Consider the following 60948-nt stretch of genomic DNA (forward strand, 5'->3'; position numbering starts at 1 on the left):
GGTGCCACTGTATCTGTATATCCAAACAGGCATCAAGAAGAAGAAGAAGAAGAAGAAGAAGAAGAAGAAGAAGAAGAAGAAGAGGAGTTTGGATTTGATATCCCGCTTTATCACTACCCTAAGGAGTCTCAAAGCGGCTAACATTCTCCTTTCCCTTCCTCCCTCACAACAAACACTCTGTGAAGTGAGTGAGGCTGAGAGATTTCAGAGAAGTGTGACTGGCCCAAGGTCACCCAGCAGCTGCATGTGGAGGAGCGGAGACGCGAACCCGGTTCACCAGATTACGAGTCCACCGCTCTTAACCACTATACCACACTGGCTCTCTAAATGACAGTGATTATTACAAGCCATGCCCTCATATGCAGAAGGGACAATGAGATATGAATTCATCTTGACTCTGCTACAAAGGCATGAACATGCATGGGAAAATGCTCACCGAGACAGATGTTCCATTGCACTTTCAAGACACAACAGAAAACAGAAAAGCAACTATTAGAGAATACAATGAGCCGTCTGTCTGGAAGCACCTTTACCCATTGGATAGACATTCAGATTCCTAACCCCAAAGCAATAGGCTTATTGTGGCGAGACGGACTGTTTCCAACATTCAAAACTGTGCCATTTTATTGCTGGAAAAATGTTGCTTCCCCCTAGCACCTAGGGACACTATCCGATAGGTTGGCACTTTCAGAACCACATGTAATGGCTTTTATACTAGTTGAAGCTTGTTTACAAAGCTATTGTACTACCAGCCTTACTATATGCTTGTGAAAAATGGACCACTTATAAATGCCATCTCCAGCTCCTTGAAAGATTCCATCAATGGTGTCTGTGAAAAATTTTACACATCACTTGGGAAGAAAGGCAAACTATTATCAGTGTACTGGAAGAAGCAAAGATCACCAGTGTTGAAGCAATGATTCTTCAACATCAACTTTGTTGGACGGTCATGTTGTGCGGATGCCTGATGATTGTCTTCCAAAGCAACTACTCTATTCCGAACTTAAAAATTGAAAGCGTAATGCTGGTGGTCAACAAAAGAGTTTTAAGACTGTCTCAAGGCAAATCTTAAAAAATGTAGTATACACACTGACAACTGGGAAACACTGGACTGCGAGAGCTCCGGTTGGAGAACAGCCTTTACCAAAGGTGACATGGGCTTTGAAGACACTCGAACTCAGAACGCAAGGGAGAAACGTGCTAAGAGGAAGGCACGCTTGGCAAATCCACACCATGATCAACTCCCACCCGGAAACCAATGTCCCCACTGTGGAAGGACGTGTGGATCCAGAATTGGCCTCCACAGTCACTTACAGACTTATTGTTAAAAAAGTGTTTATGGAAGACAATCTTACTCGGCTATGAGTGATCGCCAAAGAAGAAGTGTGACCATTTTGGCATATGCAACATGGTTGTGAGAGTATTAGCCTGCAGGACACTGACTGCAGGGTGAAAATGAGCTTAGAATCTGCTGGTTTGGCTCTCTGGGGCACAGTTCCACCCTGCAGAAATCAAGATTTAACAGCCCACCTTTCAACCAATGCATGGTGGGTTGAATCCTGCTCTGCAATCATCCGCACTTCATCCCTGTGGGGCAACTTTGACAGGCAATTGGGAACCGCTCACCTGTCAGTCACCAGGTGTTATTATGTGACATCAGATGATTGACAAGTGGGTGATCCCGTGCCCCTGTTGGCCCACAGGGATACGGGGAAATAAATATCTGCTGCCCAGGCAACAAAAAAAAGCCAGTTTTGGATTGTCAGGTGGCTACGGAATATCTGCTAGTCCAAAACATGCCAAGGGAAAATAAGATTGATCAAAGGTCTGTGTTTATCTGCATGCTGATTTGGGCATTTAGGAAACGCTGCAGATCTATATTCTGTTTCATTTTCCGTAACCACTGGGGCTTTAAGGAACGGATTTGTCACAAAACCACAATAATAACGAAACTCTTGAAGCATGGGTAAGAATGATAGAAGAGAATGTCCACTGCTGTCTGCTGCTTCAGGAAGCATTGTGCATGGCCGTACACTTGTCACAGAGATAATGGGGCTGTGAGTATAGATCTGAATTTATATCCCTCTGTCGTTTACTCGTATTGCATTTGATATTAACAGCTGACATGACCTCTAGACTCAGAGAGGGCTCTGGCGTGATTCAGCATGATGTCAGCGCAGGTTTAGGGCAGCGGTGCCTCCCTTAATGCTTCTAGACTACGACTTCCATCATGCCTGATCAATGCCCATGCTGGCTGGGGCTGATGGGAACTGGAGTCCAAAACAGCTGAAAGACATCAGATTGGGGAAGACTGGTTTAGAACGAAGCTGAAGTGGAGAACTTTGTCAAACATGCAGGATGCTTTTGTTTGAGAATGTTAGCAGCCACTCTTGGGTGTTAGTGTTCCCACACTAGCACTTGTTTTTCTTAACCGGGTTGTTCTTAATAACTGTTATGCTAGGAGTGGGGAACCTCTGGCTTGGGGGGGGGGGCAAATATGGTCCTCTCTATCTGACCCTTGGAACACTGCCTAGGCCACACCACTCTCACTAGCCCATCTTTGCACCCTGAGTGTTTTTGCCTTGCTGGAATGAATCCTTGGCCTCTGGTCAATGCCTCTTGCTTGTCTGGATGAATGGAGAAACTAGGCTACTGTTGTTGTTGTTGCTGCTGCTGCTGCTGTTTAGTTGTTTAGTCGTGTCCAACTCTTCATGACCCCATGGACCAGAGCACGCCAGGCACTCCTGTCTTCCACTGCCTCCCGCAGTTTGGTTAAACTCATGCTGGTAGCTTCAAGAACACTGTCCAACCATCTCATCCTCTGTCATCCCCTTCTCCTTGTGCCCTCCATCTTTCCCAACATCAGGGTCTTTTCCAGGGAGTCTTTTCTTCTCATGAGGTGGCCAAAGTATTGGAGCCTCAGCTTCAGGATCTATCCTTCCAGTGAGCACTCAGGGCCGATTTCCTTCAGAATCGATAGGTTTGATCTTCTTGCAGTCCATGAAATTTGCATGCATCGCTCTGCCTGCTTCTGCCTCCGATCCTGCCCTCCACCAGCATGTGGTCCTTGGAGGGTTGATCAGAGAAGGATGTGGCCCTTTGGTTACTGTACTTTGTGCATTGCTGGAAACAGCCTTGAAATCACATTGATGTGTTGCAAAGGCAGCCTATAAGTTGGAGAAAGAAATGATATGGGGACTCTGCAACTACAAAGGAAGTGTAAGCGTCCTAGACTATGCCCCACCCCCAAACTCTCTGCATGAGCAGAATTGGTCCTGAATCTCTTTAAGCGCTCCTTTAGGTCCAGTATGATAAAATAAGCATCCAGTTCAAATAGATTAAGAGAAAACAAAATTCTGGAAACACTGACAGTAAAGACATACAACTAAAGTTAAATGACCTATACAGTGGTACCTCAGGTTACAGACTCTTCAGGTTACAGACTCCGCTAACCCAGAAATAGTACCTCGTGTTAAGAACTTTGCTTCAGGATGAGAACAGAAATTGTGCGGCGGCAGCGGGAGGCCCCGTTAGCTAAAGTGGTACCTCAGGTTAAGAACAGTTTCAGGTTAAGAACGGACCTCCAGAATGAATTAAGTTCTTAACCCGAGGTACCACTGTACTGGATTTTCAAAAAGCCTTTAAGTGAGCTTTTTGATGTGAATAACTTTCCACTATTGCATCGTTTGTGTAGAATGTTATTGCCTGCATTTCCACCCATCAAGATCTACCTGTCATCTGAAAAACGTCTGTATTTTTTTCTCAGCCCAGCCAAAACAATCCACTGTGTTTGTCACATGAGACATGGGCTACAACTAACTTCAGAACTCTAATAGGGCAAAAACCTCTTCTAAAGCATAATGCGACAAGTGATAATAGGAGGCCGGTCTTCTGGTTCCCAGATCAAAATCAAGGAGTCCCCTTTTTGGTTGTACGGTCAGTACTGTTCAACAGAGTGATTCTGAAAGTTCACAAAGTCCACGATACATCAAAGCAAATGAAATTTGCCAGATGAAGGTGCAGTCCTTTCAAAGGGGACTCTGCAATGGGAAAGTTCTGGATCCTAACCCTTAAACAAGTGGAATTCCATTAGCAAACCTGACTGCATTTCCTGGGGTCTAAAAAAGGATTATGGGCAATCCTCTTACCACGTATTTGGTTCGTGCTGTGTTTAGCACACAAGAAATCAGTTCTTTCAGTTCTTCACCTTGTTAATTTGGAGACCTTGTTGAAGATTATTTAATACGCATTGGCCATCTCCTAACATTCTGTAACTAAAATGATCGCTGGTGTGGACCAGATAACCATTTACTAAATTATTTATATTTATAACCCAACGTTTCTCCCCAAGGAACCCAGGGCAGCCAACAGCATGTGATAAAACATTAAAAAAAAAACAATTATAGTACAGAAACAGACTGGGAAACATCTCGGCTTAAAACGTTTCCTGAAAGAGGAAGGTTTTCAGCAGGTGCCAATGAGACTACAGAGATGGTGCCTGCCTAATATTGAAAGGGAAGGTGTTCCAAAATGTAGGTGTCACAACATCAGAAAGGCCTGTTTCCTACATTGTCCAGAATGCACTTCCTGATAAGATGGCATTTACAGAGGCCCTCACTGCAGAGTGATCAACTGGGTATAGAAGGAGTGTGACAATCTTTCAGGTATCCTGGTTCCAAAACCAGCGCCTTAAACTTAACCCAGTAGCTAACAGGCAGCCAGTGCAATTCTTTCAACAGCAGGGCAGCGTGTTGACAATCTATAATCCGACATCCCATAATACTACCTCCGTAGTCTGTGCAATTAATTATGCATAGGGGAAACAGTCAGATCTGAAAAACAAAACACCAAACTGGGAGACATCTTTGCTTCCAAACATGCATTCACTGTGCTGCTGGTGCTGTTCATGCAAGCTTCTATATAACATCGTTGGCATCAAAAGGTCCACCCCCACATCCAGATTTATTAATTTTTTGCAGAAAATCAAATGCTAAAATTGGAATCAACCCACATTGGGTCCAATGCATCTTCAAATAAGGCAGGTGGATCCTGACACCATGGAAGAAACTTGCCCCGATTTAGTCTGGGCTCAGCGCACTATGGGAACCAAGAGGTAGCCTTGATTCCCTTCTTTGGGAGCGGGGCAGGGAAGTGTGATCCTATTGTTCTTGCTTCAACTCGCAGCAGTTTTCAAGGCTGTTGTCCATGGTATCATCTGCGAACTGTCTTCGTGGGCTGGGAGTTGGTGGCACTATTTTACAGTGGTACCTCTCCTACTGAAGGGGTTGGGTTCAGAGAATGACTTTAAGGGATTATGTACCCATCCCTTGGTAGTTGTGTTGTTCGGTGCCCCTTAAGGAAGGTTTATACGAAGGTGCTAGGAGCCCTTATTAGAAGATTTAGGGTACGGTGTCATTATGGGTGGTATTTTACTATTTTTGACTCAGAGTAGACCCATTGCAATTACTGAACATGGCAAAGTTGGTTTATAAATATTCTTATAAATGCATAAAATCCCAGCACAATGAAAAGACCCCTTTACAAAGGTGATCTGATCTAAATCGCGTCTCCAGTTTTCCGATTCATATTTACTAACCAAGCCTGAATACTAATTGGCTACTATAACAATTTATATTGTTTGTTTGACATGCTATCTGTCTCTTCAAGTGGACTAAACAAAGCACCGGAATGCTTCAGGTTATTCTGCTGTTCAGCTTATCTGCCTTTTGTATTACAGAATTTATAGTTTTAGAGGATTGTGAAGTTACAGTTGTAAGGACACTAAGCAAGATCGCTTGTTTGAAGGGTCAAGTATCCATACCTTTCCAGAATGGAAGGTTAATAATTACTGGCAGAATAATTTATCTGTGCTACAGAAAAAGCAAGCACCCATTGCACTTAGTTGACAATACAAGTATTAATTCAATATTTGCATGATACATTAATAACCTGGCATACTTTCATACTGTATTGATAATGCTTGACGCCAAGTCAATTTTTTTTACCCCTTACGTGTGTTTGTTTCTGCAGAAAAGCATACTTTTTACTTTGCTTGATAGGTCATGGATTCAGGTGTTTGATATACTGTATATGTAAGAAATTATGGGGTTTTTTTCCTTTTTCTTTGCTAGACCAAAGGGGAAAAAAGTATCAAACATACTGGTGCAATTCAGATTCAGTCCACATCCATAATTTCCCTTTATCTGCCCAACGGCTACTTCCAATAAGGGGCCGTGCATTGATGGTGGTGACAGATGTTGTGAGTTATCGTTCATGTGGGAAATGAAACAATACCATGTTTCCACAAAATCACTATCGACACCAGTGCTACTCAAAGCAGTGGCCCACAGACCAGCGGCTGCCGGTCCCTTGAGACTACACCATAGCCTGGGTTGTGAGTGATGTTCAAATGTGGTCCCTGACACATTGCAGGGAGGGTGGTGGAACTGCTGGTCCCACACATCAGATAGTTTGAGAAGCACTGCTCTACACCTTTAGCCCCTCTTATTTATTTTGCACGTTTACCTGCTATAGATGTTTGCCAAATGTAGCCATGGCATCTAATCAGCGAGATATCTTCACCATGTTTCCACTAAAGCCCAATGGTCTGCCTGGCTGCTCCCATAAAAAAGTAAGAGCATGGCTTTGTAAGTTAACTTCATATTTTGGTCCTTAAGAATAGAGGGCAACTTTAATTGTGGTCCACAGTGTACAGTTACACCCATAATTTGTACTGCATTCACAGCCATGGATTCAGGTTTTATAGGGGAAGCCAGGGGTGAGGGAATTTTTTTTCCAGCCCAGGCCCACAATCCCTTCATGGGAAACCTTTCCAAGCGCTACATATCAGTGGTGGATGTGGCACGATACACATCAGTCTCCATCTTGGCAAGCAAAATAGACTTGTCGCTGTTACATTCTAGGCAGGTGAAATCACTATAGGGCCTAGAGCAAGGTCAGTGAGGGGTGTGGCTTGGGCAGAGTCCCAAGGGCCGGACAGAAAGCTTTGGGGGCCACATTCAGACCTTTAGGCCTGGGGCTCCCCATCCCTGGAATGGACTTTAATAGGTTTTGTAGTACGTTCAGATACCTTAAACAAAGTTTTTTTCAGCCATGGGGCCACTATATAATAATTATTATTATTTATTTCATTTATATATGTACTGTCCCACACCTTTAACAGGCCATAGATAATTTAATAGCCGAAGACCTGGGCAAAGAGGAAAGTTTTTGCCATTTAAAAAAATGTTTTTATTCAGTTTCCAGAGGAATAGCAGTGTCCCATGGCAGCTTAATGACTGACCAATTTATCGTGACAAACTTTTGTGGGCTAGTTCTTTTTACTTGCTTCACATTTCTAAGAATAATGCCTAAAGAGCCGCAGAATTACAAGAATTATAAACATTAGAAAACACACTAGTGTTTCCTTAAAGGCTGCCAGGTTATAATACTCAGATATATCACCCTGGGTCCTGACAGCAATATAATTTGATGTGTCTCGAATAAAGCATGCCAACACCTCTCCTGTCTTACACACAAGGAATCTTGGTATTTAAAAGGCATCTTTCCAAAGCGGTTTTTCCCTGAATGCAGATAACATCAGGTTTAACCTTCGTCCCATAAATATGCCTCAACTCTTGCCCATGCGCCATTAAACTGCGCATTCCTACAAAAAGTCACAACCCCTTCATTCCTACACCCCTGACTTTCCTGGGGTTCCATAAACCCAAACCGAAGAGGTGGATCGCCGATACCGATTTTTCAGCTGCTTTTTACCATCATGTTAGGCTGGGAAACTGTGCACCGAACTGCCTCTAGCTGAAAGGGCAAGGAGAAACAGAAATTTACTCTAGTTCCCTTCCTTGCTGCACAACACCCCTCGATTAGGGGAAGGCACCTGATGGTCTAGAGGCGAGTCACCCACCCAGCCCGTGTCCCTGTATATTAACCCTCTCGGTTCTGCCAAGAGCTGCGTTGCCACCCACTTTACACACACCCCTGTACGCTGGGCGGTCGTGCTTCGTTTCCTACCCCCGTTGCATCAAACTGGCTCCCTCTGTCCCTTCGCATTGCTCAAAAGCACGTGAGCCGCCACATCGCACACGTCCGCTACACACTGCAATTGCAGCAGCAGCAGCAACATACCCCGAACTTCAAATAGCAATGCAAAGAATACATGAGTCTCCTTGGAAAACAGCCGATATCCTAGGAATCTAGCCGATATCCTGGGAATCAGCCGGTGTCAGGAAGGCGCTTCCCCGCTCTGAAGGAAAGCTGATCTGCAGACTAGGGGGCGAATCGCCCCGCAAACTCCCCCCCCCCCCATCAGCGCCGTTTCTGTCGTTTCCAAGTACCAAGGCAAATTAAAAACTCGCTCCAGCATTCTAGTCCTCAGCGATTTGTCCGGGTTTCCTCCCCAGTCCCAAGTTAAAAGTTTGCTTTCCCATCCACGGTGGTCTCCACCCTGCGTTCTTTCTTTGCACCAGTCCCCCTGCCACTTTTATAGCCCCCATTGCCCCATGCATGTTAAGCCATACGGTGCAAGGAGGTCACCGAGCTTGCAAGCGTGCTTAAGGGAGCTGGGCGGGTTGCAGGTTTGCATCAGGCGACTCCTTTTGCGCCCCTGCAGGAGTTGATCCGGCTCGGAAACGCCTTTTGCCTTTTCATTCTTTATTATTATTATTATTATTATCCCGAGGAGGTTGTTTGCACCCCCTCGCAGCCTTGGCTCTTTCAACACAGCCCTGCTGACATCTCTCTCCAAGAAGGCTTATCCAGCTTTTCCCTCTCAGCCCCGGAACTTTCCATATACAGGAGGCGCACATACACACGCATCCCGGCACTCGGGCGCTCAGCAGCGCCAGAACCGGCATCCCTCAAGACTCTGAGCGGCTCCAGCCTCTTCCTATGGACGCGCCCGCCCTTTCCCGCCCATAACCCCAGTTCCCACTGTCTGACTCCTTCGCAGGGGGCGCCTCGCTCCACAGCTCAGACTGTGCATGCCCGAGTGACGCATTGCAGGTACGAAGCCACCAATCAGCGGAGCGCCTCGGTCGTTCTCTCACTCGCACGTTTTGTCTTCCTCCGCGCTACGAAAAAGTCCCTCCTTTCCAAATTTATTTATATCCTTTTTTTAAAAAAACCTACGACTTCTCGTTTATTGTCGATCCTTGTTTGTTTCTCGTCGAGTGGGGACGACGGACAGCATCGTGGCGGTGTGGGGAAGGAAAAGGGATAGACAACCGCAGCGACGGTTGGTAACCGCTGCTTGAGGGCGTGGGGCCGGATCTCGTTTCGCCCCGCGCCGCGGCTTCTCTATGGTGATTTGGAAACGGGGGGGGGAGGGGAAGGGAGATGGGGCGGGTTAGGAGCGCGGAGGGATCCGGGAGAGCGGTGAGTTGGTTTATGAGGCGCTGCCGGCAGGCGCGCTGTGCCCAGTCTGAGGAGAGCTGCCGAACAGTTAAGGTAGCAGGAGCGGAGGAGACGACTGACAGCGCGCCACTCCCGCCTACCGCGCTTAGCGAGGCTGCCTTCGTCTTCAGCGTTAGCTGCTGCCAAGCCCGGGCCAAGCCACCATGGTTAGCAAACGGGCGAGTGGGGAGAGGCGGTTTGCGTTTTAACTCGGATCGGCGGTTGGGCCGCGCGCAATCGGCGCCTTTTTAACCTGAGGCTGTGAAGTGGGGTGGGGGGTGGGGAGAGGACATCCGCCTCTCGGGGGGCTGTGGGGAGGCGCGGGGGGAGGCTTGTGTGTATCTCAACGTTCCTCGGCTGGATTCAAAATTCAAACCACCGGCGACAGTTGTTTTCGGCGCCATGCTGCTTTCCTCTCCCTCGCGTTTTGGACGAGAGAGATAAACGCATATGCACAACCTACATAGTCGGCGGCAGTTTTCTGCCTAGTCGAGGGATTTTTGTTTAGGGGAAGAGCGGCTGAGAAGGCAGGCGCAGGCGGCAGTTGGCTGCAGGGGCGCGCGCGCGCGTTTATGTGGGGCGGGGTGGGTGCAACAGCGTCGTTATAGCAACCGAGATGTCACCGCCGCCCCTTCCTTGGCAGCCCTCGGCTTGGGGGTGGGGAGGCAGCTGCTGGAATCCAGAACCGCGATCGCTGATATCTCTCTCTCTCCCCCACTTCCTAAAAAAAAATTAAGGCTTGAAGGCGTATTTGGGGAGAAATTCGGTGCACGCGGAACGGCGTGTTGTCGGGGAGGGGGCGGCTGCGAGAGGGAGAAGTTGCGGGGTGCTGCTGCTGCTTGATGCATTGCAAGATCGCACCTGGAGGGATGGGGGATGCAGAGGGTATCCAAAACGGCTGCGCCAGGTCGCCGGCTTTGTTCGTCCTCAAGGGTAAGGGGGGAAAGGGAGAGCTGTAAGAGCAGATCGACCTTCGCATGAGAAAATGCAATCTGCAAAAGCCCAGAGGCTTGGAGTTTTGTGATGTTTGTGCAAGGAGCGGGGCGGGGAGGGTAGAATGAGGCAGACGGTGCCTGGGCTCCCCCACCCCTGTGCTGTTAGCTAAAGAATGCGGTCCCGGTAACCCCTGAGATAATATAAACCGTTCGCTGTTCTTGTGTATCCTTTTAAAAAGTAAAGGGTTTTTTTTTCTGTTGATGGCTACTGTAGAGCTGTCACGTTATTAAGTAAAACTTGGCAGGGTTATACCGAGTTGTCATGCACTGGAATAAAGGCACTTATTTGGAAGGAGACGAGGCAATCAATCTGAGGGTCTGCTTGAACTATCCAGCAGCATAATGCAGAGGCTGTTGCTGCAGTTTTCCCTCTAGGCGTAAACCCTTGTGAAGAGAGAGCAGCTTCCTTGTCTAATGGCAACTGTGACTCCCGCTGGGAGCGCAGCAAGGATATGTAAAAGGAAAAAATCTTTCCATGCTAATTTTGCAGTAAGATCTTAAAGTCATTGGAAAGCTGGGCATGATTTGATACTCCTAGTCTTTTGCAAAGCAAGGGTGTGCTGTGTGAAGGAGATGGCTGCAGACCTCTGGCTTGGCAGTCATGGGTTTATTTTCACTTCCTATTCAAGGAATTGCTTAGATGAGCTCAGTTAATACCTTTTCACTCAAGTGAAGTTGAATGATTTGTTTTGACACTAAGGCTGTATGCAGATGGTATTCATCAAGGGAAACTAGCTTTTCAGTGGCCATAAAAGTAGAGGTTCATATACCAAGGGATAATTTTAGATATTCAAAGCTATCAAGATTCCAGTTAGTGCTAATATTCTGGGAAACTCATCTACAAGATGAGCATAATATATGAAAGTTGTTTTCTGTTACCCTGTGAGAGACTTAATATTGACCATCTTCTAAATACTTTTCCATTCCTTAAATATATTGGGTGCTGTGTCTCGCAAACATAGTGACCTACCTGAGAGAAATTGTGCATTGCTTTAGATTTGGAGAGTAGATGTAAACCATTTTGTAAGCGTTCTGCAACATGTTTAATTTGGGTATGTCAGCCTCAGCAGCTGTCTCTTAAGCAGCCAACCCTGGACTATTATGAAGCTGTGCCTGGAATATGAATATACTGAAGGCTGGAAAAATCCAAGATGCCAGATCACAAACACTCCCAAAAAATTAAAATGTTGACACCTAGGAATATAAACTTACCATTGGCCGGCCACTTGAGAACCAGATACTGGCCTAGATGGAACACTGGCCTAATTCCACAGACCCTTTGCATTCTTTAAAGGCTTCTGTTTTGAGGCATTGGAATTTTTTTAGTGCCTACCTATGATACCTTGTTTTCCCAGGTACTGTTTGTTTCTCAAGCAATGTATTGTGAGTAAATGGTCAAACTAGAGTAAAAAATTAATGGAGAAAATGAAACACTTTGAGGATCTTATCCAAAACTCAGGCTTTCTTCCTGGCGTCCTCCTTTTTGGAGCTCCTATTGCATATATCTGTTGATAGCCATGCTGTTAGTATAGGTGTTGGGTTCAAAGCCTCCCAACAATAGAGCCCCTTCTCTATTGACAAATATTTTCTTCCACAGTATTCCAACCTGGAACCCCCTTCACATAAGGATTACTGGTCACTATTTCACTCTCTGTCCTCAATGGAGTTTGCCTTAAAGCATTTCCTCCCCATCTACACAGTAATAGCCCTTGGTTCCTTTTTTCAAAGCTTGTCTGTAGCCTGTTGCTCACGACCTTCTACACTTTAAAAGTCTTTTGTTTTTTTGGGTGAAATTAGGGATGTCATGGAGAGAGATGGGTTTCACCAGGAGAGCTAGAAGCTATCATTATTTATTAAATTTGTATACTGCCCTTCATCAGTAGAACAAAACAATAATCCCTCTCCCACAAACACATTTAAAAGGGTATAGGATGTTAGTCAGTCAAAAGCCTGGTTGAAGAGGAACATTTGCACCAGGTGCCTAAAAGTATATAATGAAAGGCTTCCCTGCAGAGAGAATCCCACATACAGAGTCACTGCAGAAAAGGCCCATTATTGTGTTGCCACCCTCCTAACCTCTCATTGAGGAGGCACAGGAAGAAGGGCCTCAGGATGGTTGCAGGGTCTGTGTAGATTCCATTGCAGCTGAGCCTGCACTGAAGCTCATTAGTATATGTTTCCTTGCAGCATAAGTTAAGATGCTTGTAGATGTGAATGGCAGGTAGTAGCGACACCTCAAAATTCCATTCATGCTATGATGTTTAGGTCAGATTGTTGTTTCTCTTGATAGAGCTACTACAGAATATTATAACTGGTAATTTTTAATGAAAATACATGGTCAGTTCAGTGTATTAGTAGTACTCTTCTGTGGTGATGACCTCTTGGATGTGGGCCCCTCATTAATCCTAGCTTGCATAAAGGGATCCACTTTCATCTTGCATAGGCCTACCTCATATTTGAACTCGCTCACTTTACCTTGGCACGATAGAGGAGTGCTAGTTTACACCAGCACGTCATGATAACTTCCATTAGTTTCTCTGTCGTAATCTGAATTTCTCACACAACTTCCCCATAATACCATGCTTTAGTCTTGGATTACTTCATCTTGTAAGAAATGTTTCCTTTTTCTTTGCCACAAGTATATACCTAGACTCTGATCAGATGTTTGGAAGTATTCTATAAATGCAACACATATGAGCAATGTGTGCAATTGGCATGCACTCTTTCCAGGAATATGAATTGCAAAACTAGAAATTTCACCTCAAAGTCAGTTTATTTATACCGGTTCTTCCTCCCACTCCAGTAATTTAAATCAATCCACCTTGCTTCCTGGAGCAGGTCTAGCTCTGAAACAGGTGAACAGGGCCCTTGATCATATGCAGAATGTACAGCTTGTACCAGTGACTCACTGCAGTCTATTCAACTTACTGAAGCAAATCTTCTTGCCATACAAAGTTGCCATACACTTCAAATGTTGCACAATGCAGCTCTTTGGCAAATAAGGGATATAGTATATGACTGAAATACCTCTCGTCCCCCAAGCCCTGCTCATGTAAGATTGTGGGTAAGGATGAAATACCTGATCCACCTCTCTCCACCCCACCTGACATACATTTATTCAGAAATACACTTGATTCCTGTGAACCAGATGAACACACTCCATTTGTAATCAAGATCCAATAAGTGAGGGTGGGGAAAATAGCCAAAACAGGAGCTTGCCTTTGATTCTGGGCTACTCAGTCTTGCTGTTTTCACTGTCTCAATGAATCAGTTTCCTGAGGGGAAGTGAGCAGCAAGTTCACAAGACTCCTGCTAAAGGTTTTTTTTTAGCCATAGTATTAATGTTAACCAAGAGTGGTGCTTTTTGCAGGCTTCACTTCATGCATAGCTACCCCAGCATCCTCTACTTCCATTCAGTAAGTTTAGATATATGTGTATGGCCATTTAGACAGTATATAAAAATAGATGGTGTTATGCTCAAACTCATAAAGTAGAAGTGAAGGGTGTGAAGCAACCTGAGAAAGCCCTTTCTGTGTATATTTCTTTTGCCTCTTCCACCACACACACTCTTACCTAACTTGAGGCCACAGGGAGAGTTAGGATTTTGGTTTATAAAACTAAAGACTTACTATGTTGAAATACATACTGAGGTGCACCTTAGGTCTGGTATCTTCAAATGGAATGCAGTCCACTACAGGGTTATGAAGTGCAGGCCTGTGTAGCTTGTGATTTGAAAGCCATCTAGAAGAAAGCTTACCAGCAACATACAATGATGCACCAAGGCTTCAAATATATTTGTGCCAGAACAATTAAGTCCCATCCTTCAGTATCTTGTCACCTTTCTCTTTAGTAACTAAGCTGTAGGAAGCTTGAGTATGGGGAAGGCAGTTCATGTCATTCCACTTTGGGTCATATGTATGTACAAGGAACTCCCTATTTGCACGGTGGTTGCGTCCTAGGCATTTGCATGTATCAGCGGAGCACGCATCTCCCCACCCTTTTTCAAGTTGAAAATGACCTATGTGTCCATCAATTAAACATGCACAAAATGGTCACTGCCTGTAATTGGAAATTTATTGTATATCTAGTTGGAGATTGGGGGGCTTGCAACTTAACCTGAAAATAATTGAACCTGGGACTATAAAAGTGAAGATTACTTGAAAATGTGACAGATTTGAACATTAATTTCTGTTGTATCCAGAGAACAGTTCAGGTGGCCTGCTGGTGAAGGAGGTTGCTACTGCTCGGCTTAATATGGTCAGTTAAAATTGGTTGAATGGTTCTGTGGTAGATTGGACTATGGTTCTGTGGCAGACTGGGCTAAAAATTAGTGTTCTGGACCTTTGGGTTTCCAGGTGCTACATTGGGCTACTACCATCATTCCTAATATTGGCTAAACTGACTGGGGATAATGAGGGTTGTAATCCAACACCATTTGGTGACCCGAGATTGAAGGGCACTGTGCTACATGATGCAAACTGAAATGCTTTCATATTATGACTAATCTGATGTAATATAACTTGGCTTCAGGTGGGGGATTTAAAATAAGACAATATAACCAACCTCTCATTTTGGTTCCAATAAAGAGGTTATAGATAGTTTTTTCCAAGGGAGGTGTGGCATTGGTAACCTCTCCTAAATTTTGGGATCCTTTGGAAAATAAGTAATGAAATCATACTTTTGAAAATGTTAGCTTGATTTTATTGATTTCAAGATTCTTACATTTCATTGTATGATACTATTAATAAGTAATATTAATATTACTATTGGGTGAATATGCTACTTAACACTTTATACTTGCATGCAGTTTTCACTAGGCTTTTTTAAAATTGAAGACTGATTTGTACGTATAGGTGTTTTTGTATTGTGGAGAATAGCCATGTCATCTTACATAATATAAATTAATGCTATATTTAAAATCTGAAATACAATTGTAAGATACTGCTGAGTGCAACTTGAGTTTTTTTGGTGTTTATGAAACTTATGAATGCTAAGAGACTTAGTAGAATTTAAAACATTTTTCATATATCTGTTTCTTGGAAGAATTAGTTCACTTTGACAACAACAAACATTTCTCATTTATAGTAACTTTCCATGATGCACATCTAAGATGTGTTTTTTCTATAAAACCATTATTACTCTTAATGTTGAAAATTAAGTTTGCATTGAGGAAAATCTATATTTGCACCTGAAAGAAGCAGGATGTGGTTAAAATGTTTAAAATCCTGCTCGCATTTTGCTGTGGTTTCTGTGAACATATTGGACTTGAACCACATGGGAACTTTTGATGCAACCTGTAACATACAAGTATAGCTCGGTTTATGCTGCAGGAAGCCCCATTGGGATTCTTGACATAACCCAGTAACATTACTTTCCCCCAAGAAGTGTATATTTTAAAGCATGATACCTATTGTGCATTATTCCCCACAATAAGTGTTGCACAACCAGTTTGCTTCCCAGTCCAAAGAACATAAATTCCCATTCAGTTTACATTTGGTCAACAGGATTGCAAGTTAAGGTGAGGCTCTCCCTAGAAATTGGCATATGTGCCCTACTCAAAGTCATGAGCTTGCTCAAGCTGAATATATGGCAGGTTCTTCGTAATATCTGAAAGGATTAATCTATGCCTCAGATGAATATTGTTCCAGAGCTTCAGGGCAATTGAAAACTGCTCTTAGTGCCAGGGAACACATAGTACTGTTGATGTACAGTCTCTATAGTGTTATGACAAGTAATTGGCTAGGCCTCTAGTTCCAGTCATATCAAATGAATCCTTGATGCACAATTTAGTTTAAATAGTTTTCTGGTTAAGTGACATGTCATCACATTTGTGAAATTTACTGGGTACAATATTGGATATCAATCTTTAGTTCTCCATTGTTACAATTCACTTTGATCATGCCCAACACAAAGCCGCTTCAGCACTGTGCTGTCTGTTTGTTTTGCATTATTTAATTTGAGGTAGAATATCGCTTGAGCAAACTGCCATCTGGCTTAGTTTCTCTGCTGCACCCAAGCAGTTGGCTGCTACGTAAGGGCAAGGGATGAGAGCTCAACCTGTCCCAGCTGTCAGCCAGAAAATCATCTGATGCAGATAACTCCCCTTCATAAAATCTGCAGCTGTATGAGAAGGGCATGCAGGACCACCCCCACCCCCATCAGTTTGCAGGGGACCAAGGGCTACTGGGATATTAGACCCATTCTTTATTGAAAGGCAGTGCCCAGATTGAACCCAAGTAGACTTAATGTCCATTCAGAATTTTTTTTTTGATTCTGGCATTCCCAAAATGATTCCTTGCCAAGCTTTATGTGGAAATAGCGGTGTTTTTAGGAACAGGCAAATTTGTAAGTAGGATGTCAATTTTCAAGGTACTAATTTAATTTCCCTTTATCTTTATAGGCTGATCAACTGACAGAAGAGCAGATTGCAGGTGAGATTCTAAATATACACTACTTGTGATCATGGTGATATAAAACTTGCGTAGTTTTCAGTTGATGTGCAACTTTGTAGTTATAAGTAGCTGTGATGCTATAAGTAGTATTGTAGAACTAATAATTAGAAGATAAACATTTCTTGTGTCACACAGCCTTATTTTTATCAGTACCCCTAATTTTATTATATAACTAAGAGCTAACTACACATGACTTCCTGACATTCATAACTCATAGGATAGAACTGTTGCATTGCCTATAATACTTGCTTTTCTTGCTGTAACAAATTGGCATGTGTGCATTTCTGTACTACAAGTAGCGTACACATTTACAAGCTTTCTCTCCTTGTGCAGCAAGTTACACAATCTGGATTCATACTGACTCCTCCCTCCTTTGTTGCTATTAACCAAATAAGATAAAAAATTAAGATGCTAGTATTTTCGGTTTGGGGGATTGATTCTGTGTATGTGATTATTTAGATTTTTGTACCTCAGATCATTAATATTTGTTGAGTGGTAAAACTTTGCTTAATTCAAGCCCAAGTTTAATGATCAATTTCACTTTTAAATTTTTTAAAGATGCTGCCACAACCCAGTAAGTTGAATAATGTAGTTATTCATGTGTATCCAGTGCAGTTAGGTTTAATAGTCTCTTAACATGTATGATGCCAGTTGTTTAATAGTTTGTGACCACACCAAACTGTGGATGTCAGCAAACAGTTGCATGGTAGCATCAAGAGAAATTGCGTGCACGTGTAGAAAAAACACTTCTTTGTAGCTGGTCAAAATAAACATTGATTTTGTACAGTTTCCGTTGAACACAAGCACTTAAATAATATTGGTGTAGCTAACATCTGCTGGTTAGTGAATCAAATCAACTGCTACACCATTTGTAGTCTTCGATTGATAGTGTTGAGTGATGTGGTGATTTCATGTTTATCAAATAGCTTATTTTAAAAGTTCTCAAATCAGGTATAATTTATATTCATTAATACTTTTAAAGCATAGGTAACACTATGCTGGTGGAAGGATATTCCCAAAATTCAGGGCCTCCGTTTATGTGGGACAAGATGGGTAAGCTGCTTTCCATGGTCCAAAGCATGTCAGGTCTCTAGAAAAGTGTTTAATGGCAAATGTTGTGATACTTTGCACTGATAATAGAAGGGGTGAACATTGTATGCTACTATTGTTAAGGTGTGTATGAAAGTAGTGTTATTGTTGTATAGATTCCTGTATACAAAAGGGGAAATTGGGCATTTAAGTTTTGGGAATGAGATGCCCTTTATTTAAAGCTGCCCTCTGAATATTTGAATATTACCAAGTGTATAAAACTCAGTTGTCTACTAACTTTGTTCTAAAGTGATCAACAATAAAAAGTAGCAATAAAAATAAAGCGACAATTTAAAAAAATGTTCTGTGGCTAATGAATATAGAGCAAGTTGCTGATGTAATCTTAAAATCTTAGGAAAACATTTTTCATTTATTGTGATTTTAGTATTTTCCCTAAGTGGTTTTAATACAGTAGGCAGAAAGCTTAATCCAGGGCATGTACTAGGGACTCCATACTTGAAAAGTATTTCCTCATCTTCCCTGAGGAATCTACTAGGCCAGCCACTGGATAGAACTAAAACACTGAGTTAACCTGCCCTTTAAAATTTCTTTGCCATTTCTTTGATTCCTGATGTGTAGAGCATTGATTATAAATGGTGTATAGTGTGATTCTGCAAGATGGGAATAAGGGCTAGTTATGAATAGTAAGTGCCATTGTAATGGGCAAGTTTTTATCCTTCCTTTCCCATCCTTACATTTAAAAAGTATGCTGACAGTTGTAGACACAGCTTGCTGTATTGGGTTGAATGCACAGCACTTATTCATGCGGTTTGCCACCCATTCTGCACATAGAAAATATACATTTTTTTCACATGTTCTAGGCTAAGCCATACTCATATTGCACCTTAAGAAGTGGTAAGTGTTCAGAAGTTAGATAAAGAGCACCATGCAAGTGTTGGTGTATTTTGTCAGAAGTTACACAACTGAACCCTAGTGGAAACCAAATCAAGATGTGTCAGGACACTAAACCGGTAGAACACGTTTTTTCATAAAACATGGGATAAATGTGTCCACTGTCAGCATATTGAGAGAAGGTATACATTATCATAAAGGAAAATAAGATAGAGCCAGTGTGGCATAATGATTAGAGCACTGGGCCAGGACTGGGAGATCAGGTTCGAATCCCCACTCAGCTGTGAAGTTCCCTAGGTGACCTTGGGCCAGTCACCATCTCTTAGCCTAACCTACCTCACAAGGTTGTTGTGAGGATGAAATGGGGAGGAGGTGAACCTTGATCCTTGAAAGATAAAGGTGGTATATAAATGTAGTAAATAAAATAAAGTTTCTTATTAAAGAATAGAATAGTGTGGTATAGGGAAAGTTCTGATGGATTCATATTATATTTCACATTTCTGATATTCAACTTGTGCTTCAGTGAATAACAGTGGTGTTTGTGAACACGCAATTAAAGAGGGGGGCCACTAGGTGGCGCGTTGGAAGATGGCCGACAATAACATCTCTCTGACCCATACGAGGTATTAAGGGGCTGCTATGGGAAGTAGGCAGCCTTCCTAAACCCCCCCCAAGGGCATGGGGGGGCCTGCCCTGCCAGCGGTGTTCAAAGCACCCCCTGATCCGAGAGACGGGGGTGCGGAACACTTGGCAAAAGCCCTCGATGGACTCAGATCTTCCCGACGCCGATTCCAATCAGCGCGTGCTAGTTGCTTCAGTCTGGAACTACAATTCGACTAATTGGCAATGATGGATCAGAAGAAAGACTGGAGCACATATATCAAGTAAGGCTCGAGATAAGGACTGCTGACTAATGCATCTCTGTGACCGGGAGCGACGGATGGATAAGTAAATCTCTTGATGAATTACCACCATGAGAACGAAGGTTGGAACGAAGGGGGGGGTGGAGGAAAAAACCCTCCTAAATTCCTTTACATGATATGACTATAATAACCCTCCACCCCTAGAAAGAAACAAGATCGTTGCGTCGTAAATAACATAAACAGAACTTTAAAACTGTGTGGGGAAAGGATTACAATACGAGAAGATTGAAAGGCGAGAAGGAGGAAAATTCTTATGACGCAGTTAAAAAAACATGGCGTCTCGCAAAGACAGGCTAGCAGGAACAGATGAGGGGGAGGAGATTCAGGAATTTGGAAAAGAAAGAAGGCTGGAATGCAAGTTTGACCTGACAGAGCCCCCGATATCGCTTGATTTATGGCTAGCCTGGGAAAAATAATGGACCGACCGAAGACTAACAGAGGTCGCTCCTGAATAATATGAGTTTGGCAGAGCATACCCACACAGAGACGCTAAATCTTCAATCTGTTTGTGAAAACCATCAGAGATCGCAAAGAAAGGAATAAATGATAACAACAAGAAGAGAAAGAAGGAATTAAAGATCTATCCGAAGTGAACTGGATGGAACTGTTTAATAAAAGCAGCAAATAAGTGACGTCTGGAGTCATCCGGAATTTTGGACTCGTGCTGAACTTGATATATGGGTACCCCCCAAAAATTTTAAAATTTGGCTGTATAATTTGGAATTAATGCGATTTGAACAATGTGATGTGATTGGCCTATCAATAAAAAATTAATTAAAAAAAAAAAAGAACACGCAATTAAAGAGGTGCATAAGTGGCAGAGGGAAAGCAAGTGGAGTATCCTCATCTTTTCACACCTAGGTGCCCAAGGTAGCCAGCAGTAGTAAAATATAAAAATCCATATTAAAAATACAAATAAAAAAACCAGAGTGGTTTACGCATTGGAAAAACAAATATTAGCAGCTCAAAAGCCTGTATAAACAAAAAGGTCTTCATTTATTGACAAGGTCTGTAGGGTTAGGTGGACTACAGTGCGGACTATACAAGTGCCTATGGGTAGAATCCAGAGCCTGGACGCTGCTACCATAAAGGCCCTTTCTCATGTCTGTGCTGAACATGCCTTAATTATTGGCTGGACATAGAGATCCTTAAAGGTGTTAAAACTTGGGCAGTCTCATGTAGAAGGTGGTCCTTCAGATAAACCGGGCCCTAAGAAGTCATACTTTAAGAAATCATAATCAGCAATTTGAATTGTGTCCAGAAGCACATCAACAGCCACTATGCATATAATAAGTTTCTAGCAGCGTAGCTGTGTGGGTCTTGTACAGCAAAAACAACAGTCTTTTGAAGTGCCACGTGAATGTTTTTTTGTTTTGCAAGAACCTTAAACTTAAAAAAAGATTGAGGTTAAAAGTGAATCTTTTGGCTACAGGCTAGGTTTAAACATAGCTTCCAAATTCCAGGAAGTAACAGGAGGCATGCATTAGATTTGCTTTTTACAATACTCTTAGGACAGAGGCTATGGCAGTGCAAACCTATGTTATCCTAGCTATCGACTCTTAATTGGTCACCACTCAGAAGTATGAATTGTATGTGACATATTCCTTCTTTGCTACATTTCTCCAAGTCCTGAACTAAACCAAGGCAGAAACCAGTGAAATATTTTCCTGGATTCTTATGACAACATGGTGTGGGAGGTAGAGGGATTTATATTTTCCTATGGCGGGGGAGGGGAGCTCCCTAATGTAGAAATCCGTAACAGGGATTCAAGTCTAACATTTTGTTTAAATCTTTATCTGTGTGTGTTTACAGGGTTCATGAAATGACATTTATACATGCATCTCCCCAAGTTGTTTAATACAGGGGGGAAATGCTACTTGATTCTGCTGAGTGTGTAAACTGCTCTTAACCTTAACGTATTTGGCTCTTTCCTGGTTAACTGAAAGAAACAAATATCCCTAATGTAAAACTAAAAAGATACGTTAACTACTGAGAGGAGGGTTTTTTTGCCATAAAGCTTTGGATAAACTGTTGAAACAAATAAAACAGTAATGAGTGTAGTAGTCTGAACTAATCTTCCAGTTCAAGCTTGAAACCTGCTTAAATGCTGCCTGAAGGTCATGGAAAAACTGAGAAACATGGAATGAGACTGCAGTATTTGGAGTCTCGCTGTAATTGGAGTCAATTTAAAGCAGGGAAGGGAGGCTTTTGGACCTCCAGATGTTGTTGGACTGCAGTTCCCGCCATCTATGACCATGGAACATGACTGCTAGGGCTGATGTGAGTTGGGAATTCTAGAAACATCTGGAGGGCCACATACTCCTCTTCACTGTTCCTACTTTTAAAAAACGTTCAAACCATTTACTGATCTTACCACACTAATCTGAATGCAGGAAGATTTTTCATTCTTGGTTGCCAGAGCCCACAGTACAGTTTAGCAATGGGGCATCTATCAATGCAAAAAACTTCATTTTCTTAGTCAAATTTCCAAGTTTGATCAGTTAGTTCCATAAATTTCAAACTGTTTAACAGGTGTGCTATGCCATGGTCAAAGCAGTTTGTGATAAACTACTGTCAACACAGAGGTGAGCCACTCCAGGATTTTCCTAGGGGCAGAAGGATAGGAAGGTGTTGCACATGGAAGGAGAGAATTAGTGAAATTCTTCCATCCATAGGAGCATCCACTTCAGAGTTCCATTCCACAACCCTATACAGTCATACCTTGAAAGTCGAACGGAATCTGTTCCGGAAGTCAGTTCGACTTCCAAAATGTTTGGAAACCAAAGCATGGCTGCAGGAAGCTCCTGCAGCCAATCAGAAGCTGTGCCGGACATTTGGCTTTCAAAAACAGGAACACTCACTTTCAGGTTTTGATCATTCAGGAGCCAATTTGTTTGGGAGCCAAGGTGTTTGAGATCCAAGGTACGACTGTATCTCATTCTATATATCCATTTTTCCATATATCTCCCCTTTGGGCAAATTACGTAATACTGATATTCTTTTCCTATCAAAACTTCTGCTCTTATCTCAACAAGATTATCAGCATCTATCCAGCTCTGTGCTTTAACTATCAAAGAGGCTAGTTATCCTGTTTGTCTCTGCAGCTGAGCATCTAACCTTACATGGTCGCCTTCAGTAGGGGATTGAACAGTCTGTGCTCTTAAAATTAAGGGTAGAATAAAGTCTATGAACATGCAGAGATAATGGAGAGGCTTTCAAAAGTATTCTTCAGTTCTGTCAGGAGAAAGGGTGGGGTATAAATAAATTAATAATAAAAAATAAAGTAGCACAAATCCAATGTAATGAAAGACTCAAAAATATATAGACCATTGTTCATTACTAGAGAAGGACATGAATATTAGTAGGGAATGTGAGATACCTGGTAGAAAAGTGATAAGTGGTAAAATAATAGATTCTTCTGGTTCTATGCATGTGTAAAGTAGCTAGCATGCTATATGTAGTGCACTGAAAACCTTCAGCAGGACAAATAGCTTCAATGTGCTTCATAGGTAACCATTCATAAATGAAATAACAGTCAACTTTGGAAGCGCTTTGGCCTGGGAACCTGCGACTAGGGTCATATTATTGTTCCCAAAACTACCTGAGGACAATTATGGAGGAATAAAGGTACTCGGATTGTAAATGTAATGTTGGTTCATTAGAATTCTGAAAAATAAAAGCACTTCTTAAAATGAAGTTGAAGGACAGAATTAGTAAATACATTTTGGAAGCATGAAAGTTTAAAACAGTTATAAAATGGGTTGGATAAAATGCATACTGCAGGATGGAAAGGATATGAATACCAGTGTAGCTGAGTAAATAGTCTCTAAAGAATGTCGTAAAAGGTAAGGATTATACTGATAATAGGAAATAAAGAAAGGAGGTGTGTCTTCGATAAACACAGATGAAAGTTATAGTAATTGAGTAGAGATACTTCAGAGAAACTAATGCATACTTTGCATCCATTTCAGTGAAAAAGACCCTCTTAATAATTTTCTTCAGGGAGGGTATCTCAAGAACTACTGATAAGCATAGGTATGCTCACCAATTCCTTGCCTGGGGAGAAAGTGGAGGCAGTGGGTGGTTTTGGTGGAGCCCATGATGGGATAAGAGCTAGGAGTTCTGGTATCAAAAGTAGTGGAAATGAGGCTATTTGCATTTATTTCCACAAATAAGAATGTCTGCTCCCTGAGCATTGAATGTCTGCCTTGGTTCAAATTGATGTGAAGAGAATTTTCTCATTTGGATGCTGGTGTTTGTAGACTAGTTCACACCCCCCTCCAAGTGGGAAATGGCACTCAGTGGGTAGCTGTAGTTGAATTGGTGGTAACCATTCAGGAAGTATTATGCGATTGTGGACAACTTCCTATGCTGTGACAGTGGAAGAAAGAAAATGGTACTCAGAATTACTAAGAAATGGATTGAAAATAAACAGCTTATCATTATGTTAGTATATGCAACTATGATGCTACCATGTTTGGAATATACTGTAATTGGTCCATGCAAATAAACCACATGGAAAGATACAGAAAGGAACAAATGATGGATAAGGTATTAGAGAACCTTTTCTATGAGGAAATAATGGTTATGGCTTTTCAAGTACAAAAGAATTCAAACAGTTGACTTGACACGCTGTAAACTGGTTGAAAAATTGGCTGATCACTTGTGAAAATCATGGGCCCTTTGGTCTGATCTAGCAGGGCTACTCTACAATTACATTCTTGGCAAGACTTTGCCACTTGTACACAATGCAGGTCAGCTTGAAAAACAACCCTGGTTTCTGCTCAAGGCAGGTTACGTAAGAGAGTGTTGAGAAAATGTTAGATACCTCAGATCTTGCTGAAACCATATTAGTTTGGACCTGGATGTGCTTTAGTTTCTTTGGATTCATTCATTGTGCTTAATGCTTCTCAATTCCTGTGCAGTTTAAAAGAGTTTGTAGAAATATAAAGTTGTACAAGCATATATTTAATTTTAAGCTGTCTAATCTTTATACCCTATAGAATTCAAGGAAGCCTTTTCGCTATTTGATAAGGATGGAGATGGTACTATAACGACAAAAGAACTGGGGACAGTGATGAGGTCACTTGGGCAGAATCCAACAGAAGCAGAGTTACAGGACATGATCAACGAAGTAGATGCTGATGGTAAGCTTGTTCTAAAATAGTTAAGTTGCTCCAACACCAATGGCTTTCATTTAACAACCAAATTATCTTACAGGCAATGGCACAATTGACTTCCCTGAATTTTTGACAATGATGGCAAGAAAAATGAAGGATACAGACAGCGAGGAGGAAATTAGAGAAGCATTCCGTGTATTTGATAAGGTATTCAATTAATACACTTGGGAGAAGGAATATCTGAAACTGCAAATTCAGATAATTTTCATATTCAGCACCAGATTTCTAGTTTCAGCTAAGTTAGCATCCGCTCTCCATTTGGCTGGGTCGTTTAACTCAATCAGTTATACTTAGTGCTGAGAAACAGGTCAGATTCTTAATCTCTGGAAGCCCTGATATTTCATATGAATTGAGATGCAACTTGAGGTGTGCTGGTGAGGCCCTGCTTAAAGTATCATCTTATTTGGTTAACAAATTGGTGTCTACGAAAAGCAGGACTTTGGGGTGGTAGCCTCAGAACTGTGGGGGCTGCTCAAGTGATTTATTTCATAACATTTATATTCTGCTTGATAGTAAAAAAATATATATCAAAGTGTCAGTTCTTTAAAACACTTCTTCATACTCTCCTATAAATTCTTTTAGGAGGTTGGTTCCTGCTGGTTCTGATAAGTCTGCTGTTGATACATTTTATTGCTTAACCCATTTCATGAGCATTTTGAGAATTTGTTACTGTTTAAGATCTTACGTCCAGTTACTTTGTGACATTTCTGAAAAAGATCAAGCCACAGTTGGAATTTGAAACTAAAGCTCTCATATGAGCTCATGAACCTGTCATATATGTTCCCTATGAGAACAGGCCCTTGGCCTGATCTAGTCAGCTATTCTTATGTTCTTAACCCATTAATAAATTGGTGTATGTTCACAGAACAATTTTGAGATATTCCCATTTCCTATTAAGTAGTTCTTGCTGAGGCAGGAAAAGGAAGCCCTCAGATATTGTGACAACTCATAAAGAGTAGGAATTCATTCATATCGCTACTGCCCTGCAAAACCTAGGCTTGGCTATGTTGGGAACTAGTTCATAATAACACTCTTTACTCCAAACAAAATTTAAAAATTCCTTCCAGAAGCGCCTTAGAGACCAACTAAGTTTGTTACTGGTATGAGCTTTCGTGTGCATGCACACTTCTTCAGATACCATTGAGTATCTTCAGATACTCCATTGTGGAAGTCTAGTGATGCAAACCAAGCAACAATCTAGCTAGTCAGCAACTGCATAATATGACTGGTTTCTGAAATTTAAATGATAGGTTTCTTACAAAACAATAAAGGTATAAACAATTCCAGGGAGAATTTACGTATTGGCAACACCATTCATAACTTAAGTGACCTGCATGTTGATTTTATACCCAAGGCAGTCCAAAATACAGATGGTGCTATAAATTTTGTGTAGCTCAAAATTTCTGGCCATGTTGTGCACCTCTAGGCAAGGGTGGGATTTGAAGGGGATAGTGGATTAAAAAATGGAAGTTATGCCTGATCAAGGCAGTTTCTGGCATTTATTTCCTGTTGCATAAGTACTAACTTGCACACACCTGAATATAGCAAAGCTCAACAAACTACTTGTAAATGTTTTACAGGATGGTAATGGTTATATTAGTGCTGCAGAGCTTCGCCATGTGATGACAAATCTTGGAGAGAAATTAACAGATGAAGAAGTTGATGAGATGATTAGAGAAGCAGATATTGATGGTGATGGTCAAGTAAACTATGAAGGTAAAATTGATAACTGATTTTCTCATTGACTAATATAGCTGCCTGAACTTACTGGCCAGAATACAAATAAGGTTTGTTTCCATGCACATGTTGGGATATTCCATACTTGCATTCTTTGTTGCTGCTGCTGCTGCTGCTGCTGCTTCAGCATTTGCAGCAAAGCTAGTATAGTTCAATATGGTCTAACTACCATTCTGCCACAAACTTAAATATGCTTAATTAATAAATAATGAACTTTACATATTTCTGTACAGTAGGAAAGTGGTCTGTTCTCAGTGTAATGCAGACAGTGACTTTTTATCATAGTACATAGCTGTTAGGTTTGTTCAGAAGTGCCATTGTAGTTTAAGTTGATCACTTATGTAAGAATAAACTCACCAAACAGATATTGCCCTGGGCTTAGAACATGCAGTTAGGCTATTTTATTTAAGGCATTTATATGCCACCCTTCAAAGTACTTATTTCAGGGCAGTTTCATTTGCGTTATAAAAGCAAAACAAAATAATTACAATATCATGAACTTCTAATGTTTGAAATACAGCATTCTTCTAATACTTAAAATACTAGCCATTAAAATATCTGTAAGGCTAAGAAAAATGCCTTAACCTAGTCCCTAGAAGATAGACATACTGGGAGCCAGGTGACCTAGGAAACTAATATGGTGTGTCTAATATTTGAAATCTTCATGTAGATCCCTAAATGGATAGCTTTTCAGTTAGGTAGATAAGAAGTTTAAAAGAAGTTTTGAAAGAAAACTGAGTACTGTTTATTGATGCAAGGAGGGGAGCTACTAGTAGTCATAAGCTGTTATTTTAATTGTTGCTTTTAAATGTCTTCCAATGTATTTTGATTATTTTTAACTAGCTAGTTTTTATTAATGTTGGAAGCTGCCTTGAATCCCTGCTTGGGAAAAGGCAGGATATAAATCATTTTTTAAAAATCCTTATTATCATTTAATATATATCTGAAATATATCTGCCTAAGTTGTAGAGAGCTACCATTAAGAGTATTTCTAATAAGTAGAAGCACTTAATGTAGCAAGTTGATTCTTAATACGAACATGTTGCAGAAATACTTGAATAAACATGACTGTCTCTTTTCCTCTACAGAGTTTGTACAAATGATGACAGCAAAGTGAAGACACTGTACAGAATGTGTTAAATTTCTTGTACAAATTGTTTATTTGCCTTTTTCTCTGTTTGTAACTTATCTGTAAAAGGTTTCCCCCTACTGTCAAGAGAATATGCATGTATAGTAACAAACTCATTCCTCCATGTTTTTCCCTTTATCTGTCATCCTGATATTTTGGGGAAATGATCAAAGTAACAAATGTTTGCATGTGGCTTACTCTGGATATTTAAGCCCTTCCACACTTCTAAAACTAGATGATGTGTTGGTCAAATGAGGGAACATCTAGGTTATGCCTGTTTTAAAATTAGTTCTTTTAGGAAACTTAGCATGTTGTTGAAATGTAGTCTTAACTCTGTGTGGACTATGGACAGTCAACAATATGGAACTTAAAAAGTTTGCACTATTGCAAAACGGGTGTATTATCCAGGTACTCGTACACTATTTTTTGTACTGCTGGTCCTGTACCAGAAGACCTTTTATTCTATGGTTACTATGCTTTTAAAACTTTTGTTCAGCCACTTATTTTCAAAAGAATCTGCTTATGGCACAACTTGCCTCAAATCCATTCCAAGTTGTATATTTGTTTTCCAATAAAAAATTACAATTAACCCATATTGTTCCTCTGTCTCTTTAAACATTTTGTATATCTCTTGTCATGTTAATTCTTGATACTTCAATAGGAACTGCAGATACAGACTTAAGAACGTCGGGGAGATGGCCCATTGGAGCTTCTATGTTAGATATTTGTTATCTGTAATGCCTCTATTGACACATGACATCATTGATCTATTCTGTACGGACACACTCAACTGTAAGGGACTGGTTTTGGGGTGTTGCTGGAGCTGGTTCTAAGTTGGGAGCTGTGGCCATAGTGGTGTTTTCAATTATACCCACTACATTAATTTGATGACCTCTGACTGCGTTACTGTAAAAAGCTGAAAAGCATTGTACACAATGTTTGATTGAAGAATGGATTGGAAGCTTCAGCCTAGCAGCTCACCTGCTAAGAGGTTTGGACAGATACTTGCATCATTTCTCAAAGCATAAGCACTGACTGCTGGTCTGTTTTTGGGCTCAATTCAGAGTGCTGGCACAAATGTCTTTGAGTATAACTATATCAGTGAATGTTTCCATTCATATGAGGCCTTCCTCCTCAGCATTTATTATCTTCCAATGAGGTTCTGCTTCAAATTATATCACAGGGACACCAGATTAGCCTTTATCAGAAGCATGGCTTTCTATAGCATCCCCAGTGCTATGAACTACTACTTCTGCAGACAAATAAAAACCTTGTTTCTGACAGCCTTTGGTTCCTGTTTTGCCATGCTTGGTGGTGTCTTATGTATACTATTTATTTTCTGTGTGTTTTTCATTCTTACAGTCCGAACTTGGTAAAGCTACCTTGAAGCTTGAATGCTAAAGTGATCTAAAATATTTTTAGTTCAGTCTTCCTCATTCCACTAGTAAATGGGTACAAGCCCAAAAACAAGGGTTTCCCCCCCATTCCTGGATGGACAGATTGCATGTGTTTCAAAATCAAAAGCTCCCTCCTGATTGAGAGTTTGTACATTGTATCATAATGTCCATAGTGACACTTCATTATAACTGCTAGTGATTGAAAGGAGGTACATAGGAAAGGTCTGGCCCTTGCCTCTGTAGTGACTCATTATGAGTCCTCTCGTTTTGATACAGGTGTGGGATAGCATCTGGGGATGGTCAGTGAGGCAAAGCATGGCCACATCTTTACAAGGCAGTTTTCCATGATGTACAGAAGTTCCACTCACTACCAACCATAACAAAACCTAAAAGTCAAAATGCTTGGTGGCCGTCGCAATACTTTTGGGCAAGCGTCTGAAGACACGGTTTGTTACTCCTTTTGGTTTCCATTAAGCCTTTGACAATGTTCTATGGTGACTGATCAGTGTGGGCCTCAAGTCATATGCGTCATAACTAGGAAAGTTCTCTGGCAGCTGAAATTTGGTGCTTGAGGGAGGGAGATTAAGAGATTTTTTATGTCTTCTCTTGCCCCCTGTAACCTACCATGCAGCAATAGGAATTCTGCATTCTGAAGAGAGACCTCAAGCGCTGCCTCCATGGGAAAGTGGATGTGTGGGATCATCTTTGTATTATAAAAGCCCTTAGATTGGGTAAAAGGATATTGGTCATAGCAACAAACAGGGATTCCCCACCTTAAAATACTGTTAATATTTGCCTTGGTGGGGAAGTATCAATCAGTTCTTATACACTTCAAGGTTATCCAGCCAAATCTAGAATGGCAAATCCTCAGTTTGCATTTGTTGTCAGGTCCCTAGAGTTTCTGTTGGGAGTCTGTAGTTTCTTAGCATTTGTTAGATCTTTTTACAGCATGCAAGCCCAGTTCAGGTGCTTGGCTCCATGTAAAAGAGGTCACACATGATTCCATTACCCCACCGTTGCATGTTGAGAAGACCTGAAGTGAGACTCTTCCCACATGCTGTTGCTTAGTTGGTTTTGTGCCATGATCATCCGGAGTTCCCATTTTAAGTGTGTTCTGCCTATTACACAAAGACATTTCAGATCTTTTCACACAGTTCTGGTAAAACTGATGGGAACTGGGGTAGCAACCTTTCATGTTCTCAGAACGCAGGCAAGGGTCTGTAGGCCTGTAGGATGCAGTAGTCATGGCAACTTCATGTGATTCATCCTGTAACCATGCTGCATGTGCACTGGTCATCTGGTTGTATTTTCATGGGGCATGGCAGCCCTTCAAAGGATGAAATGTACTTGCTTGTGCTTTGAGAGATCATCAGAATAAACCCTTGGAATCCCCTGGAGATGGAAATGCCCTGATTTCCCTGGAAATGCACTTTAATTTTCATACGGTTCATTTATGCTGAAGAGAACAGCTGCATCACAGGGAGATTATTGGCAGGGTGTGTGTGTGTGTGTGTGCGCGCGCGCAAACGACAAAAGCCTTCCAATGTACCAAATTCTAAAGGCAGCACTTAAGCTCATCTGCTTTTTACAAGCATTCCCCAGGAAGGTTTGGGAATGTCCCTTGTCTAACCCTGCTGGTCAGTGTAGAAAACATTTAGCTAGATGGACCAAATGTTCTTACTCAATATAAGGCTACTTCCATGTTGCTTGACTCCCACAAGCAAACAAAAAGAGGCACACACAAAGCAAGAGGAGAACTGATCGCTGTGGCTGGGAAACCAATTTTCAACTATGGTCTGGGATCCAAAGAGCTAATTGAAGCACTCAGAGCAGTTGGTGGATATGAGTGATTAGATTTTAATTCTTATTTTGCATTTTAACAGTAAACTACCATGCCATATTGCAAAAAGCTTTTCAGATTCAGTTTATAAAGCAGTTTGCCATATTCTTTAATGTTCAAGAAACACAAGTCCACTCTCATTAATTTGATTGCCTGGTACTCCACCTTCAAATCTTGACGTTGGTGTATTCACTGGGACACTATCCTTTATTGCCATCATTTTATTCAAAATATAGATAAGCAGCTTCTTTTTTGCTGGAGGAAGATTGGCTTGTATTCATAGAATCAGGAGTTGGAAGGGACCCCAAGAGTCACCTAGTCCAACCCTCTGCAATGCAGAAATTAATTCAGGTTACTTTTACTCAGATTAGGCCTGTTGAAATTAATTTAGGTCTGCTGATTTCAATGGGTCTACTCAGTAAACAATTGAAAATGACAATAGTTTTTTTTATAGGAGTTGGCACTGGATTTTGAAATGGCTCTTTTAAATGTCTTGTTTGCACACATCACTTTTGTCCAGCCACTGTCGCTTTTAGTCAAACAATGCAAAAACCTGCACAGCCTGTTCACCAGAAGGTTAAAATCAGGATAAACGCTGGGATCACAAGGGACTTCAAAATTGGATTGCTGTAATGCACTCTGTGTGGGGGCTGCTAAAAGCGTTTTTTTGTTCAGGCATGTAGACGTTTTAATCTGTTTTTAGTTTAACTGTTACTTTAATCTGTTTTTAGCTTTGTCTTTTATTGACAATTTTCATGTTTGCTTTGTTCTTTGTAAACTGCTTAGACCCTCCATTTACAATCAAACAGTCTATAAATTATCTTAAATAAATGTAAATATGTAAAAAATTCCTCTCCCCCCCAAAAAAATTTTTTTTATGGCAATTAATTTTTACTGCTTTTCTTTTCTTTTTAAAATATTTTTTATTAGGAATTTCAACATAACAATATATCAAAAACACATCATCCTCATCCGCCCCCATTTTCCCCTCCCCCAAAAGAACCCCCCCTCCTACCCCACCCCCAGACGTCCCTCAGCTCCTCTCTCTGGTTTTTCATCAGATGTTATTCTCTGCATATTATAAAATTGTAAAGAACCTTAATTCATCTATCTAAATATTACCAAGAAAAAGTTTGTGACTGTTTATTCAAAACCTGCCAAGGAGTCCAGTTCATTTTGTTGTTTCTTTAAGTACTTTGTAAAAGGTTCCCATTCTTCTTTAAAGTCTAATTGTTACTGCTTTTTAACTCTCTTCGATATTGTCTTAGTTCTCTGTTTTGAGCCACTTTCTGTTTCCAGGCTTTATCTCTTCCTGTTTCTCCTCTTGCGTGCGAACACTCTAATACAAAGCCCTTGAATTGTGATGTCACAGATACCTTTATAGCTCTGGTGCAAACCAACAGCAGTACTCAGTTATGTCCAAAAGAAGATGGAAATCCTAGCTCGCAGTAGGGGCCCAAGTAGAGTGAGCGGACAGTTTGGGGTAAATCCTATACACTCATCTTTGGATTTATTTGTTTGTTCTTTTATTCGAAGTATTTGTACCCCATCGTTCAATGGTCTCTACGTGCCATACAATAATCCCAAGAATAAAAATCAAATATAATAAAATTAATTACAAACCACAAATAAGAGAGCCTGGAGCAGCAGAAATAAAATATCACAATGCACTTAGAATTGTAGAGTTGGAAGGGACCCTGAGGACAGTTTAGTACAGCCCTCTGCAATCCTGCCCACAATCGCCCCTGGGCAGCCTTGAACCACCAACCTAGTTAACATCCAGACACACTGACCCATTATGCCACAGAGACTTCGTCGTTCCCCCAAAGCCTGGCTTTTAATAATCATAAAATCATAGAGTTGTATGACCCATGGGTCATCTAGTTACTGCAATCTAGTTCTGCAATGGAAGAACCGCAACTAAAGCATCCATGATAGATGGCTATTCAGCATCTATAATACCTCCAAGGAAGGAGAAATTATAATCCTACACTTAAAATTGCATAATTAAGCGACAGCAAATATTTTGAAACAATGGACGTAAGCAAAATCAATAAGAACTGCAAAAGCAAGTCATGTGCAAAGCCACAAAATCCATTAAAATTCAAGATGAGCATGTGACAGAATGGCAGTATAGAGCTAGAAAACCTCTACAAAACCCCCACATATAATACACTAATCAGAATCATTCACGAACACATTCACACAACACAAAAGTTTGGGGCCATATCCTCTTCCTGTTCCCCAACCAGGGCCGGTACAGCCATTGGGCAGGATGAGGCTGCTGCCTCAGGTGGCAGCACCCCACCTGCCCGGCCATCTATTTCAGGCGAGATCTCACAGATCTCACAGCATCCTGTTCCTACTCTCCTGCTCCTGATTATGGCAGGAACTTAACCTGCGATCCTCTGCATGCAAGGCATGTACTCTACTTTCTTTTCATGCATCTCACATGCATACCTGAACTAACAGCTCTTCTAAGCACCCCTTCCTAGGTGTGTGAACTTGCTTCTCTTAATGTGAAAGTCGCACCTTCTATTTTTAAAAATGATTTTTTTTTAGTAAGGCTTGGAGAAAAACAAGAACAAAGAAAAAGCAACACACAATATACTTCAACTTCAAATACCAAGCATTTTTAAACAAAAAAACGAAAAGAGAGAAAGTAAAGAAGAAAATACAAGAAAAAGAAAATACTTCCGATTCTTCGCTTTATAGACTTAAGCAACACCCTTGTTCCAGAATAGTTACCAACTCTTCTACTTTCCATAAACCAACCTTTTTTCAGTCTTCAAACCCAGATATCACAAGTTTGTTTTCCTTTCTGTGCAAAAAAATCCATAAGGGGTTTCCAATCATTAATAAATGTCACCCATGGTTTTTCTCTACTTAAACACGTCAACTTCTCCATCTCAGCCAAATCCATTAATTTCAATAACCATTCTTCCATAGTCAGTGCTTTTTTTCTAAAAAAAATAATGTTTAGGGGTACTCTCCTTTTCCTACTCATATTGAAACACTGCCCCTCAGTGAGGCCAAACTTAGATTTAGATTCACAAAATGTTTAGGGGTATGCGTACCCCTGCGTACCCCCCCCCCCCCCAAAAAAAAGCACTCTTCATAGTAGATAATAGTGAGTCCTTCCATCTTTGTGGATATGGCAATCTTGCCGCTGTGTTCATATGCTGAAATAATATTCCACAATCATTTTCTGTTTTTATATTCATTAGTCCCAGCAGGAAGAGTTCTGGCTTCAGTTGACTATTAAGCTTCAAAATCTTCTGTATCAATGTGTGTATTGGTATCCAATTTTTTGTAAAGCTTTTTTACACATCCATGAAAGTCACACAGGCCATACAGCTTATCCACACTATGAGAGACATGCATGTACATACTGCTCATGTTTCTCCTAGTGCCATAATTCTGGGTACACCTCGCTTTGCATTCTCTCCCTTCCATTGATGGTCCTTGTTTGGAAAGCAGCACTATCTATGCACATGGTTGGGACCCCTTGGATCAGGATGTATGTATTTTATTTTTGTGCTTTGTAACATATATGAAGATTTAGGGTTTTCTCTGTGTTCGTATGTAGGCAACATGTATACAGTACGTACATCTATGACCAACGGAGAAATGTAAAAAGTTGCACATAAAATCTGGATTTCTTTGAAGGTTGCTGACAAAGACAAGGATAAAGAAGTTGATTTTGGAAGAGATGCATGGTGGAGGGAATCTCTTAGGGTATGTATAATGTTCATTTAATTGTGCTTAGCTGTGTGCCACCAAGGTGGAAACTGCATGACCTGAGATGATTGTTCAGAGTTTTAGAAGGCGCTCTGCATTTTTCCAGCAATTGCAAGCCCCAGTTCTTAATCGGAGCAGAATTCTGGAATATATTCATTTACCGTGAGCCTTCTGATGTGGAAATCTGATGTGGAAAAGGGCACTCCATCCTTTGCATAATGCACATGGGAACAATGCTAATATAAAGCACACCAACCACCCCTGTAGGGGTATTTTGCACGAATTGACTTGATTCATGTGGATGCATCATTATCTTGTATACTTTGGAAGCAAATTTCAACCTCATTTTCTTTACCCCTTCAACCACTTCAGTCTGTGGAACTGCCACTCTTCCCGGGGCTGCATAATACTTGCTCTGCATTTCTGAGAAATTGACCTTTTAGCATGGTGGCACCTAAGCTTCAGAACTCCCTGCCTATTTATATTAGACAGGTTCCCTTCTTTTGAGCGCCTGTAAAAAAAAGAAGCATTTTTGTTTAGGCAAGTATTTCAGAAATGTAGAATGTTGGCATGCATCTTAATTTTTTTTTAAAGTTTTTCGTGAGTTTAAATTATTTTTAAAATATCTTGATTTGTTGACTGTTTTTTAATCAATAATGAGATTTATTTGTTTTGTAAACTGCTTCGAATCTTTTTTTTAATTAAAAAACCCCATCAAGCAGTAAATACATTTTATCAAATAGACAACTTTTTACACTACGAAGTACAACCAGAGCCCTTATTTTATGTAGGGTGAGGGGTGGGGAGTCCATGATGGAGCAAACCACCACTTTTTAAATCCTGCCAGCCTTAAAACAACCAGGGTGGAAGGTGTAGGAAGGGTGGGACGAAAGAGAGGAAGAGAGAGATTTTACTTTCCCTCATCCTCATTTTTGAAATTTCCCCTTTTATCATTTCAACTGGAGGAGGAATAACACCTTATGCAATACACTCTCACATCCTCACCACACATTTAAAGCACATTGCTTCCTCCGAAGAATCCTGGGAACTGTCGTTTGCACCTTGCAGAACTACAATTCCCAGCACCCGTGACAAAACTACAGTTCCCAGGTCATTTCTCTCTGTTGGAGGAAAGAGCTATGTATGCTACATTAACCGTCCTCCCTCTGCCCCGCCAACAAGTGGAAAATGCTGTCCCTTCATCAGTGCTGTGGTAAGAGTCAACTGCCATCCCAGTTGGCTTCTGCACATGGAAAAGGAGCGGAGGCCATCTTGACTTTTACCTCAGGCAGCAAAAAGGCTGGCCCTGCCTGGTTCAGACAGTGTGCTATTAAAATAAAGATGCAGACCAGTGTACAAACATTACTGTAATAGAAGCTAACTGGTTTTAATGCGTTTACTCTAACACTGGAACTCTCCTAAAGGTTTTTGGCTGGCATCTTTTAACGGTTAATAACAAAATAAAACAAAACTGCTATTTAACCACAAGGAGAGTATGTGTATATGCTTTAAAGAACACCATTTAGAGGGAGGGGGGAGAGGAATGTACACTTGAATGCTGTTCCTTGTCTGCTGCATTGAGCTTCTTAGAGGAAAGGGAGGATAAAACCTACAACCTAGAGCAAATAAGTACGACAAATCCCCAAATCCTCAAGTTAATTGCTAGCTGTGGGTCAGATTTCAAGTTTCTTTCCTTCAGCCCACCCCTATACCAGGCTGCTACCCAGTCCGGGATTTTATCGAGGATGCTCAGCTGAACCCAGTGAAGCGGACGTACAATTTTAAAGGGGAAGGCCGGAAGAGGATCTCCATCTTCCAGCAGATGACTGACATGACCCTACCAAGCAGCTTCAAATATGTCCCTCCTTCGTTTGTGGAGCTGGCTGAGAAAAGGCCCGCGACATATTCCTTCAGGAGCATCTCGAGAGAGGCGCCCACGACTGCCTCCTATAGAGATAAGGTAAAAGTAAAGAAATGGGCCCATTTATTAAAAAAAATATGGGGGGGGCAATCATTTTAATAACTAAGGAGGGGGGAAACCCGGCCAGATGGGTGGGGTATTATTATTATTATTATTATTATTACAGCCTCGCAAGACGAAAAGAATCCGTTCCGCGAGTCTTTTCGTCTTGCGGTTTTTTCGTCTTGCAAAGCAAGCCCATTAGCGGATTAGCGCTATTAGCGCTATTGACAGTTTAAGGGCTATTAACGGCCATTAAAGGCTTAAGGGATTAGCGGTTTTGCTGCTAAAAGGCTTTTAGCAGCTTAGCACTTCAGAAAAAGGGGTTTGGGAGCGGAAAAAAACCTCAAAATTTTTCGTCAATTTTCGTCTTGCGAAGCAAGCCCATAGGGAAATTCGTCTTGCGAAGCGCCTCTGAAGACGGAAAACCCTTTCGTCTTGCGGGTTTTCTGTCTTGCGAGGCATTTGTCTTGCGGGGCACCACTGTATTATAGTGGAATCTCAGTTTTCGAGCGTCTTGGAAGCCGAATGTTTCGGAAGCTGAACACCAAAAACCTGCAAGTAATTGCTTCCATTTTCGAATGCACCTCAGAAGTCAAACGGTTTCCACTGCGTGTTTTTCTTTTTTCCTCAATGGATTTTGCCAGCTGCCCATTGCTCATTGGTTTTCAAACATTTCGGAAGTCGAACGGTCTTCCGGAACAGATTACGTTCAGAAACCGAGGTTCCACTGTATTATTATTACTCAGCTTTAAAGGTTAAATGTCTAGCTTTGCAAATTTAGATAATGTTGCTATAGAAATACACTGCGTTTCATCACCGCGCCCAAGTCCCCTGGGTGCCTGCTCAGTCTGTTATCCGAATGCCGTTGATGGACAACTTCATAACCCCTGCTCTCTCGCTCTTTTTTGGGGGGAGGCTGGTCCCTGGTATGCCACGCAAAGGACCTGAAGGTCCATGAATAATCACAGTTTAGAGGTCAGATTATTATTAAAGAAGTCAGATTATCCTCCACCAGGGCCAGGGTTTTTGCAGTGATGGCTCAGACCTGGTGGAACGCTCTGTCCCATGAGACCAGGGCCCTGCAGGATTTATCTTCCGTCTGCAGGGCCTGTAAAACAGAGCTATTCCGCCTGGCTTTCAATTTCAATTTAGCCTGATCTTTTATTCCCCTTCCTTCCCTCTCCCTCCCCTTTTTATGAAGATTACCCGCTCTGGGATCCCACATCTAATTCTCCCCTGGCCTCCTCGCTGGCTCAAATAGGACTAATTTAGCCAGCTAGCCCAGGTGATCATCTAATGTTTATTGGATGGATTTCCCCCCTAAATTGATTTTTGAATTCTGAATTTATTGTTATTCATGTTTTATGCTGTATTTTATGCTGTTATTTGTTGCATCAATTAAGTGTTTTAAATTTGTTGTTAGCCACCCTGAGCCTGGTTTTCTGAACCGGGAAGGGTGGGGTGTAAATAAAAATGTATGTATGTATGTATGTATGTATGTAAATTGGGCTGGGACTGGACAGTGCTTCAGATAGAAGCCTTCCTCAAAGAGAGGACTGTTCTCTGATAGAGGACAGTCTTCTATGTGAAGGCCTATCAAGCAGACAGGGGTGCCAACCAGAAGGAGTTTCCGCCCCCTCAGTATTTGTGTGTAGGGGGCTAAGTCCCCTCCCTCAATATTGAGAGGGCTGCCATCCCCCGCAGCCTGCCACCGCCGGGTGAGCATTTGTGTGCGCAGAAGGGTGCATGACGTCATTGTGTGTGATGTCACACGTGCGTGTGATGTCATGTGGGGAGAAAGTCGGCACCCCTGCAAGCAGAACACATGACCCCACCACATGAACCTGCCCAATAATCAAGCTCTGCGAGGAGAGAAGAAGCAGGGCCTTCTGGATTGTGGCACCTTCTCTCAGAAATCATCTGAAGGCAACCCTCTTCTCAGCTTTCAGAACAACGATAAAGTTATAATTTGAACGTTGACTTGTGAGCTGCTGAAACTTTATTTGCTACTATTTTATAATCCGTAGAGAAAGCTTTACCCTGTCAGATTTTGTTAGCTGCCTCCTGAATCTTTGTGATGAGGAATTGGGGAAACAACTATTTTAAATAGCATATAATAAAATAAAACTTGGGTTACTGACATTTATATTGTGTACACTTGATTCCCCGCAGGATATAAACACTGACCCCGGGCAGTATGATCTTTTCCCTCCTCCTGTGCCCACTTTTCCAACCAAGTGAGTACAGTCTTTGCTAATCTCGTTTCTTTCTCCCGCTCCTGCCCCACCCTGTACAGATTATTTTTGCCTGCTTTATTTTAAAGCCTTCATTCTGCCTCATTTCCAAGCGGCGGCAAATCCCATGGCTGAGGACAAAGGGCGATTCGTGCCACCCACTCAGATAGACTCCTGCTGATTTCAATAAGCAGGCTTCAATTAAAAAGGTGGTTTGTTTTCATGAAAGCGCCTCGCTTTGAGAGCTGACCTCCATTTGCCCTGAGAGCATGGGGCATGGCGGGGGCGGGCTGTATGCTTCTGAAGACCAGTTGCTTCCAAAGGAGGGAAGAGGGCTTGGGTCCTGCTTCTGGGCATCTGATTGGCCACAGGATGCTGAACTAGATCAGAGGTCAGCAAACCTTTTCAGCAGGGGGCCGGTCCACTGTCTCTCAGACCTTGTGAGGGGCTGGACTATATTTTTTTTGGAGGGGGATGAATGTATTCCTATGCCCCACAAATAACCCAGAGATGCATTTTTAAATTCTACTCATGTGAAGACACCAGGCAGGCCTCATAAATAACCCAGAGATGCATTTTAAATAAAAGGACACATTCTACTCATGTGAAAACACCAGGCAGGCCCCACAAATAACCCAGAGATGCATTTTAAATAAAAGGACATATTCTACTCATGTAAAAACATGCTGATTCCCAGACCATCCACGGGCCGGATTGAGAAGGCGATTGGGCCGCATCCGGCCCCCGGGCCTTAGTTTGCCTACCCATGAACTAGATTGACCTCTGGACTGGTCTGCTAGGATCTTCTTAAGTTCTTGTGCAAATAATCAGTCACTAGTGCATTATTTTTATTTGAATTTATTGGTTGCTTGTTAGTTGCGACACACACACACACACAAAATCTCCAAATGACCAAGGCTGCATACATGCCATACATTCAAAGCAACCCCTACCCCTGCAATACCTAGGAACTGTAGTTTGTGGAAGGGTGCAAAGGCACAATTAAATAAGCAAAAAACCTAAACCCACGGTCCAATTAAAACAACACAATTGAAATAGGTGTGTTTCCTGCACATTCTTTAAGCTTTGCATATTGTCTGCTAAGTTGCATACTGACTTTTGATCAGATACATTTCCAAGCTAAAAGGAAAATGGGACTGGGGACCGTTTCTGAAGTTGAGGACTTCTCAAAAGAACTTAAAACACATTCTCTCCCCCCCCCCACCCCATGCAGGAATTATATGTTTCGATCTGCAGTTCAACGGCTTAACACTTTTGGTCCGGTAAGTACTCTGCTGATTGAGGACTTGTTAGGTATGCAAAGAAGAAGAAAAGAAATGCACACTTACAAATAGATGCTAATATGTAAGATTCACACCTGCTAAAGAAGCAAGGAAGCCAAGGCTTTTCACCATGGACCTGAATATTCCCTGGAAATTGTGATTGGCTGTTAGTTCTGGGAATTTTTGTGGTAATCCCTACTCTCCCTCAGAGAGCTACAGTTCTCACCCTCCCTTGGTTAGGAGCTGTGACAGTTAAACAGACTCGAAACTGGATTAAATTTATAGTGTAAATTTGTGATGGCTCTGTGGATTAAACCACAGAGCCGAGGGCTTGCTGATCAGAAGGTCGGCGGTTCGAATCCCTGCAACGGGGTGAACTCCCATTGCTCGGTCGCTGCTCCTGCCAACCTAGCAGTTCGAAAGCATGTCAAAGTGCAAGTAGATAAATAGGTACCACTCCGGCGGGAAGGTAAATGGCGTTTCCGTGTGCTGCTCTGGTTCGCCAGAAGCGGCTTAGTCATGCTGGCCACATGACCAGGAAGCTGTACGCCGGCTCCCTCGGCCAATAAAGCGAGATGAGCGCCACAACCCCAGAGTCGGCCACGACTGGACCTAATGGTCAGGGGTCCCTTTACCTTTACCTAATCTTTTGGGGGGCTTGAGCCTTATTGAGCCAGGGTCAACCCTCTGGAGGCTTTAATACCAAAGTGGGCTGAAATGTAAAAGGGAGTGTGGCCAATTTTTTTTTTTTTATTATTATTATTATTATTATTATTATTATAAAATATACTTTTGGGAGGAGGGCATACACTGTAGACTTTCTGAAATGATTCCTAAGGCTGAAATCCTGTACACACTTACCTTGGAGTAAGTTCCATTAAATTTAACAGAACTTCATTTTGAGTAGGCAGGGTTAGAATTGCAGAATTTCTGCACTGGAAAAAAACCCCCACACGTTGTTTAATTATTGTATTTCAATCGCATAAGGTGTGAAGGGGTGGGGGTGTTATCCAACATGGCAACTTGATGCCCGCTTACATCTGTTGATGGCTCCAGGAACAGCTTTCTTCACTAAGATGGCAGGATGCAGAATCTCACTGTGGGCCTTGCATGGATGAAGTGTGACATAAGGGGGAAAGGGAGTGGTGAGCTTGGGGGCATGAGTCATGATGATTCACATGCATGCATTCCTGGTGCCCTTTGAGTCACAAATGAGCCAGCTCCAATGTTATCACTCTGCACCCATAAAGAGATGTTCCTATGGGACTTGCAGGCAGCCTTCCTTGCACAATGGAGGATGGGTCTGTTGCAAAGAGGCTGCTGCTGCTGCTGCCACGTTAGGAATTTTGAGCCTGAGCAAGTTTGCCAAGTGGTAGTAACTTTGCATGCTGAGCACATAACCACTTGGTAAGAGGACTACCCTTTCCTGTCTTGGTTTGGAAATCCAGGCGAAATATTGAGATTCTACTCACTGCTTGGCAAGACCATACTGATAATGTGGGTGGCGCTGTGGTCTAAACCACTGAGCCTCTTGGGCTTGCTGATCAGAAGGTTGGCAGTTCAAATTGTTATGACCGGGTGAGCTCCCGTTGCTCTGTCCCAGCTCCTGCCAACCTAGCAGTTCGAAAGCACGCCAGTGCAAATAGATAAATAAGTACCACTGCGGCGGGAAGGTAAATGGCATTTCCATGCACTCTGGTTTCTGTCACGGTGTTCCATTGCAGCAGAAGCGATTTAGTCATGCTGGCCACATGACCCGGAAAGCTGTCTGCAGACAAATGCTGGCTCCCCCGGCCTGAAAGCAAGATGAGCGCTGCAACCCCATAGTCGCCTTTGACTGGACTTAACTGTCCAGGGGTCCTTTACCTTACCTTTACTGATGACCAGCTTTACCTAGTCATTGAGATGCATGCTGTGATAATCATGGCAAGGAGTTGTCTATAGTCAACTCATTTTTAGACTCTGTTATGGGACAACCTGAACATTCAAGGGAGATGTGTGGTCAGAAACGAGCTTTTGAAAACCTAACCCAGATGTCTGGGCAGCTATGAGCATGTGAAGAATGCCTAACAGGAACCTAAAGTTTATAGCACTAGAGTTCAAGAAACACTTTCTGCACAGTCGCTTGACCACAACTCAGCATGTCTTTAAATAGAGTTACGGCTGGCATTGTTGGACTGAATATTGTTACTGTTTTGCTGCCAATGCAGAAATAAAAGTTTGGGCTTCTAGTATACTAGGCCTCGTGAAATCAGAGACTTCATACTGCCCGCCAAGAGCAAACACTGATGTTCTACGCTCCTATTCTCTTCTGCATTGTAAAGTAATTTGAGGACAGGGTGTCCCTCATGTCGGCTAATTTACTAAACCAGGCCCAATCCCAGTTCAAGCATTGCTCTCTTAAGGACCTGATCTCCTTAGGGCTGTCTGTTCCCTTATATTGCCATACCCTCCAACATTTCTCTGATGAAAACAGGGACTTCCTAAAGAAAACTGGGACATTCCAGGAACCCGTACGACTTCTATAAATCCGGGGACTGTACCTGCAAAACAGAGACACTTGGAGGGTCTGTATTTCTTCAGGGAAAGATCTCCTTTCCTATGGGCTCAGATGCGCAGCTCGTTTCCACCAGAGGCTTTGCATTCAGTATCATGAGCCCAATGTTGTGGAATTCGCTCCCAGTTGATATTCGACAGACTCCCTCCATGTAAAACTTTTCAAAGAACTTTCAGGCGGCATATTAAGGAAGTTTTCTGTTGTTACGATTCATTTTAATTGATCTTATCCATTGTGTGCGTTTAAATTTTTGTGTGTGTACACTGCTTAGAAGCTTCAGAAATTAAGAGGTTCATAAATAGCTTAAATAAATAAAACCAGGCCATCACAGAGTCCGTATATTGGGTAGCCTGTGCTGGTAAACACCAAATACTTGTTACATCCCCACAAAATAATGCTGGAAGAGGGAAGAACAAGAGAATCCCTATTAGAAGTTCTGGCCTTCGAAGAACTTGTGCATTCCACTTGCAAGGTATATACGGTCACACCTTTCCCATTTGATGGATGTGTTGACTGTGATTGTCCAGATATAGTCAGGAAGAACAAGCGCACGTCCATTATTGATGCATCTGTGCCTTCGGTTAATAAAAACCCAGAATTCAGGAGCTGAGGCTGAGAGGAAGTATCAAGATCTTGTCATCAATATTAAGCAAGTGTATCAGCTGGAGAGCGTATGAGTCACCCCATCATAATCTTGATAAATGGCTTGATCCCGAAAGCGTTGAAAAGGTAGCGTCGACCGTATGAAACTCCCCAAAAGATGAATCAATCATGTGCTCGAAGCTGTCACTTGAACACCGGCAGAAATATCCAGAAGACCTTGAACATCGCCGATGCCGGAGCCTATGTGTGTTTTTCATGCCTCCCCCACAAAACGTTCTTGCACCCGAATGTAGAATTTGTACCAAGGGGACATCTATGTCATGTTCTGTGAGGCAGATATTATTGTATAAACCGCTTTGGAAAAGTACCGTTGGAAAAGTGGAGTGCAAATATTAAATCAAAAGTAAACTCAACATTCAAATTAATTGTTAAATTAATCTTTAGACACTTGTCCTTCTTCACACAAGCCTGGTTGTGGAAAATGCTAGCTTTTTAAAGAATTTGCAACGTATTTTTTGTTTTATTTTGTAAGGATGATTGAAGACATGAAAGGAGATATGTGTTATTTTGTTATTGTGCTTAGCTCATGGAGCACAATTTGGGAACCCATGTTCTAAAACATAGGCACCAACCCTTTGGGGTGAGGACACCTCAGTCCCCCTGAAGTATGTAGGGACATGCCTGAGCCCCAACCCCCAATCTTGTGGAACTGGGCCAGGCTGCCGGAGGGCCCTGCCAGGCCTTGCGCCTTGCGGCCTTCTCCCAATGTGCGTGATGTCACACGTGTGTGATGCACATGTGATGTCACACACACATGATGAGCCGCCCCCCAGTGTTGGGTGGAACTTGGCACCTCTGTTCTAAAGGAATCATAGTTCAATAGCAGAGCATGTAGCTTACATGCAGAAGGTTGTTTGATACAATCTCTGGTATCGCTGCTTTCCCCCACCCCAAAGATATCAGAGGATATGGGAAACCTCTACCTAAGACCATAGAGTGCTGCTGCCAGAGGAGACCACACAGGCTAGATGGAAAAATAATTTGACATGCTACCACAGGGCAGTTTTCTGTATTCCAGCTTTCTCAAAGTCTCATATGCTATGTTAGAGGTGTTTATTTAAGATTCAGGGCCTTCTCGGTAGTGGCACCCGCCCTGTGGAACACCCTCCCACCAGATGTCAAATAGAACAACAACTACCAGACTTTTAGAAGACATCTGAAGGCAGCCCTGTTTAGGGAAGCTTTTAATGTTTAATAGGTTATTGTATTTTAATATTCTGTTGGAAGCCGTCCAGAGTGGCTGGGGAAACCCAGCCACATGCACGGAGTATAAATAATAATAATAATAATAATAATAATAATAATAATAATAATAAAAAATTCCCCAGTGATGGTGAACACATCATGTTCCTTGTGCACATCTGTTTAAATCGGGGTGAGGAATCTGTGGACTTCCAGAGATCATTAGACTCCCAGTCCTATCTGCCCCAGCCAGCATGTGCAATGGTCAGGGATGTGGGAAATTGTAGTTCAGCAACATCAGGAGGTCCATGGGTTGCCCAGCCCTGATAAAAATGCACACATTGGAACAGAAAGGCACAATGAAATTGGCATTTCACACACTCCATCTACTACTTTGTTGTTGGCATTGGTCTATCTCTAGACACTATGGAGTGCATGTCTGGGGATGAAGTCAAATCACTTTCCCCAGTAGTGATGTATGGAAGTGAGAGCTGGACCATAAAGAAGGCTGATTGCTGAAGAATTGATGCTTTTGAATTATGGTGCTGGAGGAGACTCTTGAGAGTCCCATGGACTGCAAGAAGATCAAACCTCTCCATTCTTAAGCGCTCACTGGAAGGACAGATCCTGAAGCTGAAGCTCCAATACTTTGGCCACCTCATGAGAAGAGAAGACTCCCTGGAAAAGACCCTGATATTGGGAAAGATTGAGGGCACAAGGAGAAGGGGACGACAGAGGACGAGATGGTTGGACAGTGTTCTCGAAGCTACCAGCATGAGTTTGACCAAACTGCGGGAGGCAGTGGAAGACAGGAGTGCCTGGCGTGCTCTGGTCCATGGGGTCACGAAGAGTCGGACACGACTAAATGACTAAACAACAACAATAACAAGCAGATCAAAATAACCTCCCCTGGATGCAAGCCTGGGCAGTGTGTATAGAGGTCCTGGGTTGCCCAGACGACAAGACCCGCCCCACTCTTGGCCTTGCTGATGTGGTCCAAAGGAAAGCAGAGCAATACATTTGGCACCAGGCGCCATCTGATCATCCAGATTTGTGTAGGATTTGTTTACTCCTTAGCTGTTTCTTTTCCTGTGATGTGCAGAATGGCTGGTTACGCAGCCTTCCAAACAGGAGTCCCTCTTCTTCTGGTACAGAAACAATCATCGGATCATCACTAGTCCCTATTTTTCTTTGGAAATGTTTCAGCTGGTGGAACACACTGTGCTATGATGCCAGGGGGCAGGGGAGCCCTACAGCTTCTTAACACCTATGTTAACACCTTAATGCATTTAGTGAACAGAGGTGACAGTTTGTGGCTGTGATTCATGCCTGCCTTACATAGAAAAAAAGGGCCGTGCTCAAATTAGCCACCAAATCTGTACAGTATAAACGGAGAACAGTCGACCTGTTGTTGAGCACTCCAGACAGGCTGCGGAAAGGAGATAGGCCGCAGTCAGAAGAAGGTCCAGATTTACTGGCTTCCTCCTTTGTAACAGGCGAAACTTTTAAGGAGGCTGATATGATATATACAGTGGTACCTCGGGTTACAGACGCTTCAGGTTACATACGCTTCAGCTTACAGACTCCGCTAACCCAGAAATAGTACCTTGGGTTAAGAACTTTGCTTCAGGGTGAGAACAGAAATCGTGCAGTGGCGGTGCGGCAGCAGCGGGAGGCCCCATTAGCTAAAGTGGGGCTTCTGGTTAAGAACAGTTTCAGGTTAAGTACGGACCTCCGGAACGAATTAAGTACTTAACCCGAGGTACCACTGTATTAGTGTTGACAGTCTTTACCAGGAATGAAGAACCTCAGCCCTCGGGTCCAGATGTGGCCCTCTAATTCTCTCTAGTGATCCTCACGACTCTCCCTAGGCACACTACCTCTTCCCTGGCAACACCTCCCACGGGCTCTGCTGCACGCCACCTATGAGTGATGTTTTTGCTTGCCTGGAATGTGCCCATGAGCTCTGATAATGCCACTTGCTTGTCTGTTGTTGTTTAGTCTTTAACTATACGGACCTTTAACTATACGGACCTTTGTTGGCAAGGGGATGTCTCTGCTTTTTAAGATGCTGTCTAGGTTTGCCATCACCTTTCTCCCAAGGAGCAGGCGTCTTTTAATTTTGTGACTGCTGTCACCATCTGCAGTGATCATGGAGCCCAAGAAAGTAAAATCTCTCACTGCCTCCATTTCTTCCCCTTCTATTTGCCAGGAGGTGATGGGACCAGTGGCCATGATCTTCGTTTTTTTGATGTTGAGCTTCAGACCATATTTTGCACTCTCCTCTTTCACCCTCATTAAAAGGTTCTTTAATTCCTCCTCACTTTCTGCCATCAAGGTTGTGTCAACTGCATATCTGAGGTTGTTGATATTTCTTCCGGCGATCTTAATTCCGGCTTGGGATTCATCCAGCCCAGCCTTTCGCATGATGAATTCTGCATATAAGTTAAATAAGCAGGGGGACAATATACAGCCTTGCCGTACTCCTTTCCCAATTTTGAACCAATCAGTTGTTCCATATCCAGTTCTAACTGTAGCTTCTTGTCCCACATAGAGATTTCTCAGGAGACAGATGAGGTGATCAGTCACTCCCATTTCTTTAAGAACTTGCCATAGTTTGCTGTGATCGACACAGTCAAAGGCTTTTGCATAGTCAATGAAGCAGAGGTAGATGTCTTTCTGGAACTCTCTAGCTTTCTCCATAATCCAGCGCATGTTTGCAATTTGGTCTCTGGTTCCTCTGCCTCTTCTAAATCCAGCTTGCACTTCTGGGAGTTCTCGGTCCACATACTGCTTAAGCCTGCCTTGTAGAATTTTAAGCATAACCTTCTAGCGTGTGAAATGAGTGCAGTTGTGCGGTAGTTGGAGCATTCTTTGGCACTTCCCTTCTTTGGGATTGGGATGTAGACTGACCTTCTCCAATCCTCTGGCCACTGCTGAGTTTTCCAAATTTGCTGGCATATTGAGTGTAGCACCTTAACAGCATCATCTTTTAAAATTTTAAATAGTTCAGCTGGAATATCATCACTTCCACTGGCCTTGTTATTAGCAATGCTTTCTAAGGCCCATTTGACTTCACTCTTCAGGATGTCTGGCTCAAGGTCAGCAACCACACTACCTGGGGTATACGAGACATCCATTTCTTTCTGGTATAGTTCCTCTGTGTATTCTTGCCACCTCTTCTTGATGTCTTCTGCTTCTGTTAGGTCCTTTCCACTTTTGTCTTTTATTATGGAAATCTTTGTACGAAATGTTCCTTTCATTCATTATACTTGCTTGTCTAGATGAAGGTAAATCTCTCTGTGAGTGTAGAAACACGCAATGGTACAGAATTTCTCCTCCCACTTTTGCCTTAGGCCCTGCCCAGTGGCTGGCATGCCGGCCTTGAAGGGTTGTCCGGGAGGAGATGCAGCCCTCAGACTGACAAAGATTCCCCAATCGTGGTCCACCCAGCATGTTGCAAAATTCAGTTTTTGTTGGCACAGAATGTGGGTGTGCTAAGTGCAGGGTAGTCACAAACCTGCTTCAGGTTCTGTTGAAGTCGACATCCAGCACATCAGCCACTCATGCCAAATTGCTTTATAGCCTGATGCTTTCAACAGGTTTACCTGGGAGTGAGCTCAGAGGCAGACCATAAAGTAAAGTATTGCACTTGGGCAAAAAAAATGAGAGGCACAAATACAAGATGGGTGACACCTGGCTTGAGAGCAGTACATGTGAAAAGGATCTGGGAGTCTTGGTTGACCACAAACTTGACATGAGCCAACAGTGTGACGCGGCAGCTAAAAAAGCCAATGCAATGCTGGGCTGCATCAATAGGAGTATAGCATCTAGATCAAGGGAAGTAATAGTGCCACTGTATTCTGCTCTGGTCAGACCTCACCTGGAGTACTGTGTCCAGTTCTGGGCACCACAGTTCAAGAAGGACACTGACAAACTGGAACGTGTCCAGAGGAGGGCAACCAAAATGGTCAAAGGCCTGGAAATGATGCCTTATGAGGAACGGCTAACAGAGCTGGGCATGTTTAGCCTGGAGAAGAGGAGGTTAAGGGGTGATATGATAGCCATGTTCAAATATATAAAAGGATGTCACATAGAGGAGGGAGAAAGGTTGTTTTCTGCTGCTCCAGAGAAGCGGACACGGAGCAATGGATCCAAACTACAAGAAAGAAGATTCCACCTAAACATTAGGAAGAACTTCCTGACAGTAAGAGCTGTTCGACAGTGGAATTTGCTGCCAAGGAGTGTGGTGGAGTCTCCTTCTTTGGAGGCCTTTAAGCAGAGGCTTGACAACCATATGTCAGGAGTGCTCTGATGGTGTTTCCTGCTTGGCAGGGGGTTGGACTCGATGGCCCTTGTGGTCTCTTCCAACTCTTCTATGAGTCTATGATTCATAAGTTGTCGCCCTCCACCCAGAGAGCAGACGTTGGTCAGAAAGGTTGTTGGCATCTGTCTGTCTTGGAAGGCAACGGAGGAATGAGCCTTTGGGGGGTGAAGTCAAACTGTTGGAAGTTTGCAATGCCTGCTGTAGCTGTAGAGACTGATGCGGGAGAGACATGTTTTGTTGCAACTGGGGCAGATGAAGGCATCTGGTTGTGCTGCTGCAGCGGCACCACAGCATAGGCGCTCATCCAAATTGACACGTAATTGGTAAGGGTTCGTACAGTTTCGAAAAAGGGCAAAACCTGTTCAGTCAGAGACAACAGTGCAGTTGTGGGGTGTGTGTGTCTTTTTTTTAACCTGAGGGAAGTGTTTCCTTCTGGGTGACCTCCCAGGAGCCAGCGGTGGGTGGGGCCAGAGGCAAAAGTGGGTGGAGCAACAGAGGTGACTTTTATCTTTATACAGAAGGCTGGCTTCTACACATGCTCACATCCCTCTTTTCCTCCATCCAGGCCAGCAGTGTGCATTGTAACAATTCAAGGGCTTTCCTGGTCCTTGGAGATCATGGGGGGAGGGGAGCTGCCCTTCACAGGAGGAGGAGACACCCCAGCTTCTTCACTAGCCTGACTCATCTCTGCCTCTTGGCCCTCCTCCTCTCCAGCCTCCGCTTCTGCCTCTGATTCTGGACTGCTCTCTGCCACAGCCTCTTCCTGCTCACTAAACCCTGTTGCCTCTTCAGCTTCCGACACCTCCTCTTCGCAGCCTGCTGCCTCTTCTCCCTCTGTCCTCTCATCATTGCCCCACCCCCAATCCCCGGGCTCTGAGCCTTCATCCTTTGGGGGTTCCCCAGCTGGTACCTCCCACCATTCCTCTGCGTCCAGCCAGCCCGTGACAGTGTGTGTGTGTGTGTGTGTGTGTGTGTGTGTGTTGATGTTGGCAAGGATTCTCCCTGCCAAATGAGCCTGGCATTTTTTTTCATCAGCTGTACAGCGCCATCCGCAGAACCGATTCAATGTCTATTTTTGCCCTCTTGTCTTTTGGAAAGTTATGCCTACATGTCTTTTTTTCTTTTGAAGAAATAAAGCGACCCAGCTCTGCTGTTTTTCTTTGGGCTTAAAGAACCTCTGCTCCTTCCAAATACCGTGGCTAATTTTCAGATGCCAGCCATGCCAAATCCTTGATCAAACACAGAGCAGGATTTTGACTTAAAAGAGCACACTTCTCCTGTCCCCCTGATCAGATTAGCGCTTTTGAAGTCCTACAATGGAGGATCCTGAGGAAAGGGGAAATCCTTGCGAGGGTTGATCAGCATTTCTTTTGTGAAAGCAGAGCAAAGGATTGTGTGCAACTTGAATTCTCTTGAGGTTGTGCTTTGGCTTTTAAATAGATGTTAACCTTTTATTTGAAAATCCTTGAGGATCTCATTAATGTCCCGATGCCAGGTGGCCTTCCGTGATAGAAGAGACATTTTGTGTAAACAACAGCTCCTTAAATGAGTTATTGATACAGCTGCTGTCCAATATTTTGCAACAAATGAGCTGTAACCGACATCTTAACATTTGCAGCAGCAATCGCCATGTGTGCTTTGCAAGTGATGGGCTGGACTGTCTATTATTTGGGGGGCTGGGACAGGACAGGACAAGACACGGCAGAGGACCTCCATGAAGGGTCTTTTGAGGGACATGTGTGCAATGCACTTCATTGCACATTGTTGCCATATGTGCAACATTCACCCTGGTTTATTACCCTGGTAAGTAAACAGACAGCCACAGTTTCCTGTTACAGGTGTAACAGGAAACTATGGCTTAAAGTAGGGATGGAGATCTGGGGCTCTTCAGATGTTTCTGGACCACAGCTTCCATCATCAGTGACCACTGGCCATACTGTCTACAAGCCAACTATGTCTGGAAGACCGCAGCTTCCCATCCCCTTGTTTAAAGAGATGAGGATTTAAGTGCTGAAGCTGCCCACAGAGGGAAAGTCAATGTATGGAGCCCAGTGCTCACTCTCAACTTATTTAGCTGTTAGTTCAAGCTTTCCAAACTTTTCATATTGGTGACACACTTTTTAGACATGCATCATTCTGCGGCACAGTAATTCAGTTTTACTAGCAAACCAGAGGTTGAACTAACCCCTTTCCGGTCCCAGGAGGAGTGCAGGAAGCGTTCGTGTGACACACCTACACACTGCAGCCAACACACTAATGTGTCATGATCCACAGTTTGGAAATCTCTGTTATTAAGTCAGTAATGTTATGCCCAAACTGCCCAATGTAAGGGCCAGTTCAGATGTAACAACAATCTATGGTTTAATTGTTATGAGCATGATGAACCATCAGGGTTGCACATTGCCTCCTCCACTCAGGTGGAGAGGTCATTAAAGGAATCCAGTTGTGGTTTGCCACAAACCACTGTTTACTGTTTAGTCTGAATATAGCAACCCTTGATTTATTGTTCTCAAACAAGGATCTGAAACCAGGATCAAGTCATGGTTATGACCAGACTGTTAATGGTTTTTAATATAAACAATGTTGTTGTTGTTGTTGTTTAGTCGTTCAGTCGTGTCCGACTCTTCGTGACCCCATGGAACAGAGCACGCCAGGCACTCCTGTCTTCCACTGCCACCCGCAGTTTGGTCAGATTCATGTTTGTGGCTTCGAGAACACTGTCCAACCATCTCGTCCTCTGTCGTCCCCTTCTCCTTGTGCCCTCCATCTTTCCCAACATCAGGGTCTTTTCCAGTGAGTCTTATCTTCTCATGAGGTGGCCAAAGTATTGGAGCCTCAGCTTCAGGATCTGTCCTTCCAGTGAGCACTGAGGGCTGATTTCCTTAAGAATGGAGAGGTTTGATCTTCTTGCAGTCCATGGGACTCTCAAGAGTCTCCTCCAGCACCATAATTCAAAAGCGTCAATTCTTCGGCGATCAGCCTTCTTTATGGTCCAGCTCTCACTTCCATACATCACTACTGGGAAAACCATAGCTTTTACTATATGGACCTTTGTTGGCAAGGTGATGTCTCTACTTTTTTAAAAAATATAAAGAATAGGAATACAGTGGTGCCTCGCAAGACGAAAAGAATCCGTTCCGTGAGTCTCTTCGTCTTGCGGTTTTTTCGTCTTGCGAAGCAAGCCCATTAGCGGATTAGCGCTATTAGCGCTATTACCAGTTTAAGGGCTATTAACGGCTATTAAAGGCTTAAGGGATTAGCAGATTAGCTGCTAAAAGGCTATTAGCAGTTTAGCGCTTTAGAAAAAGGGGTTGGGGAGCGAAAAAACCCCTCAAGAATCGCAAGACATTTTCGTCTTGCGAAGCAAGCCCATAGAGAAATTCGTCCTGCGAAGCACCTCTGAAAACGGAAAACCCTTTCGTCTTGCGGGTTTTCCGTCTTGCAAGGCATACGTCTTGCGGGGCACCACTGTATAAAGAATAGGAAAGCATAAATGTATCAAAACCGGAAAGAAGAAACCTTCGTCTATTCCAAAAAGGAGGCCTGTCCACCTACCCATTTCAGTTGCTATGGAATGACTCATCTATCATCGTCATGCTTAACTTTTTCCAAGCGGTCATCCGCTTTCCATTTATTAAGATTTCTTTCCATTAAAACCACGAAGCAAATTTTTGCTTGGCAAAATACCCAGGGAATGGAATTTTAGTGTCTGCAGCAAATTTTTTTGCTAGGCTCCAGGCCTAGCAGATTTTTTGCCAAGTTCAGGGGTGAGAGGTAAGGCATCTCAGCACAGGAAGACTAAGAGCCAGTGACCTGTTGGCTCGCCCTGTCTTGCTGTTTATGGGCCCTTCCTTGCTTTTAAAGCGGACTTGAGCCAAAGAACCCTTCAAATAGCGAAAATCCTCTGTAAAGTAGGACACTCTCATCCTACACTCTAAAGTAGCGCATGCTAGCTTGGCCTCAGGGGAATTGTATTCCCATGAAGTTGGAGGGCATCAGTCTGCGGAAGTCTGGTCTACAGGCTGCCGAAGAGCATTTCCTTAAAAGTGACTGTTCTTCTCAAGTGTTGTTTTTTTAAAATGTCCCTACTATGTTGTGTCCAGGTGCATGGGAGCAGTCAGGATTTATTTGGGGTGGGCAGGCTTCATGTATTTTATACTGTATTTTAATATTTTTTTGAAAGCTGCCCAGAGTGGCCAGGGAAGCCCAGCCAGATGGGCGGGATATAAATAATTAATAATAATAATAATGTGGGGCGGGGGGGGGGGGGAGAACCTCAGTTAGTTAAGTATTTTTATTGATTTACTTGATGGGGGAGGGGCAGCTGCCCCCTGCCCCCTGAGCTATGCTTACATCCAGGTGAAATTTTCAGAAATCTGTACAAAGCCCTTAAACCTATCTCTCCTCTGGACAAAATAAATTGCTACAGAAGAAAGGATGGGGGGGGGGGGGCAAAACAAAACACCAAATACACACAAGAGAGGTTGCCATTTCAAACGTGTTAAAAAGCATCATTTTTATGCTCTAAGGAACTTGACAGATGCTAACACATGAACACGAGAGGCGGGGAATCGGCAGGCGTTAACTTATCTACTGAACATAAATAGATTTTATTTTTCTTGGCTTTATAACAATAATATGAAAGTGTTGCTTGACACGTTGGTGCCACTTGTGTCTGCGAGGGATTGAAAATAGATGGACGGGCGTAAAGGGTTTTGTTGCGAAGCAATGAGACAGCCCCATATTCTGTGTCAGTTGTTCATATATTAAAAGGTTTGCTTGTTTCTCTTTCCAAGATGAGGCTGATATCCTGTAATTACTTCAGGGGCATGTGAACCTGTCAGCATCCATCAGCGTTGCTCAGATCTTCTGTGGCAAAAAATGAAATGTTATTTCTGGCTTTCTCAGAACACAATGAAAGGACGGGAATAGTTTGTTCTGTGCCAGTGGCTCGTAAACTGTGTTCGGAAGGTGAACCCTGGGGATTTTCCTAGGATCTTAGCAAGGATTCTCAATGAGACAATTACTAATGGTGGACCTTGGAAGACAGCTTGCCCAATATTGCAAATGTTCACCAGGTGTTACTAACCTAAAAATTGGATTGCTTAAAGATGCTCTATATGGGGTCTCCCTTGGGCTTACTCCGGAAGCAATGGTGGTACTTTCTCTAATTTTATGTTATGTCATGCTCCCCATGGCAGCCATTTTGTGTCAAGCCATGCCCCCATGGTAGCCATTTTGTAACTGGCACCCTCTGCACTCTCTCAAAATTCAAAATGTGACCCCAGTCCAAGAAGGTTGGTGACCCCTGGCTTCCAGCCTGAAATATGACAATATCATCATCATCATTAAAATTTCTATACTATTCCTTAAGAGAGGACCTTTTCTGTGTTGGCTTCCCAGTTGTGAAATGCTCTCCCCTGAGAGGCTCACTGGTGCCATCATTATGTTTTTAGGCGCCAGGAACAAACATTCCTCTTACCCGGGCCTATGCCTATTAAATAATCTGTGGAAGTTATTATGATGACTATTTGATTATTAGGCTGTCTGTCAGTAAGCTTTTTATTATGTTTTTATTAAGTTTCAGCACTGATGTTCTGTGATGTGTTTTTAATGTTGTACACTGCCCTGGGATCTTTTGATAAAGGGCAGTATATAAGTTGAAATCATCATCATCATCATCATCATCATCAAACGGAGGATCACAGGGCAGTTTACAATATAAAAGCACAAAAATACATAAGATTGTAATGCACAAAAACAATATGGCCAGTTTTAAAGGCCATATAATGTTTATTTTTATTTTTATTTTATTTTATTTTTTATTAAAAAATACAAGAAAATAAAAAGAAAAAAGAAATAGAAACAGAAATCAATACATAACACTGTAAACACAGTTATCTATGTATTTTCCAAAATGCAGACTAGAAAAGAAGAAAGACGAAAGATAAAAGAAAAGAAAAGAAGAAAAAAAGAAAAGAAAAGAAAAAAGAGAAAAAATACTTTTCATAAGCAATAATACCAAATTCATACGTCAAACATTACAATATATAAACCCTAGTTAAAATATTATAAAAGACTTCCACCACATTCACCACACGTCTCTTAGTTATCTAGTTCACCTTTACATCTGTTCTTCAGTCACTTCCTTTCCTTTCCTGAGAGCCAGTGTGGTGTAGTGGTTGAGAGCGGTAGTCTCGTAATCTGGGGAACCGGGTTCGCGTCTCCGCTCCTCCACATGCAGCTGCTGGGTGACCTTGGGCCAGTCACACTTCTTTGAAGTCTCTCAGCCCCACTCACCTCACAGAGTGTTTGTTGTGGGGGAGGAAGGGAAAGGAGAATGTTAGCCGCTTTGAGACTCCTTAAAGGGAGTGAAGGGCGGGATATCAAATCCAAACTTCTTCTTCTTCTTCTTCCTTAAGTTCTTTCATAGTCCATCAAATCTTTGTGTTCTCTATATTCTCTTCACAAGGTTAGTCTAAGCACAGAAACAATGGGAATGCTTAAATGAATATTTACACAAGCAGGGCTCAAACAGGAAAGTTTGGTTGTACTTAGGCCATATAATGTTTAATTAGCCAAAGGCCTGGGAGATGGTGAATATTTTCTCCTGGCACATAAAGATATGCAGTGAAGGCACCAGGCGAGTCTCCCTGGGGAGAGCATTCCACAAACAGGGAGCCTCTGCAGAGAAGGCCCGTTCTCCTGTTGCCATTTTCCAGACCTCTGGCAGAGAAAGTCAGGATTCAGGTCAGTTCATATGGGAAGAAGCGGTCCTTGAGGTATTGTGGTCCAGTTAATTGTATTAATGATCCCGTCTATGCATATGTGAACATCTCTGAAATAAACCATAACCATTATTATGTTGTAGAAAGAAGGCCCAGGCCCGGGTACATATAACATAAAAGAAGTCTTGCCTACGCCTATTCGGTCATGCTTCCTGTCCAAAGTACCACGGTTGCTGCCATCCTATTCTGTGAGTATGATTTTCTTTGCTGACCAAGAATTAATTCAGTTATAAAATGCAAACTTCAGAATACAAAATGGATTCAGCATGCAATCTCACAGCACCTTAACACAGATTGTTTTAATAGCTTACCTTGTCGAAATTACGGTGAATAGAAAAAATATATATTCTAAAATGATAATGACTTGCCAGACCTGTTTTGATATACAGTGGTGCCTCGCAAGACGAAAAGAATCCGTTCCGGGAGTCTTTACGTCTTGCGGTTTTTTCGTCTTGCGAAGCAAGCCCATTGACGTAGTAGCGCTATTAGCGCTATTGGCTAAAAAAGGGCTAAAAACGGCTTTTTTAGGGGGGGGATTAGCGGTTTTGCTGCTAAAATGCTTTTAGCAGCTTAGCGATTCAGAATAAGGGGTTTTGGAGCAAAAAAAAATTCGATTTTTTCTGTCATTTTTCGTCTTGCGAAGCAAGCCCATAGGGAAATTCGTCTTGCGAAGCGCCTCTGCAGACGGAAAACCCTTTCGTCTTGCGGGTTTTCCGTCTTGCGAGGCATTCGTCTTGCGGGGCACCACTGTAAACAGAGGATTTGCCATGAAGAAAACCCCACCTTAATATAATGAATTTGCCCTTTTTATCTCCTCCCTTAACAGGGTACATTATATTTTCCAATCATTATTGCCTCTTTCATATTCCAGCTTGATTACAATTAGTGCGCCAATTGTGTTTATGCTTGCACTCCATCATCAAAACAAAAATAAGATTGCCAACCAATAATCAGAACAGGCCATATACAAACAATTACACTTTTAAAAAGCATATCAGGATAGAACATAGACATGTTGTCAAAACCGAAATCGCTAATTAATATATACTTCCTGCTATGCAGCTTTGGAATAAAATGAGGTGTTACATTTCTCTTTGCTTAATGAAACCTTGAGTTCTGGCTTGTGAGTTGAAAATATGCTCACTCATCTAAAGAGTTAGAGCTTGGCGCCTTGTATTGACCATTTGTCTTTGCCAAGATCAGAAGAAACAGCTTGAGACTTTTCAGCTATATAGCTGCAAATAAAACGTTTTAAGTGTGTTTTAAGTGCAATATACAATGTGACACTAGATGGCGATGGTGAGCCTTATGGAAAATTCAGTGTAATTTTTAAAATGCTTTTTTAAAAAAAGCATTTTCAGAATGGTTTTTATATGTGTGTAGATCCCACCTCTATTCTCTGAGCAGAAACGAAAGCTGTGTCTGGGTTGGATAGGTGGGGATTCAGGTGTCTCAGCTGCCCCAACACTTGTTTTGAGTCAATTTACCATTGCTTGTGCCTATTAGGAAGGGAGATCTGTTGCACCACATTTTGTATTACCAGGCTCAGAAATTTGAAATGTGAGAACTCATAAAGCTCTCGCTCAACCATGAGGCAAGCGTTGCATCACTAAAAGTTTTTCTCTGCCTCAGATTTTCACCTGAACCAGAGAAGAATGTCAAATTCTCCTCCCATTTGCTTCTGAACCCATTTCCACTCCCCCCACATGTCCACTTACCTCTCTTGCTGTTCTAGGGATAGCAGTGCTGGGAGGAAGGGGTGGAAAGTATTTTTCCCTCTCTCCCCCTCCTTCTCTTCTGCTTTCTTTCTCTCCAACATCAGGCATGTTGCTACCACCTTTAGCCTGATGCCAGGAGCCCTGGGAAATTCAATTTCCCCAGTGTACCTCACATTTGTAAGCAGTTGTATGGGAGGGAAAGGAGATAGTTTTGGAGGGATGGGGGAGGGTGAGCAGGTGAGCAGATGATAAAGACGAAGGAGGGAATTTGCTCCTCCTAAGGAGGAGGGTGGGTGAAGGTTTAAGAGGACCCCTTTGTGCTCTTGGGTGATTACTTGGGTTCAGAATAAACTGAGCTATTTTTCAAAGCTTGAGAGGGAATATTTCAGCATGGTTCCTCCTCCCAGTCCTGTTCTCAGCCTAATGTGAGGTATCTATCACTAGCTCAGAGAGGGGGGAGGGGGGAGAGAGAGAGAGAAACACACACACAGACACACACACACACACACACACACACACACTCACTGCACACATATTATGAAGACATGGGATTTAAAAATAGGTTAGCGGAGAATGGGTTAAAAATAAAATACAGTGGTGCCTCGCAAGACGAAATTAATTCGTTCTGCAAGTCTCTTCGTCTAGCGGTTTTTTCGTCTTGCGAAGCAACCCTATTAGCGGCTTAGCGGTTTAGCGGCTATTAGCGGCTATTAAAGGCTTAAGGGATTAGCGGATTAGCTGCTAAAAGGCTATTAGCGGTTTAGCGGCTTAGAAAAAGGGGGTGGGGAGCGAAAAAAAATCTCAAGACTCGCAAGACATTTTCGTCTTGCAAAGCAAGCCCATAGGGAAATTCGTCCTGCGAAGCGCATCGAAAAACGGAAAACCCTTTCGTCTAGCGGGTTTTCCGTCTTGCGAGGCATTCGTCTTGCGGGGTACCACTGTACAGGCTTAAAATGGTAACCAAAAATGTTATCGCTTAGTTAACACGCTGTGCATGCTGGCTCCAGTGTTTTACTTTATAGAAGCTTACCTCGGTTTAAGGGACGCGGGTGGCGCTGTGGTCTAAACCAGAGAGCCTAGGACTTGCCGATCAGAAGGTCGGCGGTTCAAATCCCTGCGACGGGGTGAGCTCCTGTTGTTCTGTCCCTGGTCCTGCAAACCAGTTCAAAAGCACATCAAAGTGCAAGTAGATAAATAGGTACCACTCTGGTGGGAAGGTAAATGGCGTGTCTGTGCGCTGCTCTGCGCTGTTTTGGCTTAGTCATGCTGGCCACATGACCTGGAAGCTGTCTGCGGACAAACGCCGGCTCCCTCAGACAATAAAGTGAGATGAGCGCCGCAACCCCAGAGTTGTCTGCGACTGGACCCAACGGTCAGGGCTCCCTTTACCTTTACCTTTTACCTTGGTTTAATCTAATAATTGCCTTGTTTCTTACTCTTTCCATACAGAAAGTTCCTGGCCCAGGGAGTTACTGGCCTACAATCCAGTCTCCAAAACAACCAAGAACCATTGAGAGTCTGGGAAGGGAGCACACGATCTTCTTCAGCAATACTCCAGAGCTTTAGAAAACAAGAGTGGTGCAGTACACGAAATTCAGGGGCACTCATTCTGAAAGACCGCTCCTTCTTCTACCTCATCCATATCCCATTCCTCACCAGGACTGATTGGCCCACTTTTATTCCTTTGGCTGTCAGTGGGTCACAGTGCCAAGACCATGATGCGATTTTGTGCACCGGGTTCCCTGCCTCCATTTCCTCCCTGGCCCTTTCCTCGCATCCTAAGATTCTTCATTGTTCCTGCTGTTTGACGTGGCTCAGTCGTGTTCCTCCACCAGTCAGTATGCTTCTTTCTGTTAGCAAGGAAACTGAGCGATGGGAATAAATCCTGACCCCAGAGCCCTTGTGAGCTGCTGGTTGGGCTGAAGCCAGGTTCCTCTGCTGGCTCGAGGGCACCAACTCTCCTGCACTCCTCTCTGGATTCAGTAGAGCTTAACCCGAACTAGATACAAAGAGCGTTTGATCAAGGACAGCCTCTGCTGGATGCAAGATCTGCAGTGGAAAGAAGAAGAAAAAAAGAACACAGATTGCTGAACGATTTGAGGGGGCTCAGCCGTCACAGCCTTTCCCTGAGGTAGAAGGAAAAAAGACTCTGTTGCTGATCTTTTTATATTCCACAGATTTCTGTGTCTTCACCCCACCCCACCCCACGTATTTCCAGTCAGTCAGAGCATTGTCTATCACTCAGAAGCATCCCCACCCCCAGTAATGGTACTGAATTCAGTGGAGCCACTCTGGAATAAAATGGCTTTCGGAAATTGGTGCTGATCTCTTTGCAAGCTTTTAAAGGGTGGTGTAGCCCCCCCCCCCCATTGGATCCATCTGCTAGCAGAACAAACTTCCACTCACATAGTAGGGTTTCCATTTCTACTCCTCATCCTTGAGGTCCCATGGGTGGGGGGCTAGAGGGTGGGATTGCTGGAACCATGTGGACATCAGGAGATGCAGTGGGGAAGAATTGGTGGAAATTCTACCCCCCCCTTTCCCCCAACAGGAACCACTGCTGAATCTCATTCCTTTCTGCAAACAGAGGAAGCCTTGTAGTAATCATACAATTTTTGTCAACAAAATATTGGAAAGGGTGTGTGTGTGCTATAATGGAGGACTGGCTTACAAAGCAGTTTATTCAGAAGAAGGGAAGTCCTGCAGAGTTTAATGGAGCTTCTTATTTTATTTTTCAACGTTTATATATTACTTACTTAAGAAAACACATCTAAGGGGTTTACCTAAAATGGTGTAAAATATTCATTTAAAAGCATGATAATGACATACGTTAAAAACAAGACAGAATTAAATTATAAAATGCATTCTTATAATTAAAAAAAGAAAAGAACGCCATACTATACACGCAGGGATTAAGGCGAAAGTGCAGCCTTTTATTACACTTGTCCTGCTTTCACAGGACTTCATATGAGATTCTCAGTACGCAGTGACTAGTTTAAGACCTGCATGACTTTAGATCTGGGATGGGGGGCCTTCCAGATCACCCATCAGCCCCAACCAACATGGCCAATAGTTGGTCGGGAATTATGGACATATTATCTTGTAAGTGAATTTAGCATGGCAGCATAAGCAAAACGTGGCATGTTATGCTTGCAAATAGCATCACTTTATTACAGATGCCTGTGGGACGGTTTGACCTCCTTTGTAAATATGTTTCGGGGGTTTTGATTCATTTTGTATTGGATATATGACTAAGCTGGTGATAAATGTCCGATAAGTACTGTCAGTGATCTCCTGTACTGCTGTGTGTGGCTGGTGCTTGCAGCATTTTAGTTTAAGGGCAGGTGGGAATTATAAATCTATGAGAAGTAAACTTCATTGCCCATAATTCTGTGACGGGGGAAATGTACTTTAAAGGTATAGTGTTATTAAACAAAGCGTTGGTCTTTGTTTTGTCTTGAAAGAACACAGTTCATTTTTCAAATAC

The 60948-nt window shown here is 42.7% G+C and overlaps 2 protein-coding genes across 4 annotated transcripts; both read left to right on the forward strand.

The window, feature by feature from the left end:
* Positions 1-9371: 9371 nt before the first annotated feature.
* CALM2 (calmodulin 2) lies at positions 9372-28361 on the forward strand. Its single transcript, XM_083433240.1, has 6 exons — positions 9372-9578; positions 16807-16837; positions 24726-24869; positions 24943-25049; positions 26483-26618; positions 27728-28361. The coding sequence occupies exons 1-6, from the start codon at positions 9576-9578 to the stop codon at positions 27754-27756; spliced, it is 450 nt and encodes a 149-aa protein (XP_083289366.1). The 5' UTR covers positions 9372-9575; the 3' UTR covers positions 27757-28361.
* Positions 28362-29365: 1004 nt separating this feature from the next.
* On the forward strand, positions 29366-60747 carry STPG4 (sperm-tail PG-rich repeat containing 4). 3 transcript variants are annotated; one of them, XM_083433175.1, is made up of 7 exons: positions 29366-29611; positions 34675-34743; positions 36446-36706; positions 38882-38946; positions 40178-40226; positions 55827-55931; positions 58911-60747. In XM_083433175.1, exons 1-7 carry the CDS (start codon positions 29564-29566, stop codon positions 59025-59027), a joined length of 714 nt encoding a protein of 237 aa, XP_083289301.1. In that variant the 5' UTR covers positions 29366-29563; the 3' UTR covers positions 59028-60747. The 3 variants fall into 3 exon arrangements, with proteins under 3 accessions (XP_083289301.1, XP_083289302.1, XP_083289300.1); XM_083433174.1 differs by lacking the exon at positions 29366-29611 and adding an exon at positions 32371-32488; XM_083433176.1 differs by lacking the exons at positions 29366-29611; positions 55827-55931 and adding an exon at positions 32370-32488.
* Positions 60748-60948: the final 201 nt, after the last annotated feature.

This window comes from Podarcis tiliguerta (genome assembly GCF_965153285.1).
Source record: "Podarcis tiliguerta genome assembly, chromosome: 3".
Classification (NCBI taxonomy): Eukaryota; Metazoa; Chordata; class Lepidosauria; order Squamata; family Lacertidae; genus Podarcis; species Podarcis tiliguerta.

Coding starts and splice junctions, on each gene's coding strand:
- CALM2 (XM_083433240.1), top strand. Junction 25,050..26,482: donor CATTCCGTGTATTTGATAAG/GTATTCAATTAA, acceptor AATGTTTTACAG/GATGGTAATGGTTATATTAG. Junction 26,619..27,727: donor TGGTCAAGTAAACTATGAAG/GTAAAATTGATA, acceptor TTTCCTCTACAG/AGTTTGTACAAATGATGACA.
- STPG4 (XM_083433174.1), top strand. CDS start 32,435: ATGGAAATCCTAGCTCGCAGTAGGGGCCCAAGTAGAGTGAGCGGACAG. Junction 36,707..38,881: donor CTGCCTCCTATAGAGATAAG/GTAAAAGTAAAG, acceptor GATTCCCCGCAG/GATATAAACACTGACCCCGG. Junction 38,947..40,177: donor GTGCCCACTTTTCCAACCAA/GTGAGTACAGTC, acceptor CACCCCATGCAG/GAATTATATGTTTCGATCTG.